The 71304-nt window shown below is 49.4% G+C and overlaps 2 long non-coding RNA genes across 2 annotated transcripts; one reads left to right on the top strand and one right to left on the bottom strand.

The window, feature by feature from the left end:
- The first annotated feature begins 12432 nt into the window (after nt 1–12432).
- LOC122441775 lies at nt 12433–23977 on the top strand. Its single transcript, XR_006269442.1, has 3 exons — nt 12433–12569; nt 20777–20958; nt 22255–23977. It is a non-coding gene; the product is annotated as an uncharacterized LOC122441775 (long non-coding RNA).
- On the bottom strand, nt 21174–30131 carry LOC122441813. The gene is made up of 4 exons (XR_006269452.1): nt 30121–30131; nt 24915–24923; nt 23736–23738; nt 21174–21300 (listed from the first exon to the last, which is right to left on the bottom strand). It is a non-coding gene; the product is annotated as an uncharacterized LOC122441813 (long non-coding RNA).
- Nucleotides 30132–71304: the final 41173 nt, after the last annotated feature.

Raw genomic sequence — 71304 nt, 5'->3', positions numbered from 1 at the left:
AAGAGCCCGGCAGGCTACAGTCCATGGAGTTGCAAAGAGTTAGATATAACTGAGCGATTGAGCACACACGCACAACTTTTTGACTTGTCTTAGGCAGAAGCCTCAATTGGGAGGTGGAGGAGGTCCTGCGAGGTTGACTGATTCGAGAAAGGCTGCAGGACCAGTGTGAGAATCGGGGACGTCCATTGTCTCCTTTTCCACCAGGACACTGCTGGGCTGAGAAGGAGGGGCCGTCGAGGTCGGGGGCTGAAGCACCGAGGGCAGAGAGGAGATGGGTGGTGCTGAGTGTCAGAGAGAAAGAGGACACCACGCAGAAGGAGCCCAAGGGCAGATCATCCAGGATCCACGGGGGGTGAGGTCATGGAGACTCCAAATGTCAGGCTGAGGAGTTAGGTTTATAGCCATGGGGAGCCATGGTAGGCGTTTGAGCAGGGGAGTTGACATGTGCTGGAGTTTCTGCAAACCTCCACCAAGACTTTGCGATACGGACATCTGGCCTTACACCGACTGTCAAGGAGTCCGTGCTTCATAGCACAGCCACGCCCCTGTGACATAATCCCCCCACAGGCTGGTTGTGGGAGTCTTCAGACATCTTCTCCCCTGTCCTCCATGGAGGAAAGACTTCCCAGGGTAGAGGATCACCTTCATGCGGGGCTCCGACTGCCTGGCATCACTAAAGTAGCCCCCTGGTTCCCTTAGCCGCACCCACCTCTTACCCCCATCTCAGACCCTCTGGTTCTGCAGAAGATAGTCCCACCCCTAGCCTAATATGGGGTGGAGCATATGGCCTAGGCTGAGCCAATCAGCAGTGCCCACCCCCACCCCACCCCCTCCGGCTGCTGGGATTGGTTCAGGGATTGAACACATGACCCGAGATAGGCCAATCAGGGCCAAAGAGCCCGAATTCCTGGTGTGTGAGTGGAGCTCTCAGAACAGGAATCTCTCTGCCTGAATTTGGGCTTGGGGGGCGTAGGAGCTGGAGCGCTGGGGGCGTCCTAAAATGATGTTGGCCCAGGGGAGACAGAGCTGGAAGAGGGACTGAGTCCCGGGTCCAGCTGTGGACACCAGCCCCACTGACCTCTGGACATTTGAGGCATGTCAGCCTGGAAATTCTTTTAACTGTGTCAACTTGGGTTGGGTTTTGCCAACATTCAACCCCAAGGAGCCCCAGCTAACCCACTCCCATCAGCTCCCGGGTCCTCCTGGTTGTGCAGAATCTGAGGGCCGGGCAGTGACAGAGGACAGTACTGAGCAGCTGTCCCCACCCCAGCAAAGCAAAGCAGAACCCAAACAGAGAAGGAAGCCCGAGGAGTTAAGCATCGTTCAACCAGAGCGGGGTGGGCGGGGAAAACCCTGGAGCATGAGGAGTGTGGGAATGGAGAGTTAAGCTGTAGGGATTTACAATATCTGTGGGCAGGAAGGGGCTTCCCTGGAGGCTCAGGCGGGTAAAGAATCTGCCTGCAATGCAGGAGACCCGGTTCAATCCCATGGTTGGGAAGATCCCCTGGAGAAGGGAATAGCAACCTACTCCAGTATTCTTGCCTGGAGAATTCCATGGACAGAGAAGCCTGACGGGTTGCAGTTCATGGGGTCTCAAAGAGTCTGATAGGACTGAGCGACTAAGTACGCACGCACGTGGGCAGTGAAGTGAGTCAACGTTTGATACTCTTTGAGAGGTTCCAGTGCACACAATGCATTGCCTTTTTTTTTTTTTTAAGAAAGAATTGGAAAATTTTATTCTAGCCAGATTTGAAGATTGTAACCTGGGAAGAGCAACTCAGAAGGCTTTGAGAACTATTTCATTACAAGTCAAGACACAGCTTATATAAGATTTTTGAGACTGAGGGCTGTACATCAAATGACTTGTTATTGACAGTTTACATCTAATTGCCTTTCATTTATTCTTGGCCAGTGGAGTAGTGTTCACTTGTAACATTTCACAAAGCTCAGACCAGGTGGGTTCCTTGCTGGGACTGAGTAAGAAAAATGGCTGTCTTTGGGGAGTACCTACTAGGGGCCAGATGCTATGCTAATTTCTTTATGTGTTTCATCTTTTCAATCCTAGCAGCTAGGTACTGTTGTTACCCTGTTTTTACATGTAAGAGCCCAAGGTTTAGAGAGTGTAGGTGATGTGCCCAATTTGCACAGCTGGTAAGGCGGTGGGTGGGAAGGTCTGACTCTAGAGCTTAAGTTCTTAAACATGCTATTTGGGATGCTTCGAAAGCAGCCCCAGCAGACAGTGTGTTCCTTGATCTGACTTCAGCTCCTGGCTGTCTCTGCATCCCTCTGGGTGCTTATTGCAATGCAGAGTGTTAGGCTCCACCGCAGACCTGTTCAATCAGAATCCACTACCCCCGCCCCCAACCCCGCACTGTGATTCCTATGCACACGTCTGACACTTCACATCTTGGGCACACTTCCCCGAAGATCTGACCTTCATAAGCAATTCAGTCCTTGACACCGGACCAACTGCTCTTGTGTCTGCAAGTGGGACTTGAAAAATTCAAATCTTCTGCTCATCTAAGAGTCTCATTATAGCCTCAAAATGTTTATCCTTATGCTGGTGAGAGAGGACGCAAGCATCCTGTTCCATCTGTAGGGATGACTAAGGCTCAGCGAATTTTAAGTGACGTGTCCTATTTTAACTAGGACAAGGAGTGGCAGGTTCACCCCAGCGTCTTGCTTGGAGCCCCGTTGCTTTGGAAAGTCTACCGGCTGGAATACTTTCTGTTGCTGTAAATGGAAAGCCTGACTCAAAGTGGCTTAAAAAAAATAAAGGGAACTAATTGGCATCTGTGTCTGAAAAATCCAGAGGTAGGGTGTACTTCAGGTGAGGGTTGATTCAGTAGCTGAGTGCTTTTTCCATTTCCCCACGGCCCCCTCTAAGGCATTGCCTTCTCCTCACCATGCCTGGCTCCTCACCGTACACAGAGATAGGCACTCTTTCAGTGAGATAATTTTGGACCCTCACCGTCTGATTCCACCCAACCCACCTGCTATTGAAGCTTCTAGCCTCTGAATTGTCTTGACATTTTATCTTCATCCCTCCTCCTGGTTCTATTTCTGGGCTTTGTTCATGCGAATCCCCTCTCTTTTTCTCCCTTTTTAAAAATAATTTCCTTTTATGATTGTAAATGTGATGCTTGCTCTTTGTCAAAATTTATACATCCACAGAAAGTTTGAAGAAGAAAGTTGAAAAGCTCTCAACACCTATCACCCAGAAATAACCACTGTTGGCATGATGGGTAGAGTCCTGGCCATCCAGAGCCTGAGGTCCCAGCTTCTTGTTACCTGGGATCCACACACAGGCCCGAACTTACAGGAGTTTGATTTTGTTGAGGAAGGAAACAGAGGCAAGTCCCTTGATTGGGGTAGGAGGCTCCCAGACAGCTCTGCCTGGCTCCATGCCGCTTCCTATGGGGACTCCGAGGGAAGCCTTTATTTCCTGTGCAAAGTGGCCTCCAAGTGAGAGATCAAACTCTGGAGAGAGCTGAAAAAGCAATTAACTTCACTCAGAGTGAAAGATATTGTTTGTGCCACTAGACGATTTTTTTCCCCCAGAAAAAATTACGCCCTCAAAATCAACATTTGATTTAGTCTTTGTTCATTTTAAGAATGATGTGAGGATATGAACAGGCAACATGGGACTTCATAAAAAAAAAGTACAATGCTGCTGAAATAATTTTAAGGTTGGATATAGCTTTGCATTTGCTTTCTGGATAGCCTGTGCAATTTACACTCCACCAACAGCGATAAGGAAGGTTTGGTTCTTTATAACCTTAGCAGCATCGAGAATTATGATTTAAAAAATGTTCATTTGATGAGGAAATATTGCTTTGTTGTGCATTTCTTTGTTTACAGTGGAGAGGAATTTTTTTCCTGTGGTTGTTAGTCTCCTGTGTTTCTTTCTTGTTTTCGCAATAGGTTTTTATTTCTGCCCATTATTTTCTCATTGTTTTGTATGAACTCTTTACATATTTCAGTGACTGTCCCTGGATCATATACAGGGGTCCATGTTTTCCACATTTTCAGGATCAAAGTCTCTGAAGGTGTAAGTTCGAATAGGGAAACCAAATTTGCCAAAGCAAAAAAACAAAAAAAACAGCCACTCCTGGGCTGCCTACATTCTCAGGACTGAAGGCCCTGACATTACAAGGTCCCATAGGAATACTAAATTTCCCAAAACACAAAAATAGCCACTCCTGGGCTGCCTACATTCTCAGGATTGAAGTCCCTCACATTATAAGGTCAAATAGGAAAACCAAATTTGCCAAAACACAAAAGCAGCTGCTCTTGGGCTGTTACAAATTCTCCTCCTACCCCCACGTCCTTCACACTTAACACTATTGTATTTTTCCACTTGTCATCATTAGATTTGTAGGTTGGTCTGTTCCGGTTTGCGGTACATTATAAACATTCTTGAGTATCATGCAAAACCATTTCAAATTTTGCCAAAGATGCAAAATTTCCTGAGATTGATCAAAGTGATTATGGAGAATTATTTGAATCCCATGCAAGGCTACTGGCAAGTGAGAATATAGCAGAATTCAGCCAGTTAACAATTACAGAGGAGGAAATCTTCGAGGCTGATGAAATGACAGGCACTTCAAAAGAGAGAGATTTGAATTTTAGAGGATTAAGACAGGCCATTGGGAAAATTGATGACGCCTTCAAATATTTTTTTGCAAAAATGTCCTCTTTATGATTGTGCTGTGAAAGTCAAACGTGAAATCAAGGATGTTGTATTGCGCTATCAGACAATCTTGTCAGAAAAATTATGCCCGCCAAATCAACATTTGATTTATTCTTTGTTCACTGGATGAATTAAAAAAGAGTTGCATTCACAGCTGACTCTGGTTAAACATAGGCTAAAACAAACTTCATAATCTGTCATTTCTTTTTAAATAAAGTCACAAACTTTTATTTCTCCCCATCTTTTAAACAGTGGATTTACTTGGTGGTCTTTTTAAGAAATTTATTTTTATTGAAGTGTAGTTGATTTACAATGTCGTGTTAGTTTCAGGTGTACTACAAAGAGATTCAGTTTTACGCACATATATATCTATTTTTCAGATTCTTTTCCCTTGGAGGTTATTACAAAATAGTAAGTAGAGTTCCCTGTGCTCTATAGTAGGTCCTTATTGTTTATCTATTTTATATGCAGTAGCGTGTATCTGTTAATCCCAAATTCCTAATTTATCCCTTCCTGTCTTCCCCTTTGATAACCGTAATTTGTTTTCTTTGTCTGTGGGTCTCTCTCTGTTTTGTATGTGAGTTCATTTGTATCATTTTTAATCCCAATTTTCCCTGAGTGATGAGGACCTTTGCTATCAAAATTTGATTTCTTTGCATTTGACTCAGTCCTAATGAGGCAGATGAACTAGAGCTGATTGTATAGAGTGAAGTAAGCCAGAAAGAGAAATATTGTATATTAATGCATGTGTGTGGAATCTACTGAGGAACCTATCTGCAGGGCAGCTGTGGAGACGCAGACAGAGGCCAGGCCTGTGGACAGGGTGTGGGAAGGAGGGGGGACGGATAGACACAGTAGCATGGAAACATATCCATTACCGTAAGTAGAACAGATAGCCAGTGGGAATGTGCTGTGGACACGTGGAGCTCAACCCAGTGCTCTGTGGGATGGGGAGGGAGATGGGAGGGGGCTTCAAGAGGGAGGCCCTAAGGCCTACACGCGTCCCTTGGATAGGGTGTCAGCTTTAGTGTCTTAAAGAAATGGGACAAAAGTTAAACTGAGTTTTTAGCAGGCATTCTGTTACATTTTCAATATGCTTATAAGGAGAAGGGGGCGACAGAGGATGAGATGGTTGGGTGGCATCATCAACTCAATGGACTTGACTTTGAGCAATCTCTGGGAGACAGTGAAGGACAGGGAAGCCTGGCATGCTGCTGTCCACGGGGTCTCGAAGAGTCAGACTTGACTGACTGGCCGAACAACAAGGCTCTATGAGACAGAGACGATTAATAGTTCCGTAGTTTAATTCATGGTCTTTCTTTTTCCTAGCTTTCCATTGCATTTGAGTCTTTAAAAAATTTATTCACCCTTTGTTTGTTTGTAATTTTCAAAGCCTCTAGAATGTAAATCTGTAGATGGAGTGAGGTGTGCCGTGTGGCTTGTTCATGGCCGGGGCGGAGCTGTGTAGGAACTACACACCATCTCGGTGGGACACACCAGCCGGCTCGTTTCCTCTCTGCGGGTCGGCCGCTTGGCTGCTCTGTGGGTAGGCTGGAGCCCAGCGGAGCCCGACTCTGGGCTGTGGCTGGAATCAGTCTGCTCCCTGAGTTTTTGCCCTCCTCAGACCAGCAGGAGATCAGGGCGCTGCGCTTTCCTTGGGGGGGCAAGTCTTTGCACCGGTTCCTCTGACTGAAGCCAGCTCAACCGGGCAAGCTGGAAGTCAAGGTCGGGGGAGGTCCCCCCGCCCTCCCCGAGGCCGTGACAAAGGCTGCGATGTGTGTCCCACCCCAGGGAAGCGAAGCGCCCAGCGCGAGATCCCATCTCTCACGCTAGTCAATTTCACCGGCGTTATCTTGAATAGCCACCCTTTTCCTTTAAATTATGGGCCTCGGGAAGCAAGGTGAGGGAGGAACTCTGCGATGCTCCTCCAGCCTTCTTATCACAGATCGGAGGGGACAGACGGGGCCGCAGAGGCCCAAGGTGACTCAGCTGCTGGAGACTCCGTCTGTGGCCCGAGAAGCAGGTCTCTGTTTGAACAGCAGGTGGAGCACCAGCCTCCTGGGTCCTTTGGGCAGTCACAGGTCACCCCAGGTGGCAGGTTGGCTGGGTGTGAATGCACGGGACGTGTGCACACAGGCATGTGCACACACGCGTGTGATTGTGTAGGTGTGGGCTCTCCAGGCGGCTCTGTTGTAAACACTCTGCCCGCCAGTGCAGGAGACCTGGGTTCGATCTCTAGTTTGGGATGATCCCCTGGAGGAGGACATGGCAGCCCGCTCCAGTATTCCTGCCTGGAGAATCCCATGGACGGAGGAGCCTGATGGGCTACAGTCCACGGGGTCGCAAAGAGTCAGACACGACTGAGCGACTAAGCACGGGCTGAGATTACAACTCCCTGTAAACAAAGCCAGTACAGATACAGACAGTAATAAAGACAGCTAACCTTTCTGCACTCTCCCCTAAGTTCTGGGCGCCGTTTGCGCTCCTGCACGGTGAGGTGTGGTGGGGGGAGGCTGAGCACTGATTACCTTCCACAGAGACGCTGCTGTCCTAACCTTTTCCTTCTGCGTGACGACCCGCTGCTCCTCGCCTCTCCTCTCTGTCATTTAATAAAGACTGGGCAGGCAAGAGATGATGCCGTAAAATCCAATTAACTCAGGCTTCAAAAGGCCTGGGCTCCATGTGGGGCCAGCTCCCACCACTGCGCGCAGCGGTCAGGCCTGGCTGCGGTGTCCTAGAGGCAGGCGTGCCAGGAAGGGCCTGCTGGGCAGCATCCAGGTTTCCCAGGCCAGCGCCCTGAGGTTGAGGTTGCTCCCGGCTCCTCTTGGCAGTGCTGGGGGAGCAGGAAGGAACGGGAGTGTATGAAGCACCATAGGGTCTCAGGCTGCCCAACCCCCAGCCCAGCACCCCCGGCGCCCCCAGCCCCCCAGCGCCCCCAGCGCCCTCAGCTCCCCTTCCCTCTGTTTGGATCAAACTCTCTTCTCTCGGTAAGTCAGTGCATGCATCCCCCACCGCAGCCTCAAAGGGAGGCTGTTCCCAGGTGTGCAGAATTGGTCCTAGTCCCCGTGTGTGTGTGTGGGGGTGGGGGGGCTCAGCTGTGTCCGACTCTTTGTGACCCCACGGACTGTAGCCCACCAGGCTCCTCCATCCATGGGGCTTTTCAGGCAAGAATACATGCTGGCAGCCAAAACCCTTCCTAGGCGAGCTGGGAGGAGGCAGCTTTGCTGCAGGCAGACGTTTCTGCCCTCAAGTGGAGATGGGGGACTGGAGCCTCGGTGTGTGCAGATGGGTGGGAGCAGGATCAGTGCAGACAGTGTCCGTTGAATGCAATTCCAGCAGCAGACAATTTTGATGAAGTGCAGGTGCGTTTGGGGGTGCTTTCTGATGCCTCCCACCCCGCGCTACTCTTCCTCCCCAAATTCAGCAGTGGTTCCTTCTGAAAGCCCGCCCCTGCCATCCCCCCGGGCACTTCAGCCCAGCGTGCCTTCTCCTCCTGACTCCCGGGTCTCTCAATTCCCAGAGGTCCCCGACCTCCTGGAGCATCTCTTCCTAGGCGAGCATCCCTCTTCTGGGGAAGACTTCTCCTTGGAGCTTCTCCATCATCCTCAGACCCTTCTCACCTCCATCATCTCGCTGTGAGCTCCCCTCTTTCCTTCCACTTAAGGTCTCCCCACTGCCTGCTGGAATTTAAAACACACGCAGATCCTTTAACCCTCCAGTCCCACCGAGAGGCTGTGTCTGTCTGCCTTCCTTTAAATCTGGGCTGACATGCAACTGTTCTCCCTGCCTGCAGATTCTGGCACAAGTGACAGTAGGTCAGAAAAGGCCAGACGATGTCTCCTTGGGTCTCATGGGACACTCAGCTTTGGCTCCTTGAGTTACCAGGTAAGGGTTTCAACTTTAAGGATGTGAGGAGGCTCAGGCCACGTGAAGAGGCCATGCACCTGTGCCCCTGCAGAGCCCAGCTGAGGTCCCAGCCCACAGCCAGCGTCACCCACCAGACAGGTGACAGTGACCTTCTAGCCTTTGCAGCTTCCTAGCCAAAGCCCCCAGTCATGGAGCAGAGACTAGTCTTTCCTGCCATGCCCTGTCTAAATGCCCACAGAATCTCTGAGCATGATGAAATGGTTGCTTTAGGCCACTAAGTGTTGGGCTGGTTCATCAATAGCCAGTGGACCTGTTAGTGACTGCTGTTCTTACTAAACCACACTTTTCATCTTTGCATCTCTCCAGGGTTGGAGACCTGGACTCCAGACAGGGACTGCAGCATCTCAACCACTCCCCGTATTTGTTGGGAACAGGAGACCGTGGAAAGGATGGGTAAGAAGGCTTGTCGCAAAATTGCCAGAGAAAATACAGGAAGCTGCATTAAATTTGAATTCCTAAAAAACAAGAATAAATTTTCACATAAATATCACCCATGTGATAGTCAGGCTACAATTATACTAAAAGGATTCCCTGGTAGCTCAGCTAGTAAAGAATCTACCTGCAATGCAGGAGACCCTGGTTTGACTCCCGGGTCAGGAAGTTTCCTGGAGAAGAAGTAGGCTCCCCACTCCAGTATTCTTGGGCTTCCCTGGTGGCTCAGATGGTAAAGAATCTGCCTTCAATGTGGGAGACCTGGGTTCGATCCCTGGGTTGGGAAGATCCCCTGAGGAGGGCATGGCAACCCACTCCAGTGTTCTTGCCTGGAGAAGCCCATGGACAGAGGACCCTGGCGGGACAGTGCATGGGGTCCCAGAGATCTGCACACAACCAAGCAACTAAGCCAGCACTTATACTAAATTAACTCTTCGGAGGACTCCCCTGGGGGCCCAGTGGTAAAGAATCTGGCTGCAATGCGGGGCACGCGGGCAGGAGATGCACGTTCGATCCTTGAGCTGGGAAGATCCCCTGGAGAAAGGAAATGGTAACGCATTCCAGTATTCCTTGTCTGGAAAATCTCAATCCATGGGGTCAGCTGAGCAAGAGCAACAAACAACATTTATTTGAACTCCAAATTAAATTGTACTGAGTATCCTTGTTTTTATTTGTCTGGAAACTCTAAAAAGTAGAGGCCAAAGGCCCTGGAAACTCTTCCCAATGTCCTGACACTTAGAGAGGTCATGTTCCTTCCACCAGGGGCAGCAGGGGCTCTGGGGTCTGTGATCAGCAGGGATTCCCAAGACTCCAGGAAGCTGTCTGCAGGGGCTCAGCTGATGGCTGCAGCCGGAGGAGGAAGCTGGCTTTGCCTAGAGGTTGAGTTCCATGTTCGAGGTAAGTATATATTCAGTCTTTCTGGAACCAAAGAGAGAAGGCCATCTGGAAGCTCCTCCAGCCAGGCACACCTCTCTCTGGTATCCGGTTGGTCCCTGGCGCTCTTCCCTGACAAAGCAGAGTGGGAGGGCTTCTCGGCTCCTTTCCCCAGCCAGCCATCCCTTTCTTCCATCATTTGGGTTCATTATCTAGTAATGAAAACCAGCTCATTCTCAATCTGCCACCATGTCTCCTACTAAATAATAGTGGCTGGAAAAGTCTCCAGTCTGTCTCTCCATCACGACTCTCTCATCCCTATCCCAGTTCATTAGCCAGAACAACAGTAATGATGGGCCCATCCCTTCCCTCTCTTTCCCTCTCACCCTCTGCAGACCCTGATCCCAGGGGAGAGAGCCAGTGAGGAGAGTTTGGCCATGTTCCCTGGTCAGCCCTGTGGTAAGTAGAACAGACAGGGGCCTAGTTATTTATTCATTCACTTTCATTTTCTCATTCAGCAAATATTTATTTAGTGTCCAGTACAGGCCAGGTGCAGCTCTAGTAGTGTGGCCAAGATGCACCTTGGAAAGTCAAGTGACAAAAGAAAAGTCATAAAAGAAATGGAAGGACTTCCCTGGTGGTCCAGTGGCTGAGACTCTGAGCTCCCATTGCAGGGGACCCGGGTTCATTCCCTAGTCGGGGAACTAGATCCCGAATGCAGCTAAAGGTTCGTGTGCCACAACAGAGGATCCATCCCACTTGCCTCAGTGAAGATCAGAGTTCCCACATGCTGCGACTAAGACCCAGCGCAGCCAAATAAACAAATAAAAATAAATACTTTTTTTAAAAAGTGACTTCAAAGAAAAGAAATGAAGCCACCTGTCCTGATCTGAAGTGGAAATATCTAAGGAGGGTTGGAGATGGGTTGGAAGAGTTCCTAAAACACATATCATTTGTAATCCCTGTTACAAGATAGGTATGACCAGCTCCATCCCTCCTTTTTTTCCCCACAGATTCTGAAAAACAGAATCAAGGTTTGGGGTAAAAAATACAACCTGATGGATGATTGCAAAGGTGCATGCCTAGCCTGTGTTTGCTCCATCCTGTCACTGTGCTAGTTATCAAATGCCGTGTAACAAATCACCCCACACTGCCGTGTTGTCTTGAGATGCAGGCTGGGCTGAAGATTGCCCGAGGTCCCATGTCCAAATGGACGTGGGTTTGAGCAAACTCCAGGAGGCAGTGAAGGACAGAGAAGCCTGGCATGCTGCAGTCCACGGGGTTGCAAAGAGTCAGACATGACTGGGAGACTGAACAACCACGTCCAAAGTGGCTCTTTCAAATGGTTGTTGGACGCCTCAGTTCCTGGCTGGCTGCGTTCAAGAAAGTTCAGCACCTCTCCATGTGGGCCTCTCCACAAGAATGCTGGTGACACAGCCGTTGGCTCCTCCCAATCTCAGAAGTGACACACCATCACTTCTGCATGGTCTCTTGGTCACAGAGATCAGGCCTGGCACGACCTGGGAGGAGATGACACCAGGAGGAAGAGTCGTCCGGGCTATCCTCAATGTTGGCTCCCGCACTTACCTCACTCTGCTTCAAACCTCGTCTAATACTGTGTCCTTGGTCCACATTTCATTGCTATTCATCAAGCACCTGCTATGTGTTGGCAAGTGTTCCAGCCTCTGGGGACTTGCCAGTAACCAAAACAGACCCAAATGCCTGACTGGGGCTGTGCTTATGTGTGAGCCTGGATAAATGGACAGTGAAATAGAAGGGGATGCTGGGGTCAGTCTCTGAATGTGCATCCTGACTCTGTGCGTAGGGGTGTGTGTGTGCGCGCGCGTGTGTTTGTGTGCTCTTTCAAGAGAGTGTAATCTTCTTCCTCCATCATAGTTTTCACTCTGCAAGGCTCAGATGAGCTGCTTTAGCAGGAAGCATTCTGGACCTCCTTTCTGGAATTACCTTGAATAAGAAGTCCAGGAATACTCTTTGAAATATTTTCAAAGGTAACACAGCTGCGTCTTTTGGGGCCAGATTGTTTAGGTGAGAAGGGTCAGTGAATCACCATTTGGAAACTTCTCTGGTGCAAATGAATTCAGAATTCTGCCTTCAGCAACCACCCCCACCTTCACACCCCTTCCATACACCCCCATACACACACACACACACACACAGAGCTAAAGTTACAGCTATTAGACTGTGAAATATTTCTCATGAACTGAGTCTAAAGTTAGTTTGAAAAAGTCAGTTTCAAAATAAGATGTTTTGAATAATGGCCCCATCCCTGGAGTAATGGTCCAGACTCCCAGAGGGACAATTTGAATGAAATGCCCTCATTCTGAAGGAGGAATTCTGGAATGTTCTTTCCAAGAACTTCTGTTGCTTTTCAACTCAGACCTTATGATTCCCACTGTTGGAGATTATAGGGGCTTCCCTGGTGGCTCAGATGGTGAAGAGTCTGCCTGCAATGCAGGAGACCCGGGTTCCATCCCTGGGTCAGGAAAGATCCCTTGAAGGAGGGCATGGCAACCCACTCCAGTAGTCTTGCCTGGAGAATCCCATGGACAGAGGAGCCTGGCGGGCCACAATCCAGAGAGCCCAGACAACTGAGCAACTAACACCATGATTCCCACTGTTGGAGGTTAGAATAGTCTAGTTTTTTTTCCTTTCCTTTTCTCTTGGTGTTGTATCTGTTTTTCATGGGTTTTGTTGGGAGGGGATCTTTCAGGTTAAGTTCAGAGTGGGGAGGGACCTCATGTCATCACCACCTTTCTGGATGTTTTAGAAGCTCTGGTTCAGGTCTCCTGGGAGCTGGCAGTCCTGGGTTTCCTTCTGGCCCCAGAGTACAGCTGTCCATAATGGATTTCTTCCACTGTCTTTTTTGGGGGAAGGCAGATGAAAACACACAGACGTGTCTGAATCTGTCCCTGGCTCATTGCCCACATCCTCCTCCTCCTCCCTTTTTCCTATCATGTCACTTAGGAACGTCTCTCTAGTTTGGTAAACAATCACTCCCTTTGATCCACGTTCTGTCCGCCCTCTTTTCCTACCAGTACAAATAATTTGGCAAAATAAACACTGTCATCGGTGATCGTTTGCAAGCTCCTTTCCATCAAACATGCTTTATTTATTTCTTTTTTCAAAAAGAAAAAAGAAGAAAAGGGAAAGGGAACTCTGGAGGATATCAGAGTGGGCTATGTCTCTTTCTTCTGTCTGTAGGATTTCAGGAGATTTGATAAAAAGTTCTGACAGCTGGCAAGCTAAGGCTGCTTTTAAGTGAGGGCTGCTCAGATGGGGAACAGATTCAGGGCCAGCATCTCAGGAAGGAAGGGGTTGCCCTCTCCCCACGTTATCTTTGTGCCACGTGCAGAGCCGGCCCAGCCGGGCACACTGGAGTGGCGTTGAAACGGAGCCAACCCCTCACCATCTGGCCCTGACTGTAAACATGTGTATACAAAGCGAGTGTCACTTCAGCTGATTCGAGAGGGCCTGGCTGCTTTGCCAGTTGCTGCAGCTGTACCCAGGGGTGGGGGTGGAGGGGGGCAGAGTGGGGGACGGCAGGGTGCAGAGGCGGGCGGCCCTTCTTCCAGCAACATCTGTGGGTGGCTGGAGGGAGGCCTGACTGCAAGGCTTCAGACACCCAGCCCAGGCATCGTGGACCCACGTCCCTTAGAGCCCACGGTGCCCTCCTACCCGGCTCTCAGGCCATCACTGCTCCGGCATTTAATTCGCGCTCCTGGCAGAGACTGTGAATACCCTAAAGGCAGGCCGTGCTAGTCTCCTGTTTCTCCACGTTAAGAGACTTGCACTTGAGACATGATCATTGAATTAAAATAAATCCCTGCCGGCAATTTCTTCTTCATGTCAATTGCACAGCCCTTCTGCTCTTTCTGCATAGGTTTCCACTATTTCTGCCTTTGCCGGGCAGAGAGAGGAGCTGAATCCCCATCCCTCCAGGGCAAGAGGAAGCTTGGAGTGAGTTCTCTTTGAGCCAGGAGCTTGGAGATCTTAGCTTTGTCTCACAGTCTCCCTGGGGCCTCACTTTTACCATCTTTGCGAGGGGATCGGTATTGCCGCACCTATGCATGCACCGTCAGAGGCCTCCCAGCCTGGGTTCCTGCCTGAAGATGAGGTGGGGATCAGAGGTGGTTCAGGCAAATACATGCTATCCAATTGCTGGATCCAATGAAGGGCGCTGGCCGCTAAGGCGAGCACGCTCAAAAGTCACCGTGTTTTAGTTTCCTGAGGACTCTTTTTTCAGCCTCCCCTCCCCCCTCCCCATCACCAGCCTCTCTTGGAAAGTTCTGATGCAGTTTCACCTGGGAGGTGCAGTGCTTGCTTTGTCTTTAGGCAAAAAGAGCGGCTCCAAGGAGGAGGCTGCCCTGGAGGTCAGGGCCACACCCCGGTTCCTCCAGCCCCGCCCTTCTCCCTGCGTTCAATTTGGCTCCAAGGACTTCCCTGGTGGTTTGGTGGTTAAGACTACACACTTCCAATCTTCCAGTGCAGGGGACACCAGTTGGATCCCTGGTCAGGGAACTGACCCACTTGCTATGTGGCACAGCAAAAAAAAAAAAAAAATCTGACTTCAGAGGAGCGAGTTTCCCCTGCCCTGAGCCCCATGCACCCCCAACTTTGCCCAAAGGAGCGAGTGACACTTTTCCTCAACTCCTTCCTCCTGTGCACCTCCAAAACATAAACAGAATTAATTTTCGAGATGTGTGAAAGAAAATGTACTTTTCAAACAGCCTTAAGGACAGGAAAAGGAGAAAGCTAATTATCTCCTGGATTTTCTTCCAGCCGGATGGCACGGCAGTAGGGATGGGAGAGCAGACATCAGCAGGTCCAAGAGCACCCCCCCCAGGACGGCACCTCGGGGTGCAGAGAGGATGCCCTGCTGGCATCTGGGGAGATGGGGGAGGCTGTGCTTCCTGTCCCCAGGGCTGGCATTCGGTGTGGGTTGGCAAGACCCCGCTGCCACCGGGCAGTCTCCCAGGTGTGGCTCTGCCAAGGTCGTGTCCACCACGGAGCTGGCCCTAATGACTTGGCGCCACAGGGAGGCCCCCGGAATGTGGCCGATGGGGAGACAAGGTCCTTCTCTGTCTTCCCTGAGCCGGAGAGGCAGGCGAGAGGTGAGGGCGGTGAGGAGGGAGGAAGGCTTAGAGGGGACCACGTTGGGATGCCCAGGAAAAGGGCAAGCTTGGGGGACCCACAACCCCAAGCTCAAACTGAAGACTCAAAATGAGACAGTCTCTCTGTGTGACACTCTCCCCTTGACAGACACCTAATTAAAACTGGACAGAATCAGGCAAGAAAGCTACTTCATCTAGACTATATTTGCCTTGCTAATTTAGGTGTCCGTGAATGTGTGTGTGTGTGTGTTTTCCTGTTGGGTGAATGTTTATAAAATCTTAATTAGGTTGTGCGTATTGGAACAGAGATGGAAATACATCTTTTTTTTTTTTTCTTCCTAGAATGGTCTTACTTCCCCAGGGGACATTAAAGCTCCATACACAATATTCTCTGAGTAGAGACAGTAGTAATGGCCTTTGACGGTGGGTTTCGAGGGAGAAGGGAAAAAGTGTCTTGGATTCAATCACAGATGAATGCATGATCGCTTACTAATTTTTTTTTAAAAATCAAAACCTCAAAATTGAACTCAAAGCAGTTATTTATAACCTGCCAGGGGAAACTGGCATTTCAATATCAATCTCATATTGGATAAATTTTTAACAACCTTTAATGTGACCGAGAAGCCGGGGGAATGCACCAGGCATGCAGAGTGGGCACTCGGGATTCGTGGGAAGGAACTGAATGAACAGAGGGTTGGGAGTCTGGGGCGATCCCATGACACCCCTGGTCTTCTCTTCTGGTCTCTGCCCCTCCCAGCTGAGTCCCACTCCTGGAACTACAGTCTGATGTCATTCCCCTCCAGCGCATTGAAGGGGAGCATGGCCGGGAAACGGGCCTCCTGGTGGCACTAGTGATAAAGAATCTGCCTGCCAATGCAGGAGATGTAAGAAACACAGGTTTGATCCCTGAGTAGGGAAGACCCCCTCCTGGGCAGGGCAACACACTCCAGTATTCTTGCCTGGAGAATCCTATGGACAGAGGAGATTGGTGGGGTCAAAAAGAGTCAGACAGGACTTAGTGACTTAGCACGCACACATGGCTGAGGAATGTCAAGCGGGGCAAGGCTGCCGGAGACGGGATGAGAGGGCAGGAGGCTTGGCTTGACTTAGATGAGAACCTTGGAGCAATCAGCCCTTCACCAGGGAGGCGGCCCCTTGAAGGCAAGCCGACCACCCGGACAGTGTCAAGGGGCTCGCTCACACTCAGGGAAAGGGGCCAAGATGCACGGACCAGATAGAGCAATCAAGGAGCCACGTCTCAGCTTGGTCTTTCTCGGGGACAGAGGTGAGGCCGTTTGTGTTTCTGATAACCTCTCTGGAGTCTCTGTGGGTCCCCAGCACTTGCAGCTTGTGATCGAGGCTGAGATCTGCTGAACAGGACTGAGCAATAAGGTCCTTGCGACAAGGGAATGGGGTTGCTTTTTTTTTTTTTCTTTTTAAAATTTTTATTTATTTTTGGCTGCACGACATGGCATGTGGGATCTTAGTTCCCCGACTAGGGATCGAATGCACACCCACTGCGGTGGAAGTACAGTCTTCACCACTGAACCGCTGGGGAAGTCCCCGGTGTTGCTTCTCCATGACCCAGGGAGGCACTCCAGATGCTGCCTCCATCAGCAGCGCTCGAGGTTTACTGCGCATGCGTGTCCTCTGGGCATCAGTGCAGAACCCCGTTCAGAGAGTCTGGGATGGGGCTTGAGATTCTGCCTTGACCCTCCCTGGGCTCAGGGACCACAGTTTGAGTAGCCAGGGTCTAGAGCCCAGAGTGGTGATTCTGCATCACCCAGAGGACTTGTTAAAACGTGGGTGGCTGGTCCCTCCACGCCCCCACTGCGGCTTCTAATCCAGTAGGTTTGGAGGTTTCCTTCTCTAACAAGTGCCCAGGTGACAAGGGCAGAGTCGGGAGATGACACTTCAAGAGTCACAGGTGTCGGAGACAGAGACTTGCATTGGGAGCTCAGGGTTCAGCAGGGGCAAAGAGACAGCGCAGAAAGCCCAATGGACAAGATGCGCGGTTCCTGGGGACCAGGTTCACACCGCGTGCTGCAGGTACTAGAGGAAGAGGAAATGAAATGGGTTGTATTTTTTTGCATGTATTTTTAAATTTTATTTATTTTTAAATTGAAGGATAATTGCTTTACAGAATTGTGTTGGTTTCTGCCAAACATCAACGTGAATCAGCCATAGGTGTACATACGTCCCCACCCTTTTGAACCTCCCTCCCGTCTCCCTCCCCATCCCACCCCTCTAGGTTGTTCCAGAGCCCCAGTTTGAGTTCCCTGAGACATACAGCAAATTCCCATTGGCTCTCTCTTTTACATTTGGTAACATAAGTTTCTGCTGGGTTTTGAAGAGTCAGTCAAGTGGAGAGGAAGGAGGAGGTCCCAGTGGAGGGAACTTGTTGTAGGAGGCAGAGGAAGTAGATACAAGTAAGAATATCCTGTCTCCTTCTTCCCCGCGATTTCTCCCGGGTGAGGGTCACCAAGGGAAGGGCTGTCTCCCCTCTGCCTGGACCAGGCGGTGCTCACCGTGACTGCACATGCTTAGGATACCCAGGGAGCTTTTAATATCACTGATGCTTCAGCCTTTCCCCCCGGAGATTCTGAATTGATTGGTCTTAGGTGGGACCCAGACTTTTAGGTTTTTTTTTGTTGTTGTTGTCGCTGTGGTTTGTTTCTTTCTGGAGTAAAGTTCCTTCAGAGATTCTTACATGCACACAGGGTTGAGAATCATTGGCTAAGATGCAAGCATATTCCCATTTTCCCAGCTGCAGTTTGTTGGGAGTTAGGCAAAGGATTGCCCCTCCCTTATTTATCACATCCCCTACAGAATCCCCCCCCCCCCGCCCCCGACCTCCGCAAAGCAGGTAGCTGAGCATCTGGTAAACATCTGCCCGGTTCCCCCACGGAGCAGGGTGACCTACTTTCCTGCCTGTGGCTTCGGTGGCACAGAGGGGCTCTTGGGACGGAGGGGCAGATGGAAATGTCAGCGTGTCTGTGTTGATGCTGCATTTGGGCGTCACCCAAGAGCTTGTTTCTCTGTCAGATTCCGGATGCGGTGTTTAGGTGGTTATAAACGGCTGCCGCCAGGCGCTAGCCAAGGAGATCAAAGCAGCTGGCAGCATCCAGAGATGTCCTGGGCTTCTGGCTGCCAAGAGCTGGCAGTTCTGGGCTGGGGCAAGACAAAGCCAGTGCACAGACTGTGTCGGCGGAGTAGGGTCCCCTGGAGGCAAACAGCACACCTGGACATTCTCGGTTCACTGCAGGGCTTCCTTCTCCCCCTGTGCCAGCTTCCCCAGCTACCAGAGGGCACATTGGGTGCACACCTCTCTGTGCCCAAGCTCCCCCGGGATGTGGACCATGGTGCCATTCACTCTTATGGTTGTTTGTGGGTCTCATGGCTGGGAGTCATTGTGAGGGAAGATGGGACCACGCCAGGTGAGAGGCAATCCCTCCTAGGAGGCTCCATCTCAATGCGGGTTCCACCTTGGGGATCAGATACCCTGAAGGAGGCCAGGGGCTTGGGACCCCCTCCTCTCCTTCCTCTTTTCAGCTCTGCGTGTGTGATCAGTCGCTCAGTCGTGTCCAACTCTTTGCAACCCCGTGGACTATAGCCCACCAGGGATTTGTCCACAAGATTTCCCAGGCAAGAATACTGGAGTGGGTTGCCACTTCCTGCTCCAGAGGATCTTCCCGATTCAGGGATCAAACCCAAGTCTCCTGCGTCTCCTGCTCTGGCAGGTGCGTTCTTTACCACTGCACCACCCGGGGAGCCAAAAGGAACAGCAGAGAGAGAGGCTGGGTTCCATCCTTTCTGTGGCCGAGTGAGAGGAGCTGGTCCGGCCTTCTGGTTCAGCGCGCGTCTTGGATGTCTCCCTGTGTCCTCCTCCTGTGTCCTTGGACCTGTTTCAAGCATTTTCTGGGGCTGGCAGACAGAGGCGGAGACCCGGGAGAAACCAAGCCTGCGAGATGCTCTGGCCTTGGGCGTGAGTCGGAGCGCACGCGTCCTTCCGGGAAGCGGCCTGGAGCACTGCAGGTCCTCCACACTGCCCTGTGTCACCAGTGTTTATTAACCTTTCCTCGGCACAGCAGAGAGCATCGCATCTCTCTGCACAAGCTCTCAAAGACCTTCGATTATTTAGTGTGGGCTCCCCTCCCCATTTTCAGGAGGCGCTGTTATTAATGTCTCCCCAGTCGGATTTCTGAAAGAACAGTTTGTCTCACCTCGACAAGAGAGTTTGAGAGAAGCGTGTGAACGGGATTCGCTTGGGCGCAGGTTTCCGCTCCCTCCTCCCCACTCCCTCCTCCCACGCAGCTTCCAGATCCCCAGCTCCGAGAGGCTCTGGCCCTCCCATCAGGACCAGGCCCTCAGGTTCGTTCCTGGAGAGGTTGGGATGTTTTTCTAGCCTTCCAGCCACGTGTCTCCCCTCTCAGAGAGGCAGGGAGGAAAACGGAGGCTCTTAGGGCTCTTCTGGGTGCTCTCAAAGTGCGGGAGGAAAGGGCAAGGAGGAGAGCCCCCTCCCCAGCAAGCTGGAAGCTGCTGCTCCCCACTTCCAGCATCTTCCTCCCACCTCGTGGTCCCAGGAGGGTGTGTGGGCATTGAATGTGTGAACCCAGCCTCTGTAGGAAGTCATCAGGCTGGGCTCAGGAGGGCAGGGGGATTTGTGGCTTCAATGGAAATGCTCATCTCAGCCCTGCAGACCCAGGGAGCTGAGCAGGACGCCTGCTCCTGGCGGCAGCTGGCCCAGGTGTGGAGCCAGGGTGAGGATGGGCAGGTGGGGCTGGCAGGCGTGGATGCAGAGGATGCTGGAGCAGACAGGATGCGGCAACAGCTGGGAGGGGTCGTATTTAATGTCCTTCCCAGCCCGGAAAGCTTGGGCTTCTAAGGTTCTCAGAATAAGACACAATTGACAAGCCCTCCTTGTCCTCACCTTTGGAAGCTTCTAAACACAGCCCCTACCATTTGCCCCTGAGCGCAGACAGAGGCAGCAGTGATGGTGGCCTGAGCTTAGAGAACCAGTCCCAGCTGCTCAACCATCCCGGGTCAGGCCCCAGCCTGACTGCACCTCTCCAGCCCTCCTGGCTCCCAGCACTGCCGCCCTCCGCACCCTGCCTCGCCCCTGCCAGTCACCAGTCTCCCGTCCACCTTGCTCACCCAGGCCCCGCACCAGGATGCCTCTCAATGGGATTTTTTGAGGTTCGACTCCAACACCACCCCCTCCATGTTGCCTCGATAACTTCCCTCCCACCTCCCCTCCATCTCTTCCCCACTGCCCAAGCAGGAAGTCATCTCCCTCGTTGGGATTCTCGGAACACTTTCTCTATACTTTGTCGGGGGTACCCATCAATTTTTCCTCTTTAATCCGAGTTATCTACCTGCATATCTTATATCATCTCTGAGTTGGCAGGCTTCTTAATGACAGGAGTCATACCTCATCCGCCTTTATGGCCGCACTGCACTCAGCCCCACAAATGTTGATTGAATGAGTAGAAACTCAACCTAATGACGTCCTGGGAGAAGGTCGTTCATCTCTTCTTTGCTGTTGAAGTTGGGAGCCCTCCTGGTCCAGGGGAGGCGGCAGGGTGAGACTTGGTCCTCTGAGCCATCAATCAATTAGAAGGCATTTCCTGTTCCACCTCACATTCCTCTGGGATGTTGTTAGCTGCTGGGGTCCACCACATGGATCAGACTGACACGGATGTCACTTGTCACCTCCCAGCCCCTAGCAACTGGCATCTCCCTGATCCTCCGGTCAGTCCAGCCAGAGACGGGGGTTGGAATCCCACCGTGGAGTCTTCCTGGTTCTCCTGGGACCTTCTCCAAGGCCACCATCTGATTCTGCTGGGCCTGTGTTCATGATGTGCGCATGTCTCCCCCCACTAAAACACAAGCTACGTGAAGGTGAGGAATGCTGTCTGCTTTGACCCCTAACATGCATTTTTAAAAATAATTTTCTAAATTCATTTTTGGCTGTGCTGGGTCTTTGTTGCTGTGTGGGCTTTTCTCTAGTTGAGGCAAGCGGGAGCTACTCTTGAGAAGCAGAGAACGGGCTCTAGGACTTGCGGGCTTCACTAGTTGCAGCGTGGGGACTCAGTGGCTCCCAGGCTCTAGAGCGCAGGCTCAATAGTTGTGGTGCGTGGGCTTAGCTGCTCAGTGGGGTGTGGGGTCTCCCCAGATGAGGGGTTGAACCCGAGTCTCCTGCATTGGCAGGCAGAGTCTTTACCACTGAGCCACCAGGGAAGCCTGATCGCTAATGTATCTTAAGGATTTAGATCATACCTGAGTAGAAGATCAATACAGATGATCAATACAGATCAACACAGATCAATACAAAGAATGAATGGATGGATGGATGAATGAATGAATGGATAAATGATCTTAGCTATGACATCACCACCAAAGCCCTCACTGTGGTCTGTGACTCATTCTGTGTAGGAAAAGCAGCCCCTCCCACCTTCACCACGCGAGGTGGACAAAAACTCCATCATGATACAGAACTAACTCCATTCCCCGTTCTAGTTTGGAATTGCCAATGGTCTCAAGGGGTTGAATGAAATTCTAAGAATAATCCTCCCCAAATCCGCTTCGATAACAGCGCTTTCCATCCTCCTGGCTGCCGGAGGGCCACGTCTATAAATTCAAACAATAGGACGAGCTGAGTCCCCAGAGCCCTCGCTCCTGGAGCTCAAATAATAATCCCTGGTTTTTGGCAGGATTTTCTGGTTTCTCTTGAGCTTGAAAGGACGGACCGTCCCTGCCAAGTGGAACCACCGTGCCATAAAAGCTGGCCGAGATTGTGAGTGCCCTTTGGAGTCAACTAATTGGTACGTTCAACTGGTGTTTGGCAGGCGTCAGGCATGAGCATCTGTTAACCCATTTGGTGCTCGAAAGAGTAGATGCTGTTACCCGCACTTTACAGACAGAGAAAGGAGCTTGCTTTCCCAGAGTTACATGGCCAGAGGTGACCGGGCAGAGCTTAGAGGTCAAACCTGGGACTCAGAGGTCCAGGGACTAAGTCACCTCTACAGGGGTGAATGGTTCTAGAATTCCCAAAACTAGGCTTACCCAGGGTGTGGCCATATGGCACAGCAGAAGCCTTGATGATGGTGATGCTGTGTGTGTGGTGTGGTGTGTGTGCAAGAGAGAGAGAAAAAGAAAGAGGAGATCTTCTATAACCTATGGCCAATTTCATTTCAGGTCCTTTCGAGGACTCCTGAACCCTGGTTATAAAGGCAGAACTGTGGTCTGAGGATGCGGTGTTGAAGGTGATGCCGAAGAGCACAGGTCAGGGCAGAGGTCACAGAAACTGATGTGATAACTACAACCTCAACTAGGAGTCACTATCCTCAGCACCACTGGGGCTTCCCAGAGCTCATCACCATCATCACCAACACAATATCATGAATAATCCTTACTGAGCATTTGCTCTGTGTCAGGCACGCATTTAAAAACCCTGTCATGTAAGGGGCAGGCGTGCCTGTGCTAAGCTGCTTCCGCCGTGTCTGACTCTGCAGCTCTGTGGACTACAGCCCGCCCGGCTCCTCTGTCCATGGGATTCTCCAGGCAACAGTGCTGGAGTGGGTTGCCATGACCTCATCCAGGGGATCTTCCTGACCCAGGGCTTGAACCCACATCTCTTAGATCTCCTGCATTGGTGGGTTCTTTACCGTTAGTGCCACCTGGTAAGTGGCATAACTATCTCCATTTTTCAGAATGGAAAACTGAGGCATGCTGCAGGATTGTGCCCAAGGACACTTATTCTTTGAGTGGAACTGGGGGAGGGCCAGACTGGCTGCCTCCAGGGCCCTGGGTCTTCATCTCTCTGCCACATAATAATATCTTGAGAAAGCAGAGAAATTACATGTATTGAGCGCTCCAGACTCATTCACTCAGCATTCGAGAAGGGATCCGGGAGGGCAGGGCACCGGGAGGACCCAGGATCAGCGAGGCCCTGACCTCCCCGAGATGGGGGTGGGGGGAGTGATAAGGCACTTGTATTAAAATGCAAATTTCTGCCTTGCTTGCTGGTTTATCATCTGACTCGTTATACAATTTGCCAGTTATAGAAGAAAAATTACCATAATGGGGCCCTAGGGAATGGTTGTAAAAAGGAGACCAAACGTTACTTATCGGCCGTTCCACTACAATTATCTACTGTGTTTGTTCTTTTCCTCTCCAGAAAAATGAAACCATCAGTGCCAGCGACAGGGTGCTGACCCTGTGGGAGGGAGCACATGGGAGCAGAGAGGCTGCGCCTTTGATGGGCTTTTTCCCTTTGATCTCCCCTCCTGGTTCCCCAGACTCCCTGCTGGTACTGCCCTGGGGCGGCCCCCTTTGCAGAGCAGGGCAGGGTGGAGAGTTTCTGAGCAGTAAGAGAGACAGAGGATCAGGCAGGTGAGGTTTAACTCTGTCCTCGATCTCAGTGGCTCAGGGCTGTGCCTTTCCCGGGGATGGGCTTGTGTGCGGAGGTGGGACACCCCCAGGGCCCACTGAGCATCATTACTCAGTCTCACCTGGTGTCCACCAGACACTCCAGACTCCGGAAGTTTGCACATCCTCAGGTGTCCGCAAGGGGGCAGTGGCTCTGTGGGCTGTACCCCTTGAGCACGCCTGTCCTGAAGCCTGCCAACTCTTTCTGCTCCTAAGATCCCTTTTCAACTGGTACCCGCCAGCCTGACCCACTCCCGGGCTCCTCACAGGCAGGCGCTTGGTCTCATTCAAGCTGACTTTCTCAGTACCTTGCTTAGCTCCGGGGACATGATAAGGAGGAAATAAATATCACACGAATGAATGAAAGCGGCTGTCTGAGAATTCGTGTCTGTGTGTTTTCAGGTTTTGCTTAAGTTGTCTTCCCCACAGTCTAGCTTCTTTTAGGTCCAACCAAATCTTCCCCAAGCCCTGAGACCTCTGATGATGCCTCTGGCCTCTAGAAGCAGCATATTCAAACAGTCAGGGGAGCAGAGAGCACTGTTCTCCAGGCCACCCACGCATGCTGTTCAGATATTTTTTACTTTTTACAAGCCTTAGGCTTCCCGATGATTTTTTTTTATTCCACCACAGAAATTAGGACTTCTTTTGTTTTATTCCGGGAGTGCCGGCTCCTCATTTATTTCTGCCACGATAGGAAGGGTAGACCTTCAGTGCTCCCCTGAGTTAAATTTACCAAGGCCAAATCCTACACCATGCACTAAAAAGTTCTAAAACTGTCTAGCGGTTTCCCAGACTCTTGGAAGAGAGAGCCATGGTGTGGCTGAGGCATCCACACACTTTCTTACAAGTTAGACCCAAGCTGGAGGAACCACACGCTGGTGCCTGGGGTCAGGAGTTAGGTGGATTACTCTGTCCTTTATGGCCCAGGGGCCAGTTTAGTGGAAGAGTTTTTCACAGACTGGGAGTGGGAGATGGTTTGGGGATGAATCAAGTACGCTACATTTACTATGAACTTTATCTCTATTGTTAGAACATCAGCTCCACCTCAGATCATCAGGCACGGGATCCTGGAGGTTGGGGATGTGGGATTAGAAGACATATTTCCAGCTTGATTTCTGGCCATCCACCCCTTTGAGTGGCAGAACAAGGCAGTCTCCAAGTTCTTAGGTGGCAATCCAATCCAGCTGCTTCGTAGAGAGGGCACTACTTTACCTGTACCTCAACATTCCCAAAGTTAAGATCATGGCGTCCGGTCCCATCACTATTACGGCAAATAGATGGGGAAAAAGTGGAAACAGTGACAGATTTTATTTTGGGGGGGCTTCAAAATCACTACGGATGGTAGTTGCAGCCACGAAATCAAAGGACTCTTGCTTCTTGGAAGAAAAGCTATGACAAACCTAGGCAGCATATTAAAAAGCAGAGACATCACTTCACTGACAAAGGTCCATATAGTCAAAGCTATGGTTTTTCCAATAGTCATGTATGGATATGAGAGTTGGACCATAATGAAGGCTGGAGAGCTGAAGAATTGATGCTTTCAAATTGTGGTGCTGGAGAAAACTCTTGAGAGTCCCCTTAGCAAGGAGGTCAAGCCAGTCAGTCCTAAAGAAAATCAACCTTGAATATTCATTGGAAGGACTGATGCTGAAACTGAAGCTCCAACACTTTGGCCACCTGATGTAAAGAGACAACTAATTGGAAAAGACCCCGATGCTGGGAAAGATGAAGGGCAAGAGGAGAAGGGGGCGACAGAGGATGAGATGGTTGGATGGCATTACTGGCTAAATGGACTCGAGTTTGAGCAAATTCTGGGAGACGGTGTAGGACAGGAAAGCCTAGCATGCTGCAGTTCATGGAGTCCCATGGAGCAGACACAACTTAGGGACTGAACAACAACATGAACCTCTAGAGCTTGGTGGGCTATGGTCCATGGGGCCACAAAGAGTTGGACGTGACCGAGTGACTGCGTGTGGACACGTGCATGAGCCTGTAGGGAAAGAAACACTTCAATGGCCTAAAGTTTCATTTCCAAAGAGTGAGAGGAGGGTATGGAATGAAAGAATCCCATGCCCTGGAAGGACACTCCAGGGGTCAGCTGGTCAAATCCAGCCAGTCATTTGTCTTTTACAGTCTTCCGGCTCAGAGTTATACTTACTTTTTCAAACAGTTGAAAGAGGTCAAAAGAATAATATCTGTGACATGTGAAAATGATGCCAAATTCAAATTTGTGTCTATAAATAAAGTTCTATTAGTAACACAGCCCTGTACATTCATTTATATGGTGTTGGGGGCTGTGTTCACCATACAGGGTCAGAGATGAATTCTTGTGACAGAGATAATGGGATATGTGAGGCTGAAAATACTAATTATCTGGCCCTTTACAGAAAACATTTGCTGACCCCTGCTCTATAGCCTAGAGGGTCCCTCTGATCCTACTCCCAGCTTCCAATGCGTCCCCTGGCAATCAGAACATTATGGGAAAATTTCTTGCCTTTTGAGTAGATTTTCTCTTATCTTACTTTTTTTTTAAATGAAGAGAGAGACATATTAAAGGATGAAGCTGGGAGTTAGTGATTCTTGGAATACAGTATTTTTTTTGACCTAACACAAAGTCACTGAACTTCTTTCTTTCTTTCTTTTTTTTTTTTTACCCTTTTAACTTTTTGTTTTATATTGGAGAATAGTCTGTTAACAATGTTGTGATAGTTGCCAGTGGACAGCAAAGGGACTCAGCCAATACATATCCATGTATCCATTCTCCCTCAAACTCCCCTCCTATCCAGCCTGCCACGTAACATGGAGCAGAATTCCCCGTGCTATACAGTAGGACCTTGTTGGTTATCCATTTTAAATAAAGCCATGTGCCCATGTCCATCTCCAAATCCCTAACTATCTTTTCCTCCCATTCGTCCCCCCGGTAACCAAAGGTTCATTCTCTAGGTCTGTGGGTCTGTTTCTGTTTTGTAAGAAAGTTCACTTCAAAGATGCTGAATTTCTCTCTGGGTGAGTACTCCATGTCCCCGATCCGATGGGTGGTGTCCGCATCGGCCTGCCCCCAAAGCCAAGGCTGTTCCACTGCCAGCAGGGAGTGTGGCCTCTCTGGAGGACAGAGTAGAAAAAGATGGTGCTGCTGTGACTCTGAAGACTCGGCTCCGCAGAACGGAAGTGGAACGGTGAGTTGGTTTATCCTGGGAAAAGCCTCCCAATAATTCTTTTTTAAAATTAATTGATTGATTAATTTTCGACTGCACTTGGTCTTCGTTGCTGAACATGAGCTTCCTCTAGTTGCGGCAAGTGGTGGGGGGGGGGTGGTCACCACTATACACCCCAAACGAATACTGGTGAAGCACCTACTGTATGCCAGGCGGCATGCTCGCTGAGAGTCATAGTGCTCTGTGTGCAGTGAGGCTATGTAGACATACTGTATATAAATGCTTATATATGATTGAGTCGCTGCTGTTACTTTTGCACCAATACCAGGCCTTTTCTAGGAGCTTCCCAGAGGTTCCAGAGAGCTTGAAGAAAGAGGGAGGATGATACAGGTATTCAAAGTGACCGTATTTCCCCGTTGTCTTACTCCTGTCTGCATCTCTGCTGAGAAAGTGATGGTCTTTCTATCCCTAAGGAGGGTCAGCAGGTTGATGTTCAGATGAGCCCTTTCTTCCTAAATCCATCTCTAATCTCTTTGGTTTTTCCAGTAGTCACGTATGGATGTGAGAGCTGGACTATAAAGAAAGCTGAGCACTGAAGAATTGATGCTTTTGAACTGTGGTGTTGGAGGAGACTCTTGAGAGCCCTTTGGACCACAAGAAGATCCAACCAGTCCATCCTAAAGAAAATCAGTCCTGAGTATTCACTGGAAGGACTGATGCTGAAGCTGAAACTCCAATCCTTTGGACACCTGATTTGAAGAACAGACTCATTTGAAAAGACCCTGATGCTGGCAAAGATTGAAGAGGGAGGAGAAGGGGACGACAGAGGGTGAGAAGGTTGGATGGCATCACTGACTCAATGGACATGAGTTTGAGTAAGTTCCGGGAGTTGGTGATGGACAGGGAAGACTGGCGTGCTGCAGTCCATGGGATTGCAAAGAGTTGGACACAACTAGCAACTGAACTGAACTGAATCTCTTTGTCCTGATGCTCAATTATCCTGTCCTGGAGTCTCTCTTTAGTTCTACCTCTGTTCCCATATTCCAATCTCATGGGCTCCTATTCATAGTTAAAAATTGAATCAGCCCAACTGGGAAAGGTTTCAGATATTAGTAGGGAAGGAATGGCCTTTCCCCCAATGCAATCAGGAAACCCTGATCCTCATGTGCTGACAATAGAAGAAGTGTCTCGTGTGGGATGAGAGAGCAGACTTCTCTCTCTCCAGCCCTGAGAGCCACCTTGAGGTTGGGCGTTTTGTGAAAGTCTCCAGGCTGGCTACCCCCTTCTTCACCCTCCAGGCCATGCACGAATACTTGGCAGTCAGTATTTAGTCAAGGTGGTGCTTAGTGTCAAAAATCCCAAAAAGAAAGAAAAATGAAGTGGTGGAACTTGGTGACCTGGCATTCAAGCCCTGGCTTGTTCTCTGAGGCTCCCAGGATGAGATGGAGCGTGATATCACCTGACTTCCACCACCAGGAGCCGTTGCCTAGACAACGGCCCTCCTGGAGGTGAGCCGGGAGATAAAGGCCAGAGGCTCATTTCTGTGTTCCAATTTCCAGTAGAGGACATGCTGCCTGCTTGGACCCCTGACCTTTGCCCTCTGTGCAGAGGTGTGGCCATAAAACCTGTGACCTAACAGGACAACCTCTCCAAATGCCAGTAAGTCAACTCAACAGTCCTTCTGTTAGGGAAAACATACTGACCAAAACCGCCCAGCAGGGCCAGGTACCATAGTAACCATCTGCAGGAATTATTTTATGGCAGGAGGTCCTGCTAAGGAATGTGGAACTAATAAGCCACCACCAATAGGAAGACTTTGGGAAAGGTCAAAAGGAGACACCACATGTCCTTCCACCTCCCAGAACCCTTCTCTCTGGAATCCATCTTGGCTGAGCAGTGGGTGCGCCACCAGGAAGGACCCTGAATCAGAGTGATTGGCCAGAGAAAAGCCAGAAACGAGTCCCATCACCATAAAACCCAAGACTGCGAGCCACGTGGCAGAGGAGTCCTCCTGGGTTCCCTCGCCCCGCTGCTCTCCACCCGGGCGCTGCTTCCCAATAAAGTCTCTTGCTTTGTCAGCTCTTGTGTGTCCTCGGAAGTTTCATTTCTGAGTGTTAGACAAGAGCCCACTCTTGGGCCCTGGAAGGGGTCCCCCTTCCTGCAACACTTCAAGAGATATGTAGGAACAGCAAGTGGCCATTTGGTTATCTCAAGAGTTGGGGTGGTGGACAGAGCCCCAAGAAGAACAAATCTCTTTGATGCTCAAAGGACATTCCCTTCAAGACCCTGTCACTTCTGTCTCCTCCTCTCTCCAGCCTTCAAAATTGTCCAAGGGCGACCTGCTCCCCAGAGCCTGTCTTATCCTTGCAAAGGCAGGGTATCCCTTGCTCCGCCCGAGAAGGCCTCTGTCCCTTTATGCTTTTGATCTCCAGGGGCTAAGTCTCAGCCACCCACCTTGCCTTTGGAGTTCATGAGAATGTGCATCTGTGAATCTGGAAGGCTCTGAGTGTACCTCACAGGGACAAGAAGAGAGAAAAGAAAGCAGGTGCCTCGGTCTCAGTGTCAATGCAAGTTCGTGTGCCTGCCGCAGAGGGAGGCCAAACAAGCTGAAACGTCCATGTTTGGAGCAGAGAAAGGTTTACTGCAGGGCCAGGCAAGGAGATGAGGTGGTGAGCTCCCCAAAAAAGTTTGGAAAGGCATTTTTAAGTGGCAGGTGATGGGGGTGGGGGTCACTGGGGTGGGGGGTCGCAGGGTGTGTGATTAGCTTGTGCATGATCCTGATCGGCTGATGAGGGAGCAGGGGGTGTCACAGGGGTTCCGTCTACCAGTCCTGAGGCTCCAGGAGGCCTGGGGCCAGGTGCTCGTGGTCATCAGGTAGTCAATATCTTCCCTTTGGTGGGGGGTTTTCACCTCTGCAAAACAGCTCAGGAAATGTGCATCAAATACTGTTACCTAGGTACTTCAGAGAGGAGCTGAAGCAGGGGATAAGAGGGAAGGCCTGTCCCGGAATGGCGTGGGGTCTGGCTCGATTTGCTGTTGGTGCTCTTTAGCTGTACTCAGCCGTGTCTGACTCTTTGGCAACCCTGTGGACTGCAGCCCCCCTGGGTGGAGGCTCCTGGGTCTCCTGCACTGACGGGCGGATTCTTCGCCCACTGATTCACTGGAAGCTCCCTGCTCAGTTGCATGCCTGTGGGCTCAGGCACTCAGTCAGGTCCAGCTCTCTGCGACCCCATTGACTGTAGCCCGCCCAGCTCCTCTGTCCATGGGATTCTCCAGGCAAGGATACTGGAATGGGTTGCCATTTCCTTCTCCAACCCTGCTCGGCTACATCGACCCTATAGCCGCGTGGATCGCGGTCCTCCGGCGTGGTGGTACTGTGTTTTGCGGCGTCCCTGGCCTCTACCCACAGGATGCCTCCTTTCCCCAGGTGTGACAACCAAAACAGCCTCAGACCTTCTAAGAATCTGTGGTTGAGAACCTCTGAAAAAAAGGAAAACAAATGGTTGGAGAGTTGTTCCATTTATTTCAAATTTGTGGCTGGGTCACCAAAGCTATATGCTGGTCCCCAGTGCTTGACCTTGGGCTATTCCATTCGAGATTAGAGTCTCAGCTTCCACCTTCTACCATGACCACCCCTTCCACCCCCTGCACACACAGTGCTCCCCCAACCCCCTCAAGCAGACTGTGTGTGGGGGTGAGGGGTGGGGCTGTAAATTTCACCAAACTTCCAGAGGAAACTTCTCTGAGCACCAGTCCCGGAGCTTTGGGTGGTCAGAAATGTTGATTACTGGCTGATCTACACTGTAAAGATAAAAGGATTTTCATGGAGAGGGGGGAGCAAGTCAGGATGGGGTTCGTGGTGCTCAAGATTTTAGGATGTCAGATTCCCGAGAGAGGTGGGATTACTGAGGTAGGACAAAAGAGGTGACTTTGCTTGTTAAACATTTAAAGCATCAGATTGAAACGGTTGCTCTATCTCCTTCAACCTTCGGACTAATCGACTATTTGATTAACCGTGAATCTCTCTGCCTTTTAAATGTTTAACTTTATAAGTGGCTGACTCTGTTAATGCCTGGTGGGTTTTCCCTTTCCTCCTGGGCTGGGCTTTCTCTGCTGGCCTCCCTGAATGACCAAAACACAAGGAGAAAAGATGAGGCTGCCGTTGTGGGGAGGTCTGAAAACCCTTGTGAGGGTTAGTCACGTGAGGAAAGGTTTGCAGTAGTGTGCTAATGAAAAGTATACATGACGTGATCCTAAATGTGCTTTATAATATGGAGACATAGAGCATACACACTCTGGAAATGTCTTTTATTTTTTTTTAATTTTAGCCACGCTGTGTGGATGTGAGATCTTAGTTCCCTCACCAGGGATCAAATCTGTGCCTCCTATGGCGCAGAGTCTTAACCACTGGACCACCAGGGAAGCCCTGGAAAAAGTCTTAATACAAATGTACCAAACTGTTAGTAGTATTTACTTCTAGTGTGGATTATATGATTTTAGTTTTGTTTCACCTCTCTGCTTTGTTGAAGATTTTCTACAATCAGTATGTATTATTTTTATAACCTGAAAATAAAAACCACATTAAAGGTACTTTATTTTGTATCACTATTATCATTGTTATCATTATTATTATTTAATGCCTGCAGAGGTGAAAAGGAGAGGTGCATGTCATTTCTGGAGGGGAAAGACCATATGGGGGCAGATGACCCTGGGATAGGGTGTGGCAAAGGCAAGCCTAGTTGTCTGGGGTTTCTGTGGTCCCCCAGAAATAAGAGGGTACACGTCTTGGGTGACCTCCAGAGAGGCCCCCGCAGTGTCTGCTCATCTCTGGGGCATCTGGTGAACCGGTAAAAAGTTCACGAATCCACATTCAGAACTCAGTGCCTTGGGGCTAGAGTAAAGTCAGCCCTCAGCCAGGCCACTGCTAAGCCTCTCCAGGGTCACTCGACTCCCCGCTGTGGTAAACTATAGCGGAGAAACCCAGCCACAAGGAGGGGAAGCCCCGCACCTATTACAATGCAGCCCTCAAGGTCAAAGGAAGGAAATGGCTCAGTTCCACAGTTGAGAACGCAGCCCTTGCTGGCGTGACCTGTTACAGACTCCACTTACTGGAGTTGGTCTTGGAGAAGATCCAAGACAAAGGTCTCTGTTCTCAAGGAGCTTCCAGTTTTCAGGCTCAAGGAGCAATGGATGAGTGTGCAATTCTAAGAAAACCACAGATGGAGAGGGTAATGGGAGGGAGCAACTCCACTTGGGAAAATCCAGGGAGGTTTCATGGCAGAGGTGTCATCTGGAAGCACAAGGGAAGTAAGGGATCAGCTCAGAAGGAAGTCAGAGAGGGAGAGGGGTTGTTTTCCACACGCAGTCCTGGAGGCCTGGCAGTGCAACAGAAGGAGTGAGCTGGGCAGTATCCTTTGGGGCCGGGCTCCCTCCTCCAGAGGCAAGCGCTGTCGCTCCCCCTGGGTTCTCCTGGTCCCCAGTAACATCTCCACCCAGCTGCTCTCCTGGGAAAGGGTGGCTGGCCAGGGCAGGAGGACCTGAGCTCACCAGCCTTACTGAGTCCAGGGTTCTGTGTACAGTCAAATCAATTCATTTGGAACCTGTGATGATTTAATCGGAGCCGGAGTGATATTCGGTTCCCATTAACATGCTGGTTCATAAACAAATCATTTCAGTAAATAAAATCCCAAGGCCAGCTGCTCATCCTGCTCCAGCAAGCCCTTGTTTCGGGCAAGGGCACGCAGGAGGGAGGACAGAGAGAAACCAAAGAGGAAAGGCTGGGCTGGATGCTGGCAGCCGACCTGCCCCGGGGTAGCCTGCACCTTGGGGAGTGAGCTTCCATCTCCCGCGGCATCGGCAGGTCACCGAGACACAACTCCTGCCTGGGGTTCCTGGATGTGTTTTATCAAACTTCACTGATCCCTCCCTGACTCCTCCATCCTTATACTCAGACATAAAAGGCAGATGACAGGAGAGAGGCTTGGCCTGGGTACCAGTATACTGTGGGGCCATCCCCACCTGCAGTTAAGAGCTTCAGAGTGTGTGCCCCTGATGCTGAATCCCAATCCTATGCTTGCCAGCTGTTTGATCTTGAGCAAGAGATTTGTCGCTTCATAGACTCACTGATGTCTGATGGTGAGAGTTGACTAATTTCCAGGAATTGCGCTTAGCGCTTATCACAGATAGCTCTTATTATCTTCACTTTGCAGATGAGGAAACTGAGGCAGACAAAGAGAGAGGGGTCAGACCATATGCCCAAAGATACACAGCTGCTCAGAAGAGGTGCCTGGGTGCTCTTTATCTCCCGGGGTTGCTGGGAGGGGTGAGAGAGTTACCCGCGGTGAAGCTCACAGTATCTGGCACACGGTAAGTGCTTGATAAATGGTTGTTATCACTGTTATTATATTGCCTCTTTGCTTCCCGCCCCTTCCTTCTCCCGCCAGGCAGAGATGTTCCCAGCAGAGCCTCCCTGGGAGTAGGAGCTCAAGGCCATCTGTCCACCCCAGGAGGCTGCCCAGGTGAGCCTAGAGCCCAAAGGACAGGATAGGATGGGAGGGGAGCATCTTCTTGTGGCCAAGCCCTGATTGGAGCCCATCTACATCTTAAAACTCAACTTGGAAAACTACAATCCATCAGCCAGTGATGGTGTAAATTGCTTTGCTAAATATATTTCTGGGTACATGGTAAGTAAAAATATCATGAATTTAATAAGCCTTGGAATTCACATTTTTCCAACCCTAATTAAGTTTCTGCTCTGCTTTGGACGTGCTCTCCTCATCAGCGAGGTTGGGGAGGGAGGGCTCTTCCGTTCGCTGGAGCTGGGCTGGCCCCAGATAGCGGCTTTCATTAGCGCATTTCATCCTCCCAGCAGAGCTCTGTGTGGCCGGGCTCATTATTCTTGCCTTGCCGAGGTCGAACGGAGTCTCGGGGTTCTATCTAGGGTCACGCCAGAAGTCAGGATTTGAACCACATTCTAGCTACCTCCTTCAACTTCCCCCTACTCCCTGGGGCCTGATGGGTCAGTGAAGTGGTCCCTCTTGTTCCAGAGTCTGCACACAGCTTGGCTCACTCCCTTGGTGGGTATCCTACACCTTGACAGCTGTGTACATGCCTACGTGTTCACTCATGAGTCCTCCCCCTCCACACGCACACATTCCCATGGACCCACCATGCAGATACAAACGGCAGTCATGGGTACCATGTCCCATGATGAAGACCGATGGGTCTTCATGGCTGATGGCAGGGGGTAGTGCCTCTACCGGAATGGCTACCATAGCCGGGATGTTCACCATCGTGATGGTTGACTTTATGTGTCAACTTGGCTGGGTCACGGTGCGCAGGAATTTCATCACACACTGTTCTGTGATGTTTCTGTGAAGGTGTTTTTGGATGAGGTGAACATTGAAATCTGTGCCCTTGGAGTAAAGCAGATTGCTCTCCCTAAGGTGGGTGGGCCTCATACTATGAGTTGAAGGCTTGATAAGAACAAAGACTGACCTCCCCAGAGCAAGAGGGGAGGCTACCAACAGACAGCCACTGGACTCAAACTGCACGCCTTCCCCCCGTCTCCAGGCTCCAGCCTTACCCTATCAGATTTTGAATTTGCCCAGCCTCCACAATCACATAAGCCAATTCCTTTAAATACATCTCTCTCTATATATATATTTATATACACATCCTGTTGGTTCTATTTCTCTAGAAAACCCATAGGAATACAACCATGTTCAAGCACTGTGACAGACCCTCCATCAACACAGAACCTTCTCAAAGCTCAGGGAAGTGGGGACTGATGTCCACCTTTTTACCAACGAGGAAATGGGGGTGTGGAGGGCTGGGGCGATTGGCCTTCCAGGCTGGCAGAGGGGTGAAGGGCTCTGGAACTCATCAGAGCAGTCTGAATTCCAGTTCTGGTGTGGGAACAGTAGTGCGGGCCTCTGCATCCTCAATCAGACGGTGGGAAAACACCTTCCCCGTGGGGTTGCTCAGGAGGTGAAGTAGGGTGACATCTGAAAGCAGTCAGGAGCTGTTAGGAGTGGGAGCAGAATCAGAGTTGAAGCCAGGTGTGTCAACTGCTGGAGCCTGCATCCCTGGGCTCACTGGCCCCACGGTCTCCACCTGAGCACCGGGGTGCTCCCTGGGTTCTGTGCTCCAGGACGGGGCTGACTCCTCCCTCCAGGCTGCCCTAGGACCAGCGCCCAGGCCCCCTCCCCATTTCCGGGGGGGGGCAGGGCATGCAGTGTTGTGCAGGAGAGGCGATGGGGAGGGGGCAGCATCCCTCTGTCTGGTGTTTCCCAGTCCTCAGCCATGCTGCTGTCTAACCGTCCACAGAACATGGGTTGCATGTCACCAGGCTATGTTTGGAGGCGTAATGTATTCTCCAGGGAGCTGTGTGCACCCCAGTGCCAGGACAAGGCAGGAAGACCCTGCTGCTCTTCCCTTTGCAGGGCCCAAGGGGGCTGTACAGCCTTTTTGAGTCACTTCATGAGCGTTCCCAAGACCCCCTGAAGAAATGAGGTTGGGCAGGCTGCAGGAAAACAGGTCAGGGCTCAAGGTGGCCCCTTAGCATGTGAGTAGCCTGTAGCTTGGCTGACCCACTTCTCCAGACCCTGGCTTCAGGGTCTGTCCTGACTCTGCTTAAAAGCCTCCCAGTGACGGCGCTGCTTTTAGGACAAACCCATCCTGGAAGGATGGCCAAGACCCTCAGCACCCCTGCGGCAGTGCCCGGGGCGTGGCTGCAGGACCAGCCTGGGAGGGTCTCCAGCATGTCCTGCGTGACCTTGGACACTGCATCACCCTTCCGGTGCCTCAGTCTCCTCGCCTCTAAGATGAGGGTTGCAATAGGACTTGCGTCACAGATTCTGCCTGGAAAGCAGGTACCATTTCATAAACTTTGGTCCGTTACTGTGAAGATCACTGTACCCCTCCTCCATCCCCATTGGCCAAGACAGAGAGAGGAAGCTGGCCTGACTCAAGTGCAGTGTGTGAAGGAAGCCTGGTCTCTCCCTTCCCATTGGAGGAGGGCAGAGGAACTTTCTTTCCCCCATCAAGGTAGCTCCCAGTTGGCCGTTTGACGTGGCCCACAGGTTTTCTGGCCGCCCCCTGCTCCAGAGCAGGGTGGAGACAGGAAGGCTGGAGGCAGCCCCAGGTCCCGGGAGGGGCGGCTCTGACCTGCCTGCTCTCCCACAGCTGGTGCACGAGATTGTGTGCCCCTGCCTTGGATGGAGTGAACCCCAAGGAGAGATATGGGCTCCAGCCATTCTTCAGGGACTCCCCACAAGAAAGTTTCCATCTGGAAGAGATGTGGGAGGGGAAGGGGAGAGGGGGAAAGAGGAAGAAGCTGGATCTGGGCCTCCCTGACCAAGTCATGATGCTGGGTGGCGGGGGGGGTTCCCTGCAGGTCCACGTCCCCCCACCACCTTAAGCGAGAGGCCAGGGCTGGCTGGTCAGACTTAGAGAGGTTGGCAGCAAGACCTCGGCCTCAGGCAGGGAATCAGAGGGAGGGGGTGACCCACAGACCCCACCCCAATCCATTCAGCCATAGCCAAGCCTGGAGGAACAGAGCTCTGAATTCTGCCAAGACTGAAGTTCTAAATAAATCGGAATAAATACTGAAAATGCATGCATGCTAAGTTGCTTCAGTTGTGTCTGACTCTGTGTGGCCCTATAGACTATAGCCCACCAGGCTCCTCTGTCCATGGGATTCTCCAGGCAAGAATGCTGGAGTGAGTTGCCGTGCCCTTCTCCAGGGAATCTTCCTGACCCAGGTATCCAACCTGCGTCTTTATAAGATCAAACCTGTTATCAAACCTCCTGCATTGGCAGGCAGGTTCTTTACCACTAGCGTCACCTGGGAAGACCAATATTGAAATAGAGGGCTGTAACAACTGGGAATGGCTGAAAATGTATATAATTTGGCTAAATGTCTTTAAGGGAGCAGGAAAAGGGAGATTTGGCAGAATGCAGTAGGGGGAATTATGGGGCCACATAAAATCATTTTATATGTGTACTCAAATATGTCCAGACTCCTCAATACTGGGTTAAATGTATTTATTTGTTTAATTTCTATCTCCCTGTGCGACCATCTGTGCTTTCCTCCTTGGTGATGATGTCCCTGATCAGGTATGCTGCAGGCCTTTCATAAAGGCTGGTTGTGTGAATTAATGAATGGGCCTTGGTCTCCTGACCCTGGAATTCCAGGGGAGAGGAATTCAGAGTAGGGGGGGTCCCCATTTCTGCCAGCTACCCACTTGTGGCTACACTCGTTCTATCTTTCCCTCCGATGGGTCCAGGTTGGGGGGTAAGGGAGGGAGAAAGGAGCCTGGCATGTGTTTAAAGGGAGCATCTTTCAGCCAATGGGAGCTCTACGGCAGGTGGGGCCTTGGTGGGGGGAGTGCTGGTGAGACCACCTGAGCGGGGAGCAGACCAGGCCCTGGGAGGAGACACGTGTGCATGTGTGTGTGTGTGTGTGTGTGTCTGGGTGTGTGTGTCTGGGTGTGTCTGGGTGGGGTGGAGTGGGGCACAGGTCCCTTCCTGTGTGTGTGTGTCTGTCTGGGGGTGCTGGGGCACAGGTCCCTTCTTTCTTATCCCGCTCCATTTTCTTCATTTCCCCGGAAAGCCAGGGCTGCAGAGCAAAGAGATTCACAGCATGCCGTGAGTACGGAGGCCCAGGCGGAGGTCCACAGATGGTTCGTCCGGGGCCCAAGGTCCGGGACCGCAGTGGGTGAGCGCCCTCCTGCCTTGCCAGCTCCAAAGCCACGTCCATCAGCCTGGACGCCCGGGGAGCGGGGACGAAGGAAGAGACGGCGCCCCTGATTGATGACTTCTTCAGACACGTAGGATCTTCCTTTCTCCTTCTGAGCGGCTCCAGAGCTGTCGGCCCTCAGGGCGTCTCTTCTTTGAAATCGAATTCCTCTCTGGGTCTCTCTGTCTCTGTCTCTCTCTCTCTCTCTCTCACACACACACACACACACACACACACACACACACACACACACGGATCCTCGAGGCTGAATCAGACCTCTCTTGTGGCTTCAGTCCCTCAGGGAGCTACTCTGAATACCCCCAGGGGTTACTGTCCTGCGCAGTGAACACCCTCCTGGTGACGGCCCCAGGGGTCAAGCGGGGCCGGGCCAGGGAAGGCGAGGGGCCAGGAAATGCCATCCCCGCTCGGGGAGCCCCTGCCATGTCGTCCCAGGAGCCCCCGGAGGGCAGCCCCTCTCCCCACTTCCTGGGTCACTGGCTTCCCTCTCGAGCAACATGGCCGCCCGGGAGGGACCACCTGCCGCATCCGGGGACGCAGACGCGGTGGCTGCTGGTCCTTCGTGGGCCGGGCAGCTTCTCCCTCCCGAAGCCGGCTTCCTGCTCCGGAGAGGCTTAGGCCAGGACTGAGGCATGTGATCTTACAAGAGGTATTTTTAGCTTTCTCATTAACCGAGTGCTTTCAAATTAGCCTTCTATTAACCTCAAAGGAAAATGAAAGTGTTTTTTTTTTTCTTCCTTTCCAGAGTAAGTCTCTCCTGCAGAATATCAAGGTTTCCATGATTAACGTTTCATGCGCCTTGAAGCTCTAATGAAGTTGGCTTCTCTAATATCGAACTTGATGGAATAATTGGTCCTCGGTCTCTGCAATGGCGAGGGAGATGCTGCCGCGCAGGGCAAATTGGTCTTTTCCTTCTCATCGCAAGCATGCTTTGTTTCTGTCGCCCCTTTCCTACCCCCGGAGACGCCCCCATCACCACCCTCACTCGGGAAGGGTCCACGTGACCGACCCTCCCTTTCGGTCTCATCTGCGAAGTCGCTGCCTGCTCTGCATTGCTGATCGCAGACTGACACTTGGACACAGCTGCTGTCTGAAGCGCTGTCTGGTCCCCGAGCCTCGTGGCCCGGGTCACAGAGGAGGCCTCTTGACTTTGGCGGAGTCCCTTCAAGTGGGCTTTGGCACGCCACTGGCTGGAGAGGGGAATGAATAGCTTTGCGACTTCCCAGCACTGTTAGGCAGCAAGTCTAAAGAAAGAGGCTGATTCATTTTCCACTCTCCACCGCAGAGGCGGGAGGAATCTGCCCGCCCAGGGTTACTGGTCAGCAGGTGTCTGGCTCAGGGATGGCAAAGATGGGCTGGCAGGAGGGGGCTGTGCAGCCCACCATCTCGGAGGACGCTTTATGGGAGTGGGTGGACGTCTGCCAACAGAGAGGAGGCAGCTGCCTGGACACTCGCACTTCCCAGGGCTCCGAAAGAGATGGTGGGGCTGCTTCTGAAGGACTCAGGTCAAAGTCTGAATTGTTCATCAGTTGCTCCAGCCTGTTGGTGATCCCTTAGGGCTTGACACCTCTCTGTCTCCCTCATCCCCTGTTTTCCCAGCCCCCTCCTCCCCCTGAGTCCTCACCACTGATTACCATTCCCTCTCCCCACCCCCGAGTCTTCCTTTCTTTCCTTCTCCCTCCATTCCTGGGCCTACGCTTCCTAAAGCCATCATGGCAAAGAAAGACTCTGGGCTTCTCACCCAAAAGTCTCTTAGGGAGACCATTTGCTTCTTGTTGGCATTAAGCTCCATGTGTGAGCATTTGCTCAGCCAAGGGGGCTGGGCCAAGAACAGCTTGATGAAGAGCCTTCTGTCTTACATGAGGGATGCTCCTTGGTCCTCAAGACCTGCATCTCCCAAGGAGGGGGCTCCTCCCTGGGGACCCACTCACCCTCTCTCATCCCAGAGGAGGGTCTGTCCTCCCCAAGTGGCTCGCCTGCCCTCCTCTAGATGTGACCAAGTTCCTGGGGGCCCTGAGAAAAGGCAACAGGCCCACAATCTAAAAGATCAGAGAGAAGGAAGTTCTCTGGTGGTCCAGTGGTTAGGACTTGGCACTTTCACTGGGGTTCAATCTCTGGCTGGGGAACTAAGATCCCAAAAGTTGTGCAATCCAGTTGAGAAAAAAAAAGACCAGAGGGTCACGTGTTCACAGATGACCCACACACCTCCAGCTCCTGCCCCGCACGTCCAACCACCACTTTGCCATCCCCACCTGAAGGTCCACCTGACACTCCGAAGTTGAGATGTCAGAAGGTAAATTCATCACCTCACTGTCAAACTTCTTCCTTCTTATGTCCCACCTGGTTAGTGGTGTCCATCGCCCATCACCCACACCAGGAATGCAGGACTCATAGATTCTTCCATATCCCACCAGTCACCAAGTCCTGTCCATACTCACCCAGTGGGCCCTTCTGCCCTCTGTCCCTCCATCCTGCAGCCACTTGGGGTCTCAGAGCTTTACGATGGTCCTTCAGCTTGAGTTGCTGTTGCAAATCCCCTAAGTCCATTTCCCTTTTTGCAGCCAGAGTGCTTGTCCTAAAAGGTGGTGATGATTAGGCTGCTCCCCTGCTACTACTTTCAGTGGCTCCCAGTTACCTTCACTGAAAGCCCATATTCCTTGATGATTTTTCCAGGAGTGGGACCAGCCCATTGATTCAGCTTTATCCCCAGCCACTCTCCCCCTACAAACCTCTGTCCAGCCAGACCCAACCAACTGCGCTTCCCTGGACATCCTTGGCCATTTCACATCTTTGGGCTTTACATCTGGTGTTTTCTTTGACTGGCATGCTCTTTCCTCCTGGCCATCTAGTGAACTCCTACTCATCCTACAAAGCCCCTTCAAGTGAACCCTCTTCTGGGAAGCTATTACAACTGGGAAGTTCTTCACATTGCCTATTAGAATCCCTGCCTATTCCACCTGATTTTCCCCAGAACTCACTGTTGTCTACACTTAAGTTCTCTGGAAAGGTGAGCTCGGGAAGAATGTTCTCTAGGTGTTTTCCATACCGAGGTCAATACTAACATTCTGTAGTTTCAACAAAGGGTCTATCATTCTCCCAGGTTTTGCAGACATAGCCAAACTGCCTTCATTTTACCCTCCTCTCTGCCCCCCCACCCCCCCGACTGCTGTCTCTTTATTGCATCTTCTTAGAATGAAGTCGTGTGCAGGGCACTGGTCTTACAGTTTGATTTTAACTCCCTAAACCAGAGCTTTGTGTGGCCCCTTCCTCCTTTGCTGCTTCCTCTTCTTCCTCTGTCTCTTCCCCCAGTGATGATGACAGTGACATTTTCCTTCTCACCCCCATTGGTCTGCAGACCCTTGTGCCTGGGAGTATGGACATCATCCTGTTATTTGAGAGCTTCTTTCAAGTCCCACGTAACCATCCAGTTGCATCTCCCAGCCCTTGGTCCCTCTAGCTCCTTAGCATCTCCACCAGAGATGGGGTGAGGAAGGAAGGGGACAGAACTCAGTTTTACTCCTGTTACAATTTGGGCCAAAGGTAGGGAAGGGAGGACACTGATCCTATTGGGCACCAGGAGGTGGGCAGATTTTCACTTCTCACTTGCCCATTTGACCTGGTCCCTCCCCCTCACTCCCCCAACTGGCAGCAACACAGGTAAGGCTTCTTTTGAAGGAGGCTCAGACACAAAAATTTGGTCTTAAAGTCAGGTAGGGGGTAATTAGTTACATTTCCAAAGAATTCTTACCTTTCCAAGGCTCTGCAGCAGGGAGCCCTTAATTAGCCCAGCCAGCTGGGCCCAGCCCCACTCCTGTGCATGCCTGGCCCCCAACCAGCTTATTTTCCTTCCTTTGCCATCTTTGTATCTTTTTTTATTTTAATTAAGTTCTTTATTATCACGCTTTCTCTCTGAGGTAGGGGAGGAGACTGCCTTGATTTTCCTCACTTCACAGATGTAGAAAACCAGGGTTACAACTACACAGCCAGAGCACAGAGGAAACCAGACCCAAGGGGAAGCCAGAACTCCTGGTTCTGTCCAACAGGCCCAACCCCTTTCTTCCCTAACCAGAGAATCTGTTATATTTGGGGAGCTGATGAAACCAGCTAAAAGCCCCATTTTCTGGTTTTCCGAGCAGCTAGGCACGACCACGGGACCAAATTCTGTTCATGGGATGTAAGTGGTTATGTTCAGTGGGATGTCTGGGCAGGAGGCTCAAGGGAAGCTGGCTCAGCTGAAAGGCATGCTACCCTTTGATGTCTTTTCCACTCTTCCCTGACTGGAAGGTGATGGCTGGAGCTCCAGCAGCCATGATGAGCCAAGTCAGAGCCTTGAAATGGAAGCTGTGTGCTAGGCTGGCAGAAGCAGAAAGACAGAGGGCATATAAGTTCAGATAACCACTGAGTTGCCTGATCCTAGCTAACAGGTTAAGTTTAGTGGCTTTCATCTTTAGGACTATACCACACCCACAGCCTGGAGAGAAACAGATGGGATAGAGTTGTCTGTATTTGTATCCAAGTTATGTTGCTGTTCGCTCGCTAAGTTGTGTCCGACACTTTTCGACCCCATGGACTGCAGCACACCAGGCTTCCCTGTCCTTCACTATCTCTGGGAGTTTGCTCAAACTTATGTCCATTGAATCGGTGATGCCATCAAAAACCATCTCATCTTCTGTTGCCCCCTCCTCCTCCTGCCCTCAATCCTGCTTTTCCAGCATCAGAGTCTTCTCCAATGAGTCAGCTCTTCAACAGGTGGCCAAAGTATTGGAGCTTCAGCATCAGTCCTTCCAATGAATATTCAGGGTTGATTTCCTTTAGGATGGACTGGTTTGATCTGCTTGCTGTCCGAGGGACTTTCAAGCCTCATCCAGCACCACAATTCGAAAGCATCAATTCTTCAGCACTCAGGTTATAACTTTCCTCAAATTCTGTGTCTTTCACCCTCAACCTCACCTTCTCCTTGTGGGTCCAAGAATGTGAGCATCCCTTAAAAAGGGAAGTCCAAGTCTCTTTTGCATGAGCTACCAGCCACCACACTGGGAAGTGCATCAGTGCCGCAAGGAGATGAAGACGAGTGGCCTTTTGTGATTGGCTGTCCTCTGAGGCCACGCCCACTCAGCCAAGCTCCACCCTCCACGCGCCCTTGGCTCCCACCACTTTTCCAGGTACCCACCTTCACTTAGATGGGTCCCCAGAGATGGGTCACTTGGCTCTTACAGGGTCTGCTGACTCTTGGAATCATCTCAGGCTGTATCATGCGTCTTCACCTGTGCAGATTTTGCTTCTTATTCTGGCTCTCTTGCCCGCACGACTCTGGGTACATCTCTTTTCATTCCCGAACTTCTCTATTTGCTCACCATCAGAGAAATGAGTTGGATTGATCTCCAAGACCCCTCCCAGTTTCCAATCACCGAGATGGAATGAGGTCAGACAGGGAAAGCCGCCGACCCTAATAGTTTTCAGCTGAGACTCTGACCCGCCAAGCACAGGGCTCCCATATCAGTTCTGGCAGCTGCAGAGAGGCAGGTAGGCGGTAAGCTCTCCTTCTCTTTAAAGAGTCTTTCCTTGATTCACTGCCAGGTGACCCCTCTCTTGGGAGCCCGAGTAGAGAGGAGGGGGCGGTGGGCCAGCTGGCTCCACTCCCTACCTCCTGTTATGGAAGGCAGCAGGGCAGGAGAGCCACGGAACAGTTGGTTTCAACCCTGAAGATGTCTTCCTGAACTTTTTCGCTGGCAAATGGTGTTAACAGTCCCCGGAGGGGCCCGGAAACAGGGTTTTGAAGGCTCAGCTTCCATTAGAAAAAGCCGCATGAGCGGAGATGGTCGCCGTGGCTGGGGCTCTGAATAGCCCTTGGTGGGACTGCCAGCTTCCTGATTTCCTGGCCTTCCTGGATGGACTGCTCAACCGGCTTCTGCATCGATATTTGTGGGCTTGCCTTGCCCTCTGGGACCTACTGATGTTGCTTGTGGTTTTTGATCTATTTGTTCTTTTCAAGTGATTCCGGCGTTCCTGCTCTTCTCTTGCCACCTCTTCGCTCCAGCCTGCGGTTAGTCCTGCCTCTCAGGGGTGTGGGGATTAGACCCCTCCCACTCCCAGAGCCGAGAAACGCAGGCGGGGACACCGTCCTCGTGTCTCCATCACAGAACATTAACGCAAGCAGTGGAACAGTCCCTGGGTTGCCGAGTTGCTGTCCAGTGGCCTGTTTTGTAGAAAATGTCTGATCTTAGTTCAAAGATCCAGAGGAGAGTATGTGGTCCAGGGCCCCAGTTCCAGCCCCACCCCCAGGTCACAACCTTGCCCTATCTTCAGAGAATACCTCTTGCTGCTCCTTTCCTGTTGGTGGATATTTTCCCTCTTGAAAATTTCTAGAGGAAACTCAGGTGTGCCCCCTTGGAAATGCTTTCTGTCATGTCTCAGAGCTCCTCAAAATGGAGGAGTTTTTTAAAAAATAAAAAATCATGCGGGGATTCCTCTGGCAGTCCGGTGGTTAAGAATCGACCTTCCGCTGCAGAGGACGCGGGTTCCGTCCCTGGTCAGGGAACTGAGATCTCACATGCTGCAGGGCAACTAAGCCTGAGCGCGGCAACTAGAGAAAGCCTGTGTGCTGCAACCAAGGGCCGGTGCAGCCAAAGATAAAATAAATAAATGTAAAACAATAAAAATCATGCGGCAGTAGGAACCCCAGAGGTAATCTGGTGCGACTCCCACCTTTTACAAATGTGAAAGGCTCAGAGAAGGGGTGAGCTGGGCCCAGACTTGCACAGCCTGCTCCCGGAGCTGGAATTAGAACACGTGTTTTCCCAGCTCCTGGACCACCGCACCCTGTTTGTCTCATGATGGGCTCCAGGCAGCTCAAGGCCAGGCTGGAGGGAGCAGGAGGGGCGGGCAGCCCTACTGCTCCTCCTCGAAACTTCCGGGACTCTAATCAGATTGTGCTGCTCATGCTGAGCTGCTCAGTCGTGTCTGACTCTTTGCGACCCCATGGACCATAGCCCTGGAGAAGGCAATGGCAACCCACTCCAGTACTCTTGCCTGGAGAATCCCAGAGACGGGGGAACCTGGTGGGCTGCCATCTATGGGGTCTCACAGAGTCGGACAAAACTGAAGCGACTTAGCAGCAGCAGCAGCAGGACCGTAGCCCGCCAGGCTCCTCTGTCCACGGGATTTTTCCAGCAATGATACTGGAGGGGGTTGCCATGCCCTCCTCCAGGGGATCTTCCAGATCCAGGGATAAAACCCACGTCACCTGCATCTCCTGCATTGCAGATGGATTCTTTACCACTGAGTCACTAGGGAATCGTTTCAAACCAGTAGTTCTGCCATGGCTATAAGTATCCTCTGAGCTTCCATCTAGGAAATTTCTATCTATGCTTGACCTTTAAGGATTCATCCAGCTAAGGAATTCTTCCACGGGGATCTCAGGCTCAGCTTCGGTACTTGCGAACTAAGGACCCGGGCTTTGTGAATGCATCATGTGCTCCGTGGCCGTGCGGAGCAGTGTGAGAGCTGGAGCGTTTCTGGGTGAAACCACCACGTGTTTGGACGGGATCACTGCAGAGTCTAGAGAAGGAGCGGCAGGGGCGACTTTGGGCTGGGAATTGGGGGTGGGGCCAGGACCATCCGCTGGCAGAGGCTGGTCTTCTAGGCTGCTCCCGAGGGTCCTCACCCCTCAGTCCTGGGGCACAAAGACTCAATCAGAAGCAGAAGAGTGGGTTTTACACAAGACTATGCCTGGTTTTGAGAATGGAGAGTGCTATTTCTGCACCAAATAGAACAATTCATGAGGCAAGGGGAAATTGGGAAGATGGGAGATGGAGGGTCCTTCTGTGCCATCATCCACATGGGCATCTAATACTGTCGCTTAGGGCCTTGATCGCCACCTTGGACATGGGTGCTGGGCGTGATGCTCACAATTTTCCAAAGACACATGCAAAGACTCAGGAGATTCCCCAATCACAAAAACACCACCCTGTAGCATATCACTCAGGTTCACCGTCAGATCCAGCTTTATGCTCAGCTGAAAGAGAGAGGAGAGTAATTAGTCTTTCTTGAGTCCTTTCAACACAGTGACAAAAAAAAAAAAAGAAAAATAATTCTTGAAAATAAATCTCTAGGACTGAAGAGGCAACAGAACAAGCTCCATTGTTTGTCCCTCTTCAACGCACTACAACTAATAATAACAGCAAAGAATACAACTGACTTAGAAATTCTTTGCGCTCTTTCATACCACTGCAAAATAAGCCTGGGAAAATGATGGGGTTGTTGTGGGCACCCACGTGTGCAGGAGTGCTCCTGCATACCTATTGTGTACGCTCGAGAGTCCTGCGGCATTTTTGGCAGTAGCAGAGACAATACGTAAGCCCACTTGAAATCAGCTCGATGGAAATTGCAGGAGTGGAGGGTGATAACTCACTGCTTGGGCGTCCAGACCAGACCTGTTGTCTTTTCAAAGCAGAAATGTGATCCAGAGCAGAGCCACCACTTGAAATTTCTTCTCCATTTGCAAGTCCCTAGGCTCAGGTTGGAGTAGACACCTGTCAGTAACTCATCCGTGAATCTGGAGTTCAAGAGCTACCTGTCTGGGAGCCTGAGCCTGCTGAGGCTGGAGATGGGGAGTTAGGCTATGGAAATAGTTGTTTCTCAGAGTTGTGTGATAGACTTAGGGATGGGCGGTAGCAGAGGTGGGGCAAGATCGATGACAAGAGAAGGGGTCCAAGAGAGTGTTCGAGAGAGAAGAAACTCAGAGATACAGAAAGATCAGAGAGGTAGGGATGGGAACAGCAAAACAGAATGCTTAAAAAACCAAAGAAGATTATGAACCTGGATGCGTTTAAGGGTGGCTGCAGGGCATTGGGGAATGAAGAGCAGAGTGGGACGTGGGTGGAGGGAGGTCAGCTTGCCAAGGTGTGAGACCAGGGGGCTAGTCCCTGAAGGTTTTATCTCTAGGCTGAGCGGAGACTGCTGGAGAGAGAGCAGACACTGGAATGGGAAGGACGGGGACCTCTCCTCTGGAACCATGGGGCAAGCTTTCCATTCGGAGATGATAATGAGGCATGTGTGCTGTGATGGTGGGGATGGTGGTAGGTGTTGGAGATAGAAAGCTCAGTAGGCATCCATAGGACACACACAGTAGGCACTCAATAAGTGCCCATGGAAATTTATGAAACATAGCAGTAGACACAATAGTGCCAGCTTTGCACTACCAGCTGTAGCTTAATGGCAGCTATTCCAGAGCGTTACAACCGCGATGAGATCAACCAGGGCTGCCAGATGGCTTGGAAGAGTCAGTGCTCTCAGGTTTGGGGCTCGGGGGGGAGGGGGACACGCACCCCAACCAGAGATGACCTCAGTGGCCAAGGCTCTGAGCCGCAGGAAAGGAAGTAGGGAAGGAGGAAGCAGCCTTAAGCTTAGAAGGCATCCTTTAAGGCTGCAAAAAGGGGTGGACTAACTCCCCCAGAAAATACCTCTCCCCACAAATGCAAAATAAAGGCTAATTCTGATAAATAATGACCTCATGCTCCCTGGCAGATGGGTCACTCCTTGCCCTGCTGTGTAATGGTCTTGGACCAACAAAGTGGCCCAGAGGATTCTTGTGCAACCTTCACATGCCTCGCAGGGGGAGCTAACATTTACTGATCTCTTAATATGCTCCCGTCATTACTATAGGCTGACTGTGTCCCTCCAGACTTGCTATGTTGAAGCTCTAAGCCCAAAATGATGGCATTTGGAGATATTTACATTTAGATGGGCTTCCCTGGTGGCACAGTGGTAAAGAATCCTTCTGCCAATGCAGAAGACAAGGGTTCAATCCTTGAGTTGGGATGATCCCCTGAAGAAGGAAGTGGCAATCCACTCCAGCATTCTTGCCTGGAGAATCACATGGGCAGAGGAGCCTGGACGGCTACAGTCCATGGGGTCACAAAGAGTCAGACACAACTGAAGCGACTTAGCGTGCACTCATGAGTGGACAAGAGCCACTTTACCAATGAGGCAACTCGGGCACAGAGAGGCTGCAAGTTAATGCGTAGAACCAGGAACTAGATGCGGGCAGATTGGTCCCACTCTCCTAGCTCCTTCCCCATCACACCCTCTTTAAATTGGTGCAGGTACGCAGGGGCTCCCTTCTATAGATGGAAAGGCTGGTGGGACCTTCAGTCTGTGATGCTACGATAGCCTCCGTGTCTGGTTCTGGAATGTGTCAGGCAGGCGTGTGGGCTAGGGATACACTTCCACTGAGGTTTGGATCCCAGCTCTGGTTCTTTATTTTTATTTGTTTTTTTGGCCGTGCTGGGTCCTCGTTGCAGTGAGGGCTTTCTCTCGTTGAAGCCAGCTGGGGCGACTCTCTAGTTGCGGTGCTCAGGCTTCTCACCGCAGTGGCTCCTCTTGTTGCAGAGCATGGGCTCTAGGGCACCAGGCTCAGTAGTTTCAGCTCGCAGGCTCTGCAGCGCAGGCTCAGTAGTTGTGGGGCCTGGGCTTATTTGCCCTGCAGCATGTGGAACTTCCTTGGATCAGGGATTGGACCCATGTGCCCTGCATTGGCAGGCAAATTGTTAACTTCTGGAACCACCGGGAAAGTCCTTGTTCTGCTTCTTAAGACCCGTGCAAGCTTGGTGTCTTCATCTGGATAATCTGTGTGGTACGGATTAGAGAAGATGTATATGTACTATAGTTTGGATGTAGTGTTAACATGTAGTGGGTCTTCTATGAAAAGCCCCCACTCAGTCAATCCTGGTTCCTGTCCTCAGCAAGGTCACCTAATCAATTCTTGTAGCCTTGTCCTCTGCTGTCTCCCTAGATCCAGCACTCAAATAGACTTTCAATGAATGAATGAATCAGGGTGATAACTTTCTGTGGATGCACACAGCCTGATATGCCTGAGTGGGCAGCTAGGTAGTCCATCATGATTCAGGCCTGCCTCTTGGCACTTACCGGCAAACAGTGGAGTTTTAGTTCTAAACAGTGAACAGCAGTCTCTTTCATGGGGGAAGAAGACTCATCATTAGAGAGAAATCCCCCCAGGAGTCTTGTGGCAAGAACACTTTGTAGAGACAGCCCCACACAGATAGCAACTTGACTCTCGTGAAGACAGACGGAGGGCTCTCCGGCAGCCTGTGCACTGTTCCTTCCTGTGATGACATTGTTCTTGAGTGCTGAGTAATTGGAGCCTCGGGGCCACCTCGTGCGTCGTGGATGAGCAAGGTTCTGACGCTTTAGGCAAGCTGTTGGTATAAGAAACAGAACATTGCAATCAGCTAGCACAAACCAAGAAGTCAATAACTGCTCGACATCCTGGGAAGGAGATGCTCACGGTGGACCCGACGCTGTGGAAGGACTTTTCCCAAATACACTAAAGCGACTCCACGTGATTGCCTTTTAGGGAAGATATAGTTGAAAGCAATGAAAAGCCCCAGGAAAGCTGGAAGCTTTTGTCTGGTTTTGGGAGCCGTGCAGCCAGGTTTGCAAGAATTCCGTCTTAGGAAGGATGGAGAGCGGCAGCCCTGATGCTCTAGACTAAGAAGGTAACATTGGAAACTATGACGTCATAGTTTTCCTCTCTCATCTGGATACTAGATCATTCAAAGAGACTTATTCATCAGATGATTCCCCCAAACTGGAGAACTTCATTGAAATGTTCAGGAATCATAGAAAGCAGAATTTCCATGAAACCATAGAAAACTGAAGCGTGTGCTCAGTTGTGTCTGACTCTTTGTGACCCCGTAGACTGTAGCCGGCCAGGCTCCACTGTCCATGGGATTTCCCAGGCAAGAACACTGGGGTTGGTTGCCGCTTTCTGCTCCAGGGGATCTTCCCAACCCAGGGATCAAAATCCTGTTTCTTGCAGGGGCATTGGCAGGTGGATTCTTTACCACTGCACCACCTGGGAAGCCCTAGGAAACTGAAGTAGCGCTCAGAAATTCTAAATTGAAGATGCCATGCTCAGGGTCTTTCTACATGATTTACAAACATTTAGAGAACCATTATCCGTGATAAGCTGTGGATAAATTTGGGAAAGCTCTCACTGCTGGTAAGACCTTACCTTCAACTGGACTTCATGTGGCTGGTTGTAGAGACTCTGGGGATGCTATAAAGAGAGATGAAGGAAGGGGATGGGAAATAGAATTCTTGAGAGCCTCTGTCATCTGTATTATAGGAGGCACTTTTCATGCGTTATCATTTAACTCTCATAACAACCCTACAAGGAAGATATTATTATTCTAACTTTACCAGATGATGTGGAGAAGGAAATGGCAATCCACTCCAGTATTTTTGGCTGGAAAATTCCATGGACAGAGGACCCCATGGTGGGCTACAGCCCATGGGGTCACAAAGAGTCGGACACAACCGAGTGACTGAGCAGGCACACACAGATGAGAGAAAGGTGTGTATTAGGGAGATAAAAAAAAATTTCCCAAGGCCACACAGCAAAAAAATGGTGGAACCGGACTCCACATTCATGCTTTCCCACTAGGGTATGTGATTTCTCTACAACCACATGTGTGTCTACTGACAGATTATCGCTGTGCTGTTAGATTTCTGTATGAATGTAACCTACTGGTATGTGTAGGTGGTTGAAGGAGAATTCTTTTTTAGTAGATGATGATAGTGAAGCTGTTAGATGTCAAGCTCTATCTTTTTTTTTTCCTGAGAGGAAAAAAATAAATTTTAGTTTTCAAAAGGATTGAAAGAAAGTTAGGTCTAGATAGGATTGTGCTGGTTCTTCTTAGATAGTCTGCATTCCTTGGAGAATGTTAGTAACGTAACCCAGGAGTATTATCACTTTGGATTCTGGTGGTTAACATGAGGCTAGCCTTTGAGTTTCCTCCCTGGGACAGAGAACAAACGGAAGCTTTCCCCCCTAAAGCCATGTGCCCCAAGGTCAAATCTTCAACAATGCAAATGGAGTGAAGTGATGCTGTGGGGAAAATGAATGGTGGGAGCTCTGGCTTCTGGGAACTGTGTCATAACTTGGTAAAGTAACCCTTCCACAGACAACAGTTATGAAACCTGGAGGAACCATAAGAAGGTACAGAAGGGCAATTAAAAAATAGAAATTGGGGAGGCATCTCCACTTGAAAGACTAACTGCATGGGTGACTTGTGTAAGTTTGAGGCTTTGAGAAGGGAGGCCTGTGGCTGGTGTATTAAACTAAGATGCAGATGATGGCCAAATGAGGAGGCACAGGCCACCCACACAGGGTTGGTGGGGAGCTTCCTCAGCGTCCAAGCTCCCAGTTTGCAGAACTGAAAACCACAGGGTCATTTTGATTGAAGGTGTGGTTTTACTGTACCCATGCAAAGGAAGAAAAGCCATAACATTTACTGCTTAAAGATCCCTGAATGAGGGGCAGGGACACAGTGAGCTGGCGGAAGGGCAGTTCTGTCTCGGGGCATGAGTAAGCAGGAGACAGAGAGCAGGGTAGCAAGCATCTATTACTTATAAGATGGTCGGGGCAGAGGTCACTAACTTTTTTCAGACTCAACTTTTAAGTGGTTATTTTAAAAAGTCCCCCAGCAAAAAAGCAAAGCAGGAACTTGAGGCAGGAATCCTAAGCTCAGGTCCTTATCTAAATGTCCAGACTCTGGGTGTGAGCAGGGTTGTCATACTATAAAATGCCTAGGCAGCAGCTAAAAATAGCTGTTTTCTCATCATAGATTTTTTACCCAGAACTCCCATATGTGTGCGTACATTGAAGTGGCAGAAAGCCATAGCTGTTCTGGCTTGACGTGTCGGAGAACAGAGTTCAGGGCTGGAAGAAAGTCAAAAAGTTTGGGGGGCGGAATTCTTGAAGGAAGGGTGCTGTAGAGAAAGTGAGCCCTCAAATTTACATTTGGTTCAGTTCAGTTGCTCAGTCATGTCCTACTCTTTGCAACCCCATGAACCGCAGCACGCCAGGCCTCCCTGTCCATCACCAACTGCCGGGGTTTACCCAAACTCATGTCCATTGAGTCGGTGATGCCATCCAACCATCTCATCCTCTGTCGTCCCCTTCTCCTCCTGCTCTCAATCTTTCCCAGCATCAGGGTCTTTTCCAGTGAGTCAGCTCTTCGAATTAGGTGGCCAAAGTATTGGAGTTTCCGCTTCAGCATCAGTCCTTCCAATGAACACCCAGGACTGATCTCCTTTAGGATGGACTGGTTGGATCTCCTTGCAGTTCAAGGGACTGTCAAGAGTCTTCTCCAACACCACAGTTAAAAAGCATCAATTCTTTGGTGCTCAGCCTTCTTTATGGTCCAACTCTGACATCCATACATGACCACTGGAAAAACCATAGCCTTGACTAGCCAGACCTTTGTTGACAAAGTAATGTCTCTACTTTTTTTTTTTTCAAGATAGAGGAATTTTTATTTATTTTTTCCCAATTATTTTTATTAGTTGGAGGCTAATTACTTTACAATATTGTAGTGGTTTTTACCATACATTGACATGAATCAGCCATGGATGTACATGTTCCCCATCCTGAACCCCCCTCCCACCTCCCTCCCCATCCCATCCCTCTGGGTCATCCCAGTGCACCAGCCCCAAGCACTTGTCTCATGCATCCAACCTGGACTGGTGATCTGTTTCACACTTGATAATATACATGTTTCAATGCTGTTCTCTCAGATCATCCTACCCTCGCCTTCTCCCATAGAATGTCTCTGCTTTTTAATATGCTGTCTAGGTTGGTCATAATTTTCCTTCCAAGGAGTAAGCGTCTTTTAATTTCATGACTGCAATTTACATATAAGATCCACCTAAATTCTCCACCTGAATTCTAGGCACTTCTAAGGTGTATGTAATCGGGGGGGAGGGGGGGAAACTCTGTGCCCCAGGGGGCAAGAAGGAGCAGCTGGAAGCTGAAGGAACTGAGTAGAGATTTCAGTTGCTGCTGTTCAAAGACAAGATGAACTTTGGAGTTTGAATCCAGCCAGCTTAATTACCTGCTAGAATAAATTCACAGAGGAAAAAAATGGGCTCCAGTCCTCCTACAATGTATCATTAAAACTTACCAGTATCCAGTAAAAAATCACTAGACAGATGAAGAAAGAGGAAAATGTTACTTATATTTAAGGGGAAAAAAAAGTTCAGTAGAAACCAGGCCCATGGTGATCCAGGTGTTGCAAGTACAAAGGAATTTAAAGCACCTGTTATGAATTTATTCCAAGACTTAAGGGAAAATATTTCCATTGTAAAAGATAGGAAATCTCAGGAAGGAAATATAAACTATAAAAGGAGCCAAGTGGAAATTTGAGAGCAACTCTGTCCAATAGACTTCTTTGTAGTGATGAAAATGTTCTGTACCTGCACTGTCTAACACTGCAGCCACTAATCAACTTAGCTATTGAGCATAGGAAATGTGACTACTGTGAAGAAGGAATTGAATTTTAATTTTATTTAATTTTATTAATTGATTTTAATTTAAATAGACACATACTGACTACTGTACTGTACTGCATTTCTACCTCCAAAATATAGATAACTGAAATGAAAGAATTCCTTGAATCATTTAGTAGTTGATCAGAGATGGAAGAAGAGCCAGTGGATTTGAAGACAGATCAATAGAAATTATTCAATGAGAAGAATAAAGAGGAAAAAGTGGTAGAAAAATGAGCAGAATCTCATAAACCTATGGGACGATATCAAGCTAAAAATATGGGTAATTAGAGTACCAGAAGGAGAGGAGACAGAAAGTTAGGCAGAAACGTATTTGCAGAATTATTAACTAAAATCTCCCCAAATTTTGTGAAAGGCGTTAATTTGTAAATCCAGTAAGGTCACGAGCTCCAAGCAGGATACATATAAGGAGAAGTCTGCTGCGGTGCGTTATAATCAAACAACTGAAATCCGAAGATAAAGGGAGAAGCTTGAAAGCACTCAGGGAGAAACAGCACATTCTATTAAGAAATACTTTGATGGCTGACTTCTCATCAGAGCAAACAGAAGCCAGAAGCCAGGAAAACAGTAACTTTAAAATTCAGAAAAACTCCCAACACATAGAATTCTATACCCAGTTAAGTTAGCCCTCAAAAATAAAGATTAAGACATTTAAAAATAAAAACTGAGAGAATTTCCAGCAGACTTGTATGACAAGAAATGCTAAAGGTAATTTTTTAGGCTGAAATTAAATGACTTCAGATGATAAATCAGCAGAAAGGAATAAAGGAATAAGCTAAGTATATAGTCTTATACCTGTGTATAACCTCTGTGAACGTGTGCTCAGTCGCTAGTCTTGTCTGACTCTCTTTGACCCCACGGACTGTAGCCCGCCAGACACCACCTGGAAAGTGGTGTAGCCTTGTATATTTTATCTATTTCTTTAAAATACAGACAAAAAATGCATATGACTATTTAAAGCAAAACTCATAAAACTATATTGTCTGGACTTTCCTGGTGGTCCAGTGAATAAGACTCTGAGCTCCCAATGAAGGGGGCCCAGGCTCAATCCCTGCTCAGGGAACTAGATCCCATATGTTGAAATTAAGACCCAGTACAGCCAAATAAATAAATATTTTTAAAAAATATATTGTGAGTATTTTTAAGCATGGAAGTAATATATGTGGCAAAAGTAACACAAAGGTAGAGGGGCAATGAGACTATACAGTTTTAAAGTTCCTATGGTTTATGTGAAGTGCTAAAATACTAACTCTAAGTAGACTGGTGAGTTAATAGGTGAATATTATAGAAAGTGAAAATTGGAAGTGAAAGTCAGTCGTGTCTGACTCTTGGTGACCCCAAGGACTATACAGTCCTTGGAATTCTCCAGGCCAGAATATTGGAGTGGGTAGCCTTCCCCTTCTCCAGGGGATCTTCCCAACCCAGGGACCAAATTCAGTTCTCCCGCATTGCGGGCAGATTCTTTACCAGCTGAGCCACAAGGGAAGCCCAAATATTATAGATGACAGCTCTAAAAAGCCAAAGTTGGAATCAAAATGGAACAATAAAACATATTAGCACAAAGGAAGGCATGAAAGGAGGATCAGAGGAAGAAAACAAATGAGAATATAGAAGGCAAATAGAAAGATGGCAGATTAAATTCAATCATATCAATAACTTTATTACAAAATAAATTGACTTACAGTCAATCTTAAAGGAAATCAACTCTGAATATACATTGGAAGGACTGACACTGAAGCTGAAGCTCCAATACTTTGGCCACCTGATGCCAAGAGGTGACTCAGTGGAAAAGACCCTGATGCTGAGAAAGATTGAAGGCGGGAGGAGAAGGGGACGACAGAGGATGAGATGGATGGATAGCACTACTAAACTCAAAGGACATGAATGTGTGCAAACTCCGGGAGACAATGAAGGACAGGGAAGCCTGGTGTGCTGCAGCTCTTGGGATCGCAAAGAGTAGAACATGACTAACAACTACAAACACTCATTCTAAAAAACAGAGATTATCAAACTGAATAAAAACAATAAGACCCACTATACATTTATAAGACATGGATTTTAAATACAAAGACATAAACAGGCTAAAAGTAAAAGGATGAAAAATGACATACCATGCAAATGCTAAATTATAAGAAAGCTGGAGTGTAGAAGTTCGGGGGGTCCAGTGGTTGGGACTCCATGCTTCCACTATAGAGGGTGTGGGTTCAATCCCTGATCGGGGAACTAAGATCCCACATGCCATGCAGTGTGCCCCCCCAAAAAGAGCTGGGATAGCTATATTAATATTTGACAAATTAGACTTTAAGACAAAGGGATATCACCACAGATGAGAGAAATTTCATAACATTCAGTTCAGTTCAGTTCAGACGCTCAGTCGTGTCCGACTCTTTGCGACCCCATGAATCACAGCACTCCAGGCCTCCCTGTCCATCACAAACTCCCGGAGTTTACTCAAACTCATGCCCATCGAGTCGGTGATGCCATCCAGCCATCTCATCCTCTGTCGTCCCCTTCTCCTCCTGCCCCCAATCCTTCCCAACATAGGGTCTTTTCCAACGAGTCAACTCTTCCCATAGGTGGCCAACATATTGGAGTTTCAGCTTCAGCATCAGTCCTTCCAATGAACACCCAGGACTGATCTCCTTTAGGATGGACTGGTTGGATCTCCTTGCAGTCCAAGGGACTCTCAAGAAGAGAGCCCAAATATGAAGAAGACAGAACAATTTAAAATGTGTGTGAATCTAGTAACAGGGTTCCAAAGTCACACACCAAAAGCTGACAGAACTAAACGGAGAACTAGAGAAATCCAGTCTCTTAGAGACTTTAGTGCCCTTGCCTCACTACTTGTAGAACGGTTAATGAAAAATAAATCAGTAAGAAAATAAAATATTTGAAAGATGTTATCAATTATTCTCAAGCTAATGATATTTATAGAGCTATACATGCAACAACTGTAGAATGCACATTCTTTCCAAACGTACATAAAACAGTCGAAAGACATATGGTAGCCCACAGGACAACTCTCCATAATTTTAAAAGATTGGAATCTTACAGAATATATTCTCTGACACAATGGAATTACATTAGAAATCAAGAAAATGAATAAGAGTCTGCAGATTTGGAAATTAAACAACATTTCTCAATAACCCATGCATTTCACACACACACACACACACACACACACACACACACACAAAGGAAATTAGAAAACATATCAAGGTAAAAATAAAACTTTAATATATCAAAATGTGTGAAATGCAGCTAAATCGATGCTTATAAAAATTTGTAGCTTTAAGGAATTATAGTATAAAGGAAGAAAAGTTTAAAATAAATATTCTAAATTTTTACATTAAAAAGCTAGAAAAAGACAAGCAAGTTAAAACCAAAGTAAGCACAAGGGAGGCGATCAAAGGAGCAGAACTCATAGGAGTAGAAAATAAACAAAAAAATACAGTCAAAAGTTGGTTATTTGAAAACATAAATAAAGTTGTATACCTCTAGAAAGACTGATCAAGAAAAAAGAGGGGGAAATATAAATTGCTATGTTAGGAACACAAAAAGGGCCATCACTATAGACTCTTCGACATGTAAGGGATAATAAGGGGTATTGTAAGCAACTTTGTTCTAAAATATTTGACAAATTAGATGAAATGGACTAATTTCTTGAAAAACACGACTTAATGAAAACTGACATCAGGTGAAATAGGACATCTTAATTTCCAAGAAATTAAATTTGTTATCAGGAAACTTCACACAAAGGAACTCCAGGCTCAGATGGTTTCACTGGCTAATTCTATCAAATACCAAGGCTAATTTTACCTACACTATTTTCCTTATGAAGAGAGGACATTGATAAATTTATTGTTTATAATAGAGGGAGAAAGAAAATGTTCCAGCTCATTTCATGAGGCCAATATAACCCTGATACTGAAATTTGACAAAGCTAATACAAGAAAAAATATAGACCGATATTCCTCATGAACATAGATGTAAAAATCCGTAACAAAATATTAGCCAGTTGAATCTTGCAACAAATAAAAAGACTAATGCCTCATAACCAAGTAGAATTTATTCCAGGTATGTGAGATTGGTTTAACATTCAAAAATTAATTAATGTAGCCAAAGGCACATGAAAAGATGGTCAACATCGCTAATCATCAGGGAAACGCAAATCAAAACCACTGTGAGCTTTCACCTCATACCTATCAGAATGGCTATCATCAAAAAGAACCCAAAAGGGCTTCCCTGGTGGTTCAGCTGGTTAAAAGAACACAAAGAATGTTGGTGAGGATGTGGAGATGAGGGCACCTTCCTACACGGTTGGTCCAGCCACTATGGAAAACAGTATGGAGATTCCTCAAAAAACCAAAACAGAACTACCGTATGACCCAGCGATTCCACTGCTACATATATAGCCAAAAAACAAAACCACAAATTCAAAAAGATGCGTACACCCCCAATGGTCATAGCAGCATTATTTATAATAACCAAGATATGGAGGCAACCTAGGTGTCCATCAACGGATGAATGGATAAGGTAGACACACACACACATACACACACACACACACACACACATATACTTTATATTGTACAATTGTATAATTGTATAATTATATTGTATAATTGTATTTTACTCAGCCATAAAAAAAAGAATGAAATTTTGCCATTTGCAACAATACAGATGACCCTGGAGGTTATTATGCTATGTGAAATAAGTCAGACAAAGGCAAACACTGTATGCTGTCACTGACACGTGGAACCTAAAAAATACTATTAAGTGCATTTAACATGGTTTCCCAGGCGGCTCATTGGTAAAGAATTCACCTGCCAGCGCAGGAGTCTCTTCCCTGGGTCGGGAAGATCCCCTGGAGGAGGAAACGGCAACCTCCTCCTCCAGTATTCTTGACTGGAACATTCCACGGACAGAGGAGCCTGGCAGGCTATAGTCCAAGGGATTGCAAAGAATCAGACAAGAGAGACTAAGCATGCATGCAATATGGCTTCAGGCTACAAGGTCAATATAATAAAGTCAATTGTATTTTTTTAATAGAATAGTAGAAACAATTAGAAAATTAAGTTTTAAAATTCCATTTATAATATTCTTAAAAATATAAAGCATTTAGGAATTTTATTAGTCTGCTTGGGCTCCCGTAACAAAATACCACAGGCTAGGCAGTTTAAACAACAGACATTCATTTTCTCATGGTCCTGGAGGCTGGAAAGCCCAGAGCAGGATGCCAGCAAGGTTGGGTTCTGGGAAAAGATCTCTTTCTGACTTGCAGATGACCACTTTCTCCATGTATACGCACTTGGCATTTCCATGGTGTATGCATGCCACTGGGGCAGGGGGAAGAACCTATTCCTCTTCTTATTAGGCCACCGATTCTATCAGAGTAGGACTCTACTCTTTGGCTTCATTTAACCTTGTAGTTGGACTTCCCTGTTGGCTCAGACGGTAAAGCATCTGCCTACAAAGTGGGAGACCCGGTTTTGATCCCTGCGTCGGGAAGATCCTCTGGAGAAGGAAAGGGCAACCAGTACTCTTGCCCGGAAAATCCCACGGACAGAGGAGCCTGGTAGGCTACAGTCCATGGGGTCGCAAAGAGTCAGACATGACTGAGCAACCTCACTTTAGATAACCTTGTAGTTGTTATTCAGTCGCTAAGTCATGTCCTACTCTTTTGTGACCCCATGGATTATAGCCCACCACACTTCTCTGTCCACAGGATGTCCCAGGCAAGACTACTGGAGTGGGTTGCCTTCTCCTTCTCCAGGGGGATCTTCCTGACCCAGGTATCAAACCAATGTCTCCTGCACTGGCAAAGTGGGTTCTTTACCACTGAGCCACCAGGGAAGCCCTCATTTAACCTTAGTTTCCTTCTAAAAACTCTCTTGCCAACAATAATCACATTGAGAGTTAGGGCTTCACTATATAAAGTTCGCAGTGGTGGTGGTGTTGGGAGGGGTACATAATTTAGTCCATAGCAGGACTAAATTTACCAAAACATCTGCAAGGCCTCTACATATAAACGTACAACATACTGCTGGGATAAATGACAGATTCTGTAATTATAACATAATTTCTGCCACGTGTTTTTGTAATTTCTATAACAAAGATGATTTCTGTTGTAAATGAAAGGAGAGATATACCATGCTCGAGGGTTAGATGAGTCACTAGAATTAAGATGCAAATTCTCCCTAAATTAGAGTTTCTATACAATCTCAACCAAAATTCTAGACTTTTTTACAAAGAGAAATTGCTAATATGCTTCTAAGCTTCATATAAAAAAAAGGACTTAAAATATCCAGTAAATCTTGAAATAAGAAGAACAAAGCCTCTGAAAAACATGCACTTCTTAAATTCAAAACTCACTATAAAGTCATCAAAACAGTGTTGTGTTGCCATAATAATAGACGAAGGTCAACGAAACAGAATAGTGAGGCCAGAAATAGACATACACTTCCATGAGCAATTGATTTTTGACAAGGGCACCAAAATATTTCGAGGAAGGAAGGAAAATCTTTTGAACAAATGCTTTCGGAACAACTTGATATACACACAGAGTAAAAAAAGAATCTCAATCCCTACCTCACACAGCACACAGCAATTGGCAGGAGAGTAGTGATGGAACTAAATATAAAAGCTAACAGTAGATAACTTTTAGAGAAAAAGTGAGGGTATCTTTGCAACCTAGGGGAGATCAAGAGTTTTTAGACAGGACACAGAAAATAATCACCATGGAAGAAAAAAATGATGGACTTCCCTGGTGGCACAGTGGATAAGAATATGCCTACCAACGTAGGGAACACGGGTTCAATCCCTGGTCTGGGCAGATTCCACATGCCTTGGGGCAGCTAAGCCCATGCACTCCCATCACTGAAGCCCGCACACTGCAGTGAAGAGCAGGCCCCGCTCGCCACAAGTAGAGAAAGCCTGTGCAAACCAATAAAGACTCAGAGCAGCCAAAAATAAATAAAATTTTTTAAAAAGAAAAACTGAGAAATTAGCCTTTCTCAAAATTAAAAATGCCTCCTCATCAAAAGATACCCTTAACAAAATTGAATGCAGGCCACCAACGGGAGAAAGCATCCATGAAACATATATCTGATTAAGGACTCAGATTTAGGCTGTATCATAAACATCTAAAACTCAGTAATGAAAAGACGAGCGCGCAATACAAAATGGTCAAAAGATTTTAAGAGACCTTTTACAAAGGAAGCCAATAAGCAGATGTAAAAGTGTTGAGCATTTTATTAGTCATCAGGTAAAGGTAAATTAAAACTTCAGTGAGATACACAACACACCCACTCAAATCCCGTTAGACAGGCTAACACAGAAAGACTGTCAACATCAAATATTGATGAGTATGTAGGTCAACCAAATGTCTCATGCATGATTTGTGGGGATGTAAAATGTTATTAAAAAGCTACTTTAGAGAAACTTTTGACAAATTTTTAGCAAGTTAATTGGTATACCTATCCTTTGCCCCCATAAATCCGCTCCTAGCTGTTTATCTCAGAGAAATGAAAACATATGTTCACAAAAATTTTCACCTAATTGTTTGCTGCAGTTCCATTAATAACAACAAAAACTGGGAAGGATACCACAGGAGGATGGATGCACAGGAGCGAAATATCCACACAATTGAAAACTATAGGGAAATAAAAGGAATGAGCTGGTCATACTTGTAATGACATAACAGAATCGCACTGAAGTCATGCAGATAAAAAGAATTCAGACACAAAAGGGTATACACTGCGTGGTCATACTTCTATGAATTTCTAGAATAGGTGAAACAAGTCTATGGTGAAAAAATCAGGATGATGATTGCATGATGGGAGTTGGGGGTATTAACCGGGAAGAGGCATTACAGATCGTTCTAGTAAGATGGACATGTTTTACTGGGTTGGCCAAAAAGTTCGTTCGAGGTTTTTGGACCATGGTACGAAAAAACTCGAACAAACTTTTTGGCCAACCCGATATATTATAATAAGAAGATGGGTTTGATGGAGTTCAGGATCTGCTAACTCAAAATATTGCACCTGGGCATACTGAATATTTTAAGGTGGAAGGGAGACATTCTTATCCCCAGAGATTAGGAATCTGGGTCCAAGAAATCTGTACAAACAAACCTCTTTAAAATAACCCTTATCTTCTTAGTTGCTTCTTCAACAATTACTACCCTAACTCAAAACCCTTTGTCTTGTCAATGCTTCATAAATATATAGTCTTTTGTCTAAGAAGGACTTCCTGCTCTGATTACTTCCTTGGGTCTTAACTTTCTTGTGAAAGCTCCCACGTACATGTGAAAATTCAATAAAATGTATACACGTTTCTCTTGTCAATTCATTTTCATCAGCTTCATTTTCAGACCCAGCCAAAGACCCCAAGAAGATCGAAAATAACTTTTCTTCTTCTACAGGTTATACGAACACATTCTATTGTCAAAATGTAGAGCAAAGTCCTGTGCATTTCAATGCATTATAAATTTTTTTCTAAAAAACTAAAAAAAATAATTGAGAGATGTTGAGTGGAAAGAGAAATAAATGAAATAAGAAAAACGAGATATTGATTGTTGTTGAAGGTGCATGATGGGTACACGGGGGGTTTGTTGCACTAGTCTATTTGTATATACTTGTCATTTCTTGTAATAAAAAGTGAAAGGAAGAAAAAGTGTATGCTGGCCCCATACAATTTGGCTCAAGGTCTTGCAGGAAATGATCAGAGAAGTGTCTTCCCTGAATGAAGACACGGTGCCGCCAGGGCTGGCGTTCGCCTTGCCCTCTTGGCTGTCTGCTCCTGCAAGAACTGTAATATCCAGAGGCATCTTGCCAAGAACTGTCTGAAAAATGGCACGCCCCTGAGCTTTGCTGTCATGCGAGGAGTCAAGATTCGCCAGTGCCAGGGATGTGAGAGCCTCTGACAGTTTCCAGGCTCTTCTTGACAGTTTTGAAGTGATACTTCCTCAAGGTGACCTGGCTTTAGCCAAGCTGTATGTCTCCATCCTTGACCCCGAAGCAGCCAGGGCGGGAGCTGGCTGCTGGGTCTCGACTGCAGTGCTAAGATATGGGGCGCTTTCTTTGCTCTCTAGTCCCTGCTCTCAAGAGCTCAGATGTGAGCCAATTAGGTTAGCAGCAGTTTCTTCCTCTTCTGAGACATGAGGTTATACTTTTTTTTTCTCAGTCGGGATCTTTTCTCGAACCATGTGTTGCAGATGTCAATTTCGGTTCACAGAGAGTCACTGTTGGGCGTGTGTCTCACTCCCCACGCCCCGTAACAAAGGGACCCCCAAGCAAACCATCTCAGAAGTCCCACGACTCCTGCAAAGGGATGGAGACAGTGCAGCTCAGCAAAGGGAATAATAGCCTTTCCCGGCTACAGATTTCATTTGTGGAATTCAAATCTATGCAGAGTGACTGAGGATGAGGTGGCAATAAACCCCTTCAGGAGCGAGATGAGGACAGTAAGTCAACTAAACAAAGACAGACTTGGAGTACTGATGAGAAATGTTCCTTATAGAAACCCACAAAACTGATCAAATACCAAGTCTTCAGGGATGCTGGCAGCCAGATGTGAGGGGTTATCTTCTTCTTCCTTTCCTCCCCGTCCCTCCCCACCACCAAACCCCACCACCGCCTGGACTCAGTACACTGCGCTTTCTTGTCTCTGCCTTAATTTGCATCAAGATGAAATTAAGACATTTCAACATACGCATTTCCCTTAGGGAAGGTGCTCAATTTTTTGTTAACATGAAACAGGAAAAAAAAAAAAAAAAGCAACCACTTTAAAATATTTGTATAAATTAAGAATGGAAAATTCACATCTCCAGTAGCATCCAGGTCCCCATCCCAGGAAATAACCACTGAAAACAATTTAGTACATTGACTTTCTGAGGTTCCCCCCCCCCAACTATTTGCATACTCTTTGGATCATTGTGGGGCAAATAAAGAGAACTGTCCCCTGGGGAAAAGGTTGGTGTACAGTAAACCCTTCTGTAAGGCTCCCCCAAGCCTCACAGCAGACATTTTTTTAAACTTTGTATTTTGTATTGGAGTATAGCGGATTAACAGGGCTTCCCAGGTGGCTCAGAGGATAAAGAATCCAGAGGTACAGGAGACACGGGTTTGATCCCTAGGTTGGGAAGATCCCCTGAAGGAGGGCATGGCAACCCACTCCAGTATTCCTGCCTGGAGAATCCCAGGGACAGAGGAGCCTGGAGGCCTCAGTTCATAAGGTTGCAGAGAGTAGGACACAGCTGAAGCAAATGATCACACATGCACATAGCTGATCACCGATGTTGTGACAGTTTCAGGTGACAGCAAAGGGACTCAGCCATACATATGCACGTATACATTCTCCCCCAGACTCCTCTTTCATCCAGCCTGCCACATACCATGGAGCAGAGTTCCCTGTGCTCTATAGGAGGTCCTTGTTGCTTGCCCATTTTAAATAGAGCAGACTTATAACTTCCTAACTATTCCTTCCCCCTCACCTCCGTCCCCTCCCTGGCAACCGTAAGTTCATTTAATCACAGGGTGCAGGGGCCTGGGTGGAGGGTAGCTGTAATCAGTGGTTTACCTGTAGCTCCAAAGACGGTGAGTTTATCCTCCCTGCAGCGAGAAGAGGGTTCATACCCACACCATCAGAGCAGGAAGCAGGAGGAGGCTGGCAGGGGTGAGCGGCCGCCAAGCAGACAGTCCTTTTCTGTGGCAAGCTGTCCTTTAATGTCTGCGACAGAGCAATACAGACTCCCCAGCCACGACCTTTTCTTGGGCCGTTCTAGAAGGCAAATTTGCGTCAGTTGGGAAGTATCGCTGGAAGGCTTCATCACAAACTCCACGCATAAGGTGACCCTGAAAAATACCAGATAAAAACTAACAGGCTGGTCCGGCTCGCACACAAACCGGAGGCAACCGGACAAGTGTGGACGTGAGGCTTCCCAAACACACAGCCCCGAGGAACAGAGCGGCCACTGGGACTGGGCTGGCAGGACAGAGCCGGGGCGATCTGCTAGATAATCACCTCTCTGGTGAGCCGCTGGGGCCCCCAGAGCACCTTCCTCCATTGCTACATACATCTTGAACTCCTGGCTAGAGGCTTGGCAGAGTTCAGGGATTTCTGAGCGTGACAGTTGGATGGAACTTTGGACGTTCTCTAGGAAAGAGGCCTGGGAAGGTCAGAGGGCTTGTCTGAGGTTACAGAGCCAGCCAGTGGCTGAGCTTTCCTTGAACCCAGGTCTTTTGTCCCCCAGCCCAACGTCTGTGCTGAACCCAGCAGGCTTCAGGAGCTCGAGAGCAAGGGGACAGAGGAGCGGGACGAGGCCAGGCAGCTGTTCATTCTAGGAATGCTGCCTTTGGAGATGACACCTGACTTCCCGCAGAACTCCAAGGAACCTTCTCGTTGAGGGGGAACAGTCCCTATGCATTTTAACCCCCTGCTCCCAGAGGCAGCCAGCCATGTGTCAGACGGTCTCTGCAGACCAAGACCTGTAGGGGGCACTGTTGGCTCTGTGGATGCTTTGGTGGGTAGAGGCGTGGAGCTGCAAAGGCCCTGGCCAGGGGCAGCCAGGCAACTGAGTGGCCTGTCGGAGGGACTTGTCTTCTAACTGCAAAGCGCAGTTTCTTCTTAGCCTTCATCTTTGCCATCATCAAGGTGGCTTAGTCACTAAGTGGTGTCCGACTCTTGCGACCCCATGGACTGTAGCCTGCCAGGCTCCTCTGTCCATGGGATTTCTCAGGCCAGAACACTGGAGTGGGTTGCCATTTCCTTCTCCAGAGGATCTTCCTGACCCAGGGATCGAACCCATGTCTCCTGCATTGGAGGCAGATTCTTTACCCACTGAGTCACCGATTGTTATTAAACATCTGCTACGTGGAGGACATGAAGCCAAGCATTTTACATGGTTCCCGTTATTTAGTCCTCATGGTGGCCTGTGAGGTCAGTGCTGACATCACTCCATTTTACAGATCAGAAAACAGAAAAGGCTGCACCCTCCAGGATCCCTCCTAGGACACTGGAACACGCTCTACTGCTTTGCAGCTCTGGTTTAATTTAGTGCGTGGAAACAGGGCTGGGCCTGTGTCCCCTTCAAGGGCACATCAGGTGACTAAAGCATTCTAGTACACTACATTGATAGACAAGCCTAGAGACTTCTGGCAGTTTCTAGGGGTTTCTAGATCTTTCTGGAAAATGTCTGCATTTTTCTCCTTCCCTTCGCTTCTGGAAACAAGAGTATGAGGAGCTGGGGTGTGGCAGCCAAGGCTGTCGTGTGGAAACTGATTCCAAATCTGCCCCAGTGGAGGGCCGTCCTTGGGCTCCCTGTTCCCCTTCTTCTGGAAACATGGGGTGGGGTTCTTTTAGCAGTTCTCTGCCCTGTAAGTGGGGCTCCTAGAAAGACAATCAAACATTTCTCTGGGGCCTGAAAAGAAACTGCACTTGGCCACTTTCCCATAAAGGAGAAATCATAGCTAAGTGAGAATCTCCGTCCCCTGTGTGCTCCAAGAAGCATCTGCAGTGGAGACGCCCTCGCCAGGACCCTTGCATGCCTTCCAAGGCGGAGAGACCCAGCCCTGCGGCAGCTTCAAGGAAGACACGATGGAAACAGCCCAGTCCTTGCTCAGGAGGAGCCATGGGTTAACTGGGCGGTGGTGGTGTGCGTGAGTATTCACACATATTCCTTCACCCATGGGAGTAAAATGGCTAAAACCATACAGGAATATCGCTCAAGCTGAGTTCATTACCTACCATAAAAATGCTCAATAAAGGAGATCGGAGCGGAGTAGAAATATTCCAGAAAATGTCTTAGTAGTGAGTTTTAAGCCAGATTTTAAAGGTCACTTCCATCCATCCATCCATCCACCCACTCATTCTGACTGATGCCTTCACCTTACCAGGACCTGTGCTAAACAACCCAGGGGAAAGTGATGCTAATTGATTCATTTGTTTATTTATTCCCCCACAACCCAAAGTCGAGGGTTTGCTTGTGCCGGGCATTAGAGAGAGCCTGAAGGGTGCAGGGAGATCTTCCTGGGTAGGGGATTTTGTCAACAGAGTCTCCGGGATGGGCGGTGCGTGGATACAGGCAGACAGTTAAGGAGGCTGGCTTCCTTTCTTTGCCCTCCTTGTTTCTTGTTTAGAGAAACAGTGGTTTTAACAAGGGATGCTTTGAAGTTCTGGGCTGCAGAACAGTAGCCGCCGTGAGTTCTTGGGTGACACACGGCCACTGATTTAATAAATACTTAGGAAGAACTTACTGTGTGTCTTGCACTGTGTCAGGGGAGCTGGACGGCGAGGGAGGAGGAGACAGACAGACAGCACGCGTCCTCCTCACCCTCCCGACCCCTCCGGCTTGTTGATGCCCCAGGTCAGGGGCTGCCTGCTGACCCGAGCGACTTGACCAGCTCCACGACAGCAGCGCCTGAGCGCCAGAACCAGAGTGTGTGTGTGTGTGCGTGGGTGTGAGTGTGTGTGAATGTGACTGGATGTGTGTATTTCCATGTGCGTGTGCGAGTCTGGGTGTGTCTGTTAGTGTGTCTCGGAATGTCTGAGTGTGTGAATGAGTGTGAGTGTGTCTGTGTGCCTGTATCAGTGAGTGTGTGTCGGTGTGTGTCCACGTGTATATGGTATGTGCGAGTGTTTAAGTGTGTGAATGAGTGTGTCTGCATGTGCCTGTGTGAGAATGTTTGCGAGTGTGAATGACTATGTATGAGTGTGTATTTGTGTGTGTGTTAGTGTATCTCGGTGGTATTGTGTGTAAACGTGGGTGCGAATGAGTATGCGTGTGTGTTTGTGTTCATGCGTATATGGTGTGTGTGGTTAAGTGTGAGCGGATACGTGTGAGTGTGTCCACCCGTAAGTGCACGGAGGTGGAAGACTTTCCTGTCTCAGGAAGGAAAGCGTGAACAGGAGCTTCCCCTGAGGATGCGTCTAGAAAGCTGGCCTGGGGCAGCAGGCGGCTGGGCGGAGCAGACAGGTTGTTTGCCCCCCCGGGGCGCGGGGTGTCCGCGGGACGGACGGGAGGAGGCGGCACAGGGGCGGAAGGCAAGGGGACCCCCGATGGGACTCGGGGCTGGAGCTTTCTGGCCGGCCGCTGGGGGAGGCCGGCAGGCGGCGCCGTCCGCGGCGGAAGCGGGTGAGGCCGGCGGCTGGCCCGGGGCTCCGTGAACTGGTCCAGGAGGCCCCGGGGAAGCCGAGGGGAGGTGGACCCGGCCCCGGTCGGCTCCGCGCGGAGGTCGCCGGGCTTGCGACCACCCAGGGCAGAGCAGCAGGGCCGAAAGAGGGCAGAGGCCCGCTCAGGCCACCGCCAGGGGCCCCGAGGCTGTTCCCTGGGCCAGGGGCTTGCGGGGCCCGCGAGCAGGCAGGCCCGGGCTGCTGACCCCTGGATCAGGGCGTATCTGGAAGGGACCCGGAGGGTGGCTTTGTCTGAGCCCCGCTCCACCCCACACCCGGGCTGGATCGCAGCCCCCAGCCGCCCGGCAACGCACGTGTCCGCCAGCCTTCTTCCTTTTATACGTACAGATTATTCATCAGGTTAAGACGGACTTCTCAGAGCGCTGTGTTTTCTTTTTTAAAAGAGCTAACACAAAGCCCAGTGGGTTTGTCAGTCGCCTCCCCTTCCCTCCGCTGCTTGTTTTCTCGGCTCACCCCTCCCGGGCCCCCACCCGCAGCTGTTCCCAGTGCCGTAATCCTGGGTTCTGGCATCAGAGCCGTTGCCATGGGGACCTCACCGATTCAGCATCCTGATGACGGGTTTGGTGGGGATGAACGTGAGAAGAGGGGCGGGGGTGAGAGGGAGGCGGGGGGCAAAGTCTCCGGTTCTGCGGGAAGGGGAGGTGGGGGGAGGTGGCGAGGAGGCAGTGGGAAGGGGGTGTATTAGTTTCCCACGGGTGCTGTGACAAATGGCTGCAAACTGGGTATAGCTTGAGACGACACGTGAGGATTCCCTGATGGTTCTAGAGGCCTGCCGTCCAAAACGAAGGACGAGCTGCGCTGGTTCCTCCTGGAGGCTGAAGAGCATCTGTCCCCGACCTCTCTCCCGGCTTCCGGGGTCGCCAGCGACCCCTTGACTGGCGGCTGAGTCTCTCCAGTCTCTGCTTCCATCCTCACGTGGCCTCCTCCCGGCTCACTGTGCATATGCTCCTTCTCTCTCTCTTAAGAGAGGGATAGGGCCCACCCTAAATCCTGGATGGCCTCATCTCTAATTACATTGGCCAAGGCCCTTTTCACCTTCAGAGGTTCCAGGGGATTGTAACTTGGATGTGTCTTTTTGAAGGTCCGTATTCAATCCACCGCAGAGGGGGGGAAGCGCATACAGGAATGCACTCTGCTGCCTCAGATCTGACATGCCAGCGTTGAACATTAGGATAGGGTGGGGGGTTCTGCTGGAAATTTGCCTCTTTGTACCACTCCAGTCTTTGCCTGGACAGAAGAGGCTGGCAGGCTACAGTCCATGGGGTCACAAAGAGTTGGACATGACTCAAGCAACTTAGCATGCACAGAGCCGCAGATCAACCTGTTTCTCTCCCTGTGTGTGTCTCTTGGCCGTGCCTGGGATGGTTAAGAACACAAACCCTGCACCAGACTGGCTGGGTTGGCAACCTGGCTCTGCATTTCTAGCTCTGAGAGTCCAGGGTTGAAGTGAACCACTCCATGCCTCAGTTTTCCCAGCTGTAAACTGGGCGTGATAATAGTTCCTTCTTCATAAGCCTGAGGGGAGCAACATAGGACTCAGTGGCCAGGAAGTCCTTAGGACAGTGCTCACACACTCCTACTGTGGAGTAGGCATTGGGATACATCAGTGAACAAAGTTGGTACATATCCCTGTCCTCAGGGAGCTGACATTCCAGAAAAGGAGGAAGGTGAACCATAAATCTGTTGTTGTTTAGTTGCTCAGCCATGTCCGACTCTTTGCGACCCCATGGGCTGTAGCCCACCAGGCCCCTCTGTCCATGGGGTTTCCCAGGCAAGGATACAGGAGTGGGTTGCCATTTCCTTCTCTAGGAGATATTCCCGACCCAGGGATCGAACCCAGGTCTCCTGCACTGGAGGTGAATTCTTTACCATTGAACCACCAGGGAAGCCTGAAATGTAAATGGTAGACAAATAAATAAGGAAGTGACATAGTACATTGGAAGGTGATAAATGCCACAGAAAGGAGGAAAGTAACCAGGAAAGGGGGATGAGGAGTGTCTAGAGGGAGGTCAAGTGGGTCAGGACTTAGAAGAATGACCAGAGAGTCTGAGTTTCCTATTTCTCACCAGAGCATCCATCCAGTGGATTCTTAAAGAGGCAGCACTCCCCCCAGCCCCCTGTGATCAACAAGCCTTTCCTCTGATGGAGGAAACTACTGACTGTAGCTGCCCCCAGACCTCAGTTGATCCAGGAGCTTTGAAGCGCAGATGGCCCCTTTAAAGTGTCCAGAATGGCAGCGTGGAGGCTGGGCTTTTGCATCCCTGGGGAGGAGGTACGGCCTTGGGTGTCAGCTGCCAATACTCCCAGCAACTGGGGGGTGGGTGTGTTGGCCCCAGAAAGGTCTGGGCCGCACCCTCCCCAGGTGAGGAGGTCAGCTGAATGGGATGATGCGTGTGAGGTCGTTGGCAAATGGCCAGGCCCACGAACGATGCTAAATAAATGGTGACTGGTCGTGTTCTGAAGGGTTGGTAGCCCCTCCCCTTGGAAACACTTTCTTTCCTTGGCGTCCAGGACCTCACAGGCTCCATCTCCCTCCTGCTTCCCTGGCACCATCGCTGGCCCCTCCTCCTCCCCTGACGTTTAAGTGCAGGTGTGTGTCCCGTCTTAGTCCGCGGACCGCTCTTCTCCACCAATTATGCACCCTCTCGTCCATTCTCCAGCCCTTAAATACCGTTTATAACCTGAAGACTCTTAAAATTTTATCTCCAGCTTGGACCTCATGTTGAACTCCAGACTCATATATCCAACTGCCTACTCGATAACTCCACTTGCACGTCTAATAGGCTGTGGCAGCCGTGGGAACGCTCCACTCACACCATTAATGGGAACAGGGTAACTGCCATCCCCAGACTGGCCTCACATGATGCTGTATCTGTGCATCTGTGGGCTTCCCCCAGCTCGTGACCGAGCATGGGCTGGGGCGGGGTAAGCCAGAGAGAAGTGGGTACAGTGCAGATCCACCCCTGTGGCATGTGGACACCCCCGCTGGCAGATTTTGGCTTGAGCACTCCCCAGGGACCTGGCTGAGCCCTTCTTAGAAATGTGCTGTGTCTGCAGACATCCTCCTCCCCAGTCTCCCTCTCCCATCTCTCTTCACAGGTGACCGTCCTGCATCTGGAAATCTCCTCTCTGACCCCTGCTCCCTCCCCTCCATCCTTCACAGCCATTTCCCCTGGAAGTCTCTTGCCCATCTGATCCTGTCTTGGCGTCTGCTCTGTGGAGGATCCAAGGCAACAGATTAGTATCTCAAACTTCAAATGTTCTAAACCAAATCAACCAGCTCTCTCTCCCCTCCAGAAACCTACTGCTCCACCAGACCTCCAACCTCATGTTAATAAATGCCAGCTGTCTCCTGTTGCTCATGCCCCAAAGTGATGGCAGATCCTTGAGTCTCCTCTCTCTTCCATTCTCCAGCCCAGCATCAAATCCCGTTGGCTCCCACTTCAGAGCTGGTCGAGGGTCAGACGAGCCTGGCTCTCCTCTGCACCAGCCTAAGCCGATGTCATCTCCCACCTGGATTGTTAAGCCCTGATCTCCAGACAGCCTGCTTCAGTCTTGCTCTGTCCCTCCCTCGAGCTGTTCTTAGCACATTGCTGAGTGATGCTTTCAAGATGTCAGATTGAATCTTGGGGGTCAGTGTCTCCCAGGTGACAGTCATGAGCCACATCGCCACCCTCACAGGTCCTCCCAACCCCCTCTAGTCTGTCCTCCACCCTGGAAGCCATGCACCATCCTTGCTGGTCATCTTCGGGCCAGCATCCACTTTGGGGCTCTCATCTATATGCTCCTGTCAGCACACTAATTCCCTCTTCTCCTTCATGGGTCTTCACCCAGGGGCCACCTTCTCAGGCTTCCCTGACCAACGCCCTGTTCCCCTTCCTGTCCAAACACTGACATCTATTTTTGCCTCTTAAATTGGTGTATTGGTCTGACTCCTGCCATTAGAACAGAAACACCATGGAGGCAGGAGTTGGGTTTCCTCTGCTCCCCACCCCCAGGCCCACCCAGGACCCGGGGCAGGGCAGACGCTCAATAAATATTTATTGAGAGAATAAAGAGCAAACTCACCAAAGGACCTGGTGCATAACAGGATTTGATAAATATTGGCTTTATAAAATTGTGTTTGCTTTTATTTCATAAAATTCAGGAGCCTGTAGAACAGAAACAAAAATAACCTATAATCCCACTGCTTTGATACCCCCTACGGACATCTTTAAAAAGATAAAAATAATACATGCAGACAGGTAGAAAATCCTATTAGGTATCAAAAGGCATAGGATGGAAGGAAAGAGCTTTCTGCCAGGACTCTGGCACCAGCCCAGCAGTTCCACCACCCTG

This window comes from Cervus canadensis, chromosome 1, assembly GCF_019320065.1.
Source record: "Cervus canadensis isolate Bull #8, Minnesota chromosome 1, ASM1932006v1, whole genome shotgun sequence".
Lineage (NCBI taxonomy): Eukaryota > Metazoa > Chordata > Mammalia > Artiodactyla > Cervidae > Cervus > Cervus canadensis.
Note: the sequence above shows the minus strand (reverse complement) of the source record. Positions and strands in the feature narration are given on the sequence as shown.